The sequence below is a fragment of the Oncorhynchus kisutch genome, linkage group LG6 (assembly GCF_002021735.2).
Source record: "Oncorhynchus kisutch isolate 150728-3 linkage group LG6, Okis_V2, whole genome shotgun sequence".
In the NCBI taxonomy this organism is placed as follows: Eukaryota; Metazoa; Chordata; class Actinopteri; order Salmoniformes; family Salmonidae; genus Oncorhynchus; species Oncorhynchus kisutch.
The window spans coordinates 44,900,275-44,959,825 of record NC_034179.2 but is presented as its reverse complement, the minus strand read 5'-3'; the positions used below and the strand labels follow the sequence as shown (position 1 = coordinate 44,959,825).

Below are 59,551 nucleotides of genomic sequence, written 5' to 3'. Positions count from 1 at the left end.
GATTTCATATATGTAATCTACAGCATAATTATTAACTTGACCATGCTTCAAGGATTCAAGGCCTCAGGATATGTAGTTTCCAGTTACCACAAAGTCCAGTGTAGTTCCTTGAGGGCCGTCATGGTATCGAAAGTTGAATCTGTGCTTGAAATTCAATACTTGACTCGGGGACCTTACAGATCTTGTAGGTATGGGGGACAGCAAAACGGTTAGTGGTTAAAAAAATCATGTCAATCCCTATTATTTCACACAGAGTGATGAGTCCTTATAACTTATTATGTAATTTGTTAAGCCACATTTTTATCCTGAACTTATTTAGGCTTGCCTAAACAAAGGGGCTGAATATATAGGCAATGACTATATTTGAGTTATTTAAATATAGATTTTTAAGAATTTTCCTTCCGCTGACATTACAGAGTATTTTGTGTAGATTGTTGACAGAAAATGACAACTAAATCCATTTTAATCCCACTTTGCGACACAATGAAAGGTGAAGAAATCCACTGGGGCTTGAATACTTTTGCAGGGCACTTTAGGTGCGTTTTGAGGCCAGATTTGATAGAGCCTAGAGTCTGAGGTGCCTTGAGGTAAATGGCGGGGAGTACATTCCAGAGGTGAGGATATGGGATGCTGCTCAACCATGTCTCCGCCACTGCCAAATATATGAATCTAAGGAAGTTATAATAATATATGTTTCATATTTCTGTGGAATGAGAGAGGTTAAAACAGTGTATGGGCTCTCAACACTGCAATACACCCACAGTAGGCCTACCATGTGAAGCTGCTTGGTTTCTCCTACCCTTTGAATGTTCTCATTTAGAGACCCAATGAGTGTATACAGACAGGTGGCTGAGCAACCTCATGAATGAAAGATATTGGCTGTTCCGGCGACTTTGGATGACACACAGAAACGTTACAATCTCTGAAATTACATTATTAACAGATATGGGTTTCCCTGAGTAAATTAAGCATTTGTTTAGGGTGTTATTGGAAAGTCATGGGATGGTAGTGATAACAGAAAACACTGAAACAGACGCGCCAACAGATGGGTTCACCATGTGTGAAGACTAGCAAATAGCCGGCAAAACCAATACAGCAATATCTGGCTGAGCGTATACATTCAACAATAAATGTAATCTATTCTCATCTGTGCTTTGTGCATTATATCAAGGATAAGGTCTTACCAACTCCCCACCCTACACCGCACAATGGTAAAGGAAGACAGGTTTTTTTCTTCATAGAAAAGTCTTGGGCAGGCCTTTTAAGTGTTTTTTTCGGGCCGCCTATGTCCAAACAGTAAAATATATATACAGTGGGGCAAAAAAGTATTTAGTCAGCCACCAATTGTGCAAGTTCTCCCACTTAAAAAGACGAGAGAGGCCTGTAATTTATCATAGGTACACTTCAACTATGACAGACAAAATGAGAAAAAAATGCAGAAAATCACATTGTAGGATTCTTAAAGAAGAAGTTACAGGTCTGTGAGAGCCAGAAATCTTGCTTGTTTGTAGGTGACCAAATACTTATTTTCCACCATAATTTGCAAATAAATTCATTAAAAATCCTACAATGTGATTTTCTGGATTTTTTTTCTCATTTTGTCTGTCATAGTTGCAGTGTACCTATGATGAAAATTACAGGCCTCTCTCATATTTTTAAGTGGGAGAACTTGCACAATTGGTGGCTGACTAAATACTTTTTTGCCCCACTGTATATATATACAGTACCAGTCAAAACTACTCACCTACTCATTCCAGGGTTTTTCTTTATTTTTACTATTTTCTACATTGTAGAATAATAGTGAAGACATCAAAACTATGAAATAACACATGGAATCATGTAACAACCAAAAATGTTATATTTGAGATTGTTCAAAGTAGTCAACCTTTGCCTTGATGACAGCTTTGCACACTTGGAATTCTCTCAACCAGCTTCATGAGGTAGTCATCTGGAATGCATTTCAATGAACAGGTGTGCCTTCTAAATGCATTTGAACCAATCAGTTGTGTTGTAACAAAGTAGGGGTGGTATACAGAAGATAGCCCTATTTGGTCAAAGATCAAGTCCATATTATGGCAAGAACAGCTCAAATAAGCAAAGAAAAATGACTGTCCATCATTACATTAAGACATGAATCTGTAAAATTACATTAAGGTCAGGCAATCCGTAAAATTTCAAGAACTTTGAAAGTTTCTTCAAGTGCAGTCGCAAAAACCATAAAGCGCTGTGATGAAGCTGGCTCTCATGAAGACCGCCACAGGAAAGGAACATCCAGAGTTACCTCTGCTGCAGGGGATAAGTTCAGTAGTTAACTGCACCTCAGATTGCAGCTCAAATAAATGTTTCACAGAGTTCAACTAACAGACACATCTCAACATCAACTGTTCAGAGGACACTGCGTGAATCAGGCCTTCATAGACGAATTGCTGCAAAGAAACCCCTACTAAAGGACCAATAAGAAGAAGAGACTTGCTTGGGCTAAGAAAAACGAGCAATGGACATTAGACCGGTGGAAATCTGTCCTTTGGTCTGATGAGTCCAAATGTGCGATTTTTGGTTCCAACCGCCGTGTCTTTGTGAGATGCAGAGTAGGTGAACAGATGATCTCAGCATGTGTGGTTCCCACCATGAAGCATGGAGGAGGTATGATGGGTGGGGATGCTTTGCTGGTGACACTGTCAGTGATTTATTTAGAATTCAAGGCACACTTAACCAGCATGGCTTAGGAAGAGTTCAGAAATCAATATCTGGTGGAAGAACCCTGATTTTCAATCACAGCTTTCATGCGTCTTGGCATGCTCTCCACCAGTCTTTCACATTGATGTTTGGTGACTTTATGCACCTCCTGGCGTAAAAATTCAAGTAGCTCGGCTTTATTTGATGGCTTGTGACCATCCATCTGCCTCTTGATCACATTCCAGAGGTTTTCAATGGGGTTCAGGTCTGGAGATTGGGCCAAGCAATCGATGGCCGATCCTCCACCAAATTTCACAGTGAGTGCAAGACCTGGAGAGGCCAACAAGCCACAGTGTCTCGCAACCCACTGTGAAATTTGGTGGAGGATCGGTGATGATCTGGGGGTGCTTCAGTAAGGCTGGAATCGGGCAGATTTGTCTTGTGAAGGATGCATGAATCAAGCCATGAACAAGGTTGTCCTGGAAGAAAACTTGCTTCCTTCTGCTCTGACAATGTTCTCCAACTCTGAGGATTGTTTTTTCCAGCAGGACAATGTTCCATGCCACACGGCCAGGTCAATCAAGGTATGTATGGAGGACCACCAGATCAAGACCCTGTCATGGCCAGCCCAATCTCCAAACCTGAACCAGGTGAATCCAGGTGAAAGCTATGACCCCTTATTGATGGCACTTGTTAAATCCACTTCAATCCGTGTATATGAAGGGAAGGAGACAGGTTCAATTAGATTTTTAAGCCTTGAGATAATTGAGACATGGATTGTGTATGTGTGCCATTCATAGGGTAATTGGACAAAATATGTAAGTGCCTTTGAACGGGGTGCTAGGCGCACTGTTTTGAGTGTGTCAAGAACTGCAACACTGCTGAGTTTTTCTCACTTAACAGTTTCCTGTGTGTCTCAAGAATGGTCCAACACCCAAAGGACATCCAGCCAACTTGACACAACTGCAGGAAGCATTGGAGTCAACCCTGATGAATTAAGGCTGTTCTGAGGGCAAAAGGTGGTGCAACTCAATATTAGGAAGGTGTTCCTAATGTGTTGTACATGCAGTGTGTGTATATATACATACATAAACTTTAAGAAAATTTTCATATTGTAAAAAAAACATTAAAAGTATGCAGAAAAAATAACCAAAAAACACCTAAATAAAAAAATTAAAATTATTATGCATTCAGGAGTATTTTTGTCATGCCATGGGCCTCCATTGATTTCTTATAATATTTGAGTCTCAGATAGCATAAGCCATGGCAAAATGTTAAGAATTGCAGGAAATTAGCTTTAACATAGCTAAATCATGTCACTGTGGCCAACCAGGTTTCCTCTACAATTTGCGGTTAGCGACACACCACTGGGCAAGCCCCCGCCACGCCCACCACCTAAGCCCCATTTTGACCCAGAAAAAAACCTGGAAGCAAGTGTGGTGGTACCATATATTTCAAGACATTCCCGGCAAACCGCAGTCTTATCCGGCTTTGTGAAAGCATTTGATCCCCTTTGTGGGAAAAGGTAGTGGTTGACTAGAATGATCAAATCATGTTGTCAAGGTAACAGGTTGTACCGAGAACAATATGTCACACTGGGGATGCTTTTGCAAGGATTAAATCTGTAGCCCTGGCAACTCCTGAACAACTCCAGATCTGCAATGCACCCCCATCAGGATGACCAGGTAAGTGCAAGCTGTGCTGATATTTTTTGATTCAATAAATCACAACGTTTGAAACCCACAGCAAGGTGACTCAGGTCAATGCTGTTGCAAAAAATACTTAGTTCCCCTATTGGTGTGATTTCAAACACTAGTACTGCAGCACAGCCCTATTCCTAAAATGGCACTGTCTAGCAACATGGTGAATGAAAAATAAAGGTGGAGACTACTGCAGAATCAAGAGGCATTGAGGCACCCCTTAACATAGCTCCTAATGTAACCATGGAAACCTATATTTCATGGAGTGAATCTCGCTGGAGTGGGATTGAATGAGTAGATATCTCTGCAGAGCCTTTGTAATACATTTACATGGTTCTTCATAAAATACCAAGTCTTATAAAAATTATTAAAACATGAACTACTGTACAGATACTGTAAAGTATCATACTATCATCCCTAATTGTCTTTACACATCCAAACTAGTCTTGAATTTATTCAATCATTTGGATTGTTTAATATGAACTAGCTATGTAAGATTCTCAATATATGATGTGCACATTATGCTAGTTTGGTCAGTTTGGTCAGTTTCAGACAAATCAATAATGAGATTTTTAAAAACACTGTAGTCTCGTTCTGGGTAGGTAACAGCCTAAAACAGACTACAGTATTACACGGAACCATTAGTTTGGGTACCAGCAGAGAGGCCCAACACGGCTGAAAACATTTCTTCCTCCATCAGGTGGCATTGTTTCACCCACAAGCAAGGAGTTTTTGTATGGAGGTCAATGAGAGAGTGTCGAATTTGTTCAACAAAAAAATTTATGTGAGGTTTCTTTGATAAAATATAATTTTCGTAATGCTTAAGTTGTTACGAGTGTACTGATAAGTAGGACACATGACAGCCCGGAAACTTTGAGAAAAAAACACATATTGGAGTTGTCTAGAGATGGCTCTGCATAGTCAGGATTTGAGGCTATTAGCATATCATCTCTCTCCATTGAATACAAACGGTTGACGTCAATATTCAAAAAAGGATTACAATAATTAAGCAATAAGGCCTGAGGAGGTGTGGTATATGGCCAATATACCACGGCTATGGGCTGTTCTTAAGGGCAATGCGGAGTGCCTGGACACAGCCCTTAGCCGTGCTATATTGTCAATATACAACAAACCCCTGTGCTTTATTGCTATTATAAACTGGTTACCAACGTAATTAGAGCAGTAAAAATAAATGTTTTGTTGTACCTGTGGTATACAGTCTGATATACCATGGCTGTCAGGCAACAAGAATTCAGGGCTTGAACCACCCAGTTTATAATGAGAGTTATACAAAGAGTGGGTCTAATCCTGAATGCTGATTGGTTAAAACCGTGTTTCAGCCAGTGTCTATTCCACAAATTACCACCGGCTAAATCTATGACATGAAAATGCCTATTTACTCTGATCCATTTGACCTCACAATCCACTGTCTCATCAACCCAGGCAGGGAAGTTATACACTTCTCCACTACAAAAAACATCTAGACATTATCTCACATTTATTTTAGAATAACATTTAGTTTTCAACAGCAGAGAATTTTACAAACCTTGCTGTCTGTTAAAAGTGAGCACATTTTCTATGCCAGGCAAAATCGCGCCTCATTAGCTCATTGTTATGCCTGTATCCAAACAAATGTCACTACAATACAGTTTAAACAAATGCAGCTACTGTTGTTATTCTGTCTGCACTGTTTGACGTGACTGTAAATGAACCGTAGTTGTCTAGTTAGCAAGTAAGGGATTAGAACGTTGCCAGCCAGTATGACAATGGGACATTTAGAAAGAACTGGGTTTCGTCCATTGATACAGAACAAAAAGACTGACAGGGACGCGTCTCTTGGCAACCAAACCGATAGAAGGAACGACCAAGCGTCTCGTGAAACAACTCTAGATTTGTGTCGGGACTATATCTTGTGGAAGTATGAAATAGAATGAATAAAATCAACAACAAAAATGTGAAAATATGTCAATCATGTGTTGGTAACCCGTTGAATAAAAGTGATAATGCTCTCGAAGCCAGTGTTTGGAGGATATATTGGCACGGTTTGCCGGCCCTCGACTTCGTTTTAGGCCTAACAACACCCGTGCCATAATACTGGCTTCTCGGGCTTTATCATATAAGTATCCACCAATCAAAAGAAAAGATAGGCGGGAGCTAGACAGAAATGACCGCATCTCTGAGTGAACCAATGATCACATATCTGATTGAACCAAGGGCCCTCTGCTTTGCGATATACTCCAGTGCAGTAGGTGGCAGTATTGCACTACATATTGATTCTAGTCAACTGTTCAAGGTTTAGAAGAAGATTCTAATAAACGTATCAAGAGAAGTGCTTCGATAACAATTAGCTATCGATGAATCTTGTTTGTCATATCACATGACTTTGTTTTGTGTTCATAGTAGCTACGGTTAAGTATTTTTATATTCAGGGAAAAGGCTGGTATAGGTGCACGTTTGGTTACTAGCTAGCAAAGCTGCTAATTTAGCGCCTTCCAACTATCACAGCTAAGCTACGTTTAGCAGGCATTCCATGTCAACTTTCACGAGTAGATATGGAACACCCATGCAGTATTTTTGAGCATTTGGAACGATATGTCGTGAAAGACGTAAGAAAAGCTTTTACCACCCCTCTCATGTACTTCTGGTGTCAGTGTTTGTCAGCTAGGTGAGGGTTAGCCCTTGCGCATGACTCCATTACATTAACGTTACACAAATCGTTGGGCGAAGGCGTGTTCTTTACGGGGGATTTTGTAAAACCGACGCTCAATCTGAAGATTAAGACGCGTCGCTTGCGTTAAGGTTTACGTTGATACACGCCTTGATGTAGTGTTCCCACATGCCATATCTCCATGTTTACTGCGCTTGTTTACGGAAGACAAGAGGCAACCTACTACCTGTACTAATTAGATATTATCTAGCATGCTCTGAACACCTGTGTGTGAGCATAACTCGAAATGTAGTTTCGTCAGATTGAGGCACCCATAGAGTTGTATAGATCTGTGCAAAAGTATATATTTTTCATTTTGAATGATTCTTTGTCGCTGATGAAAGATCAGTTTCTAAAGCCATATCACAAGCGGTGAATATTGACGTTTCTAAACGTTTAAACACAGGGTAGGGATTGTTGTGGGCAAAGCTAATGGCTGAAAACGGTTGTGTTTTCGAGAGCAAGTTGAGGTTGAGCTTCTCTGAATTTAAACACGACCGAACAAAAATAAACACAATTTCAAATATTTTGAGTTATTGTTCATATGGCTGGCGTGGTTACACGCGGTCTGTGGTTGTGAGGACATACTGCCAAATTCCATAAAATGACGGAGGCAGTTTATGGTAGAGAAATTCACATCCAGTTCTCTGGCACCAGCTCTGGTGGACATTCCTGCAATCACCATGCAAATTGCATGCTTCCTCAACTTGACATCTGTGGCATTGTGTCATGTGACGAAACTGCACAGTTTAAAGTGACCTCTCATTGTCCCCAGGACAAGGTGCACCTGTGTAATAATGCTGTTTAATCATCTTGATATGCCACACTTCTCAGGTGGATGGATTATCTTGGCATTGGAAAAATGCTAACTAATAGGGATGTAAACAAATGTATGCACAAACTTTGAGAGAAATATGCTTTTGTGGGTATTTCAGCTCATGAAACATTTAACATGTGTTTTAAAAATTGTTCAGTGTAAAAAAATGCTATCTAGCTAGATAGGATGCTAATAGATTTAGCTACTTGGCCATTATTTTACTAGCTTGCATCTTATGCTAGCACAGATGAAAGGGAAAACATTATCATATCATTATCATTGCTACTAACTAGTCTAGCTCTAGGTAGGCATACATTATATGAAAATATTAAAATGTGCAATGGATGTTAATCTGAGTATGGATATTTACATTTTTAGGCTCCACCAACGGTTTACTACATTCCAGATTTCATAACAGAGGATGAGGAGTCTCAACTATTACAACAGGTAATGGAATACAAGGGAAGGGGGTGACAGACGCACTACACATGTTTAGGTATAACATCAACTAGACATGACATCATGAAATGCCTTTATTCTAATGCTGTTCCAGGTGTATAAGGCACCAAAAACTAAATGGACACAGTTATCCAACAGAAGGCTCCAGAACTGGGGTATGTCAGTGATTTATAACTGAATGTGAGGTGAACTGGGAATGATATGACTGCTGGGTAAAATGCTATTCTTACGCCTATGTACTTAATACAGGTGGGCTGCCTCGCCCGAAAGGGATGCTTGGAGAGAAGCTTCCTGATTGGCTCCTGAAGTACTGCGAGAGAATATCTGCTCTTGGTGCATTTGCTGGGAAGACTGCCAATCATGTGCTGGTGAATGAATACAAGCCAGGGGAGGGAATAATGGTATGGTCCTCACATCAGCTTCAGTCATTAGCACTGTGTGATGACACCAATATTCTTGTGCATTTTTGTGTGTGTGTGAAAATAAGCATTCCATCGGGTGTGGTACTTCTCTGCTTTTGTGTCATTGTTAATTTTGTACAGTACCAGTCAAAAGTTTGGATACCTACTTTATTTTTACTATTTTATACATTGTAGAATAATAGTGAAGACTTCAAACTATGAAATAACACATGGAATCATGTAGTGACCAAAAGAGTGTTAAACAAATCAAAATATATCTTAGATTCTTCAAAGTAGCCACCCTTTGCCTTGATGACAGCTTTGAACACTCTTGACATTCAATGCTTTTCCAAAAGTCTTAAAGGAGTTCTCACATATGCTGAGCGCTTGTTGCCAGCTTTTTTCTGCGGTCCTACTCATCCCAAACCATAACCATCTCAATTGGGTTGACGTCAGGTGATTGTGGAGGCCAGGTCATATGATGCAGCACTACATCACTCTCCTTGGTCAAATTGCCCTTACACAGTCTGGAGGTGTGTTTTAGGTCATTGTACTGTTGAAAAACAAATGTTAGCCCCACTAAGCACAAACCAGATGGGATGGCGTATCACTGCATTATGCTGTGGTAGCTTGTGCTGGTTAACTGTGCCTTGAATTCTAAATAAATCTGTGTCACCAGCAAAGCACCATCACACCACCTCCCCCATGCGTCACGGTTGGAACCACACATGCGGAGAGCATCCGTTCACCTACTCTCACAAAGACACAGCGTTTGGAACCAAAAATCTCAAATTTAGACTCAACAGATCAAAGGACAGATTTCCACCTTCTAATGTCCATTGCTCGTGTTTCTTGGCCCAAGCAAGTCTCTTCTTCTTGTTGGTGTCCTTTAGTCGTTGTTTCTTTGCAGCAATTCAACCATCAAGGCCTGATTCACGCAGTGTCCTCTGAACAGTTGATGTTGAGATGTGTCTATCATCAGAATCCATATATATATATTTTATATTTTTTACCTCAATTTCAACATACTCTCCTCACCCAATACCAATGTGGTATGGATCTGAAATTTTCTATGCTTTAGAACCGGAACCCCAACATAAGCTAGCCAGTTAACTAGCTAGTAGTCAGTTAGCCACTGCTAGCGGTTATCAGCTAACCTCATCCCGGTCAACTCCTGCCAATCTGCACAGCGCTATTCAACCCAGAACATATCGGACTGCTTTTTCTCTACCACATCTCCGGATTCCTACCGTAAGTAAGCTCTGAACCTTTTCACCTGGCTCATCGCAGCTAGCAAGCTGCTATCCGAGAGGCTACTCCTGGCTAACGTCTCTGTCCCGAAGCAAGCACCAATTACCCTGGAGCTAGCCTCGTGCTAGGCCCATCTCCCAGCTAGCTGAAGAGGTCCATCAGCAACTTCTTGGGCTACAATACCTATTTTGCCAATTGGCCTGGACCCCTTTTACTGCCGACACGGAGCCCCGCCGATCCATCAAGATCCTACTGACGTAATCCGCCTGAGGGGGTTTCAACAGGCTCCTCAGTCGCGACGCGACGTCCCCTGAAGCCCCACCTGCTAGCCCCGGCCCGCTAGCTGTCTGAATTGCTGTGTCTCCAGCTCGCCTAGCTATTCACTGGACCCTATGATCACTCGGCTACGCATGCCTCTCCCTAAGGGTCAATATGCCTTGTCCATTGCTGTTTTGGTTAGTGATTGTCTTATTTCACTGTAGAGCCTCCAGCCCTGCACAATATGCCTTAGCTAGCCTCTTTGTTCCACCTCCCACACGTGGTGACCTCATTTGGTTTAAATGATGTCTCTAGAGACAAAACCCCTCTCGTCACTCAATGCCTAGGTTTACCTCTACTGTATTCACATGCCACCATACCCTTGTCTTAACATTATGCCTTGAATCTATTCTTCCGCTCCCTGCTCCTTTTACTCTCTGTTCCGAATGCCCTAGACGACCAGTTCTTATAGCCTTTAGGCGTATCCTTATCCTACTCCTCCTCTGTTCCTCTGGTGATGTAGAGGTTAATCCAGGCCTTGCAGAGCCTAGCTCCACTCCCATTCCCCAGGCGCGCTCATTTGTTGACTTCTGTAACCATAAAAGCCTTGGTTTCATGCATGTTAACATTAGAAGCCTCCTCCCTAAGTTTGTTTTATTCCCTGCTCTAGCACACTACCAACCCTGTCCTAGCCGTGTCTGAATCCTGGTTTAGGAAGGCCACCAAAAATTCTGACATTTCCATCCCCAAGTACAACATTTTCTGAGAAGATAGAACTGCCAAAGGGGGCGGAGTTGCAATCTACTGCAGAGAGAGCGTGCAGAGTTTTGTCATACTATCCGTGTCTGTGCCCAAACAATTCGAGTTTCTACTTTTAAAAATCCACCTTTCCAGAAACAACTCTCTCAATGTTGTCGTTTGTTAAAGACCACCTTCAGCCCCGAGCTGTGCCCCGGACACCATATGTGAATTGATTGCCCCGCATCTATCTTCAGAGCTTGTACTCTTAGGTGACCTAAACTGGGACATGCTTAACACCCTGGCCATCCTACAGTCTAAGCTAGATGCCCTGAATCGCACACAAATTATCAAGGAACCTACCAGGTGCAACCCCAAATCCCTAAACAAGAGCACCATCATAGATATCATCCTGACTAACCTGCCCTCTAAATATACCTCTGCTGTCTTCAACTAGGATCTCAGTGATCACTGCCTGTGTGACCACCTGACGCGATGTTATCTTTCTGGCTCATTTTTCAAAATAAAAGCCTGAAACTATGTCTGAAGACTGTTAACACCTCGAGGAAGCGATAGGAAAAGGAATCTGGTTGATATCCCTTTAAATGGAGCAATGGGAGGCTATGGAACATGGAGTTTTCAAAATAAAAGCCACTTCCTGGTTTGATTTTTCTCAGGGTTTCGCCTGCAACATCAGTTCTGTTATACTCACAGACAATATTTTGACAGTTTTGGAAAAGTTAGTGTTTTCTATCCTAATCTGTCAATTATATGCATATTCTAGCCTCTGGTCCTGAGAAATAGGCCGTTTACTTTGGGAACGTTATTTTTCCAAACATAAAAATAGTGCCCCCTAGCTTCAAGAGGTTTTAACAACTGATTTGCTCAAACGCAGTAAGAAGGAAAGAAATTCCACAAATTAACTTTTAACAAGGCACACCTTTTAATTGAAATGCATTCCAGGTGACTACCTCATGAAGCTGGTTGAGAGAATGCCAAGAGTGTGCAAGGCTGTCAAGGCAAAGGGTGACTACTTTGACGAATCTCAACTATAAAATACATTTTGTTTTGTTTAACACTTTTTTTGGTTACTACATGATTCCATGTGTTAGTTTATAGTTTTGATGTCTTCACTATTATTTTACAATGTAGAAAATAGTGAAAATAAATCAAACCCTTTGAGTGAGTGGGTGTTTCCAAACTTTTCACTGGTACTGTATATGACCAGCACCTGGTAGGTGGTGATTTGGCTACTGCTTACTGCAGGGGGGGTTGGTTGTGTGTGTGTTGTCACAGCCCCATGAGGACGGGCCTCTGTACCATCCCACAGTGACGACCATTAGCCTGGGCTCCCACACATTGCTGGACTTCTACAGGCCCATCAGCGCCCAGGAGGTAAGCTCCCAACACAGCACTGTGTCTGCTCTCATTAATAAATATCTGAATAGATGCTAACATGTAATAATAATTCATCTATGGAGCACATTTCACACGCGCAATATACAGATGCAGTGCATTCGGAAAGTATTTGGACCCCTTGACCTTTTCCACATTTTGTTACGTTACAGCCTTCTAAAATGGACTAAATACAAATAATCAGCTCAGGTGCATCCTGTTTCCATTGGTCATCCTTGAGATGTTTCTGCAACTTGATTGGAGTCCACCTGTGATAAATTCAATTCATTGGACATGATTTGGAAAGGCACACACCTGTCTTTATAAGGTCTAGAGGTTGACCGATTATGATTTTTCAACGCCGATACCGATTATTGGAGGACACACAAAAAGCCGATACTGATTAATCGGCTTTTTAATTATTATTTTTTGAAACATTTTAATTTAAAAACAATTTATATATATATATATATATACACACACACACACACATTATATTATATATATATGTGTGTGTGTGTAATAATGACAATTACAACAATACTGAATGAACAATGAACACTTTTATTTTAACTTAGTATAATACATCAATAAAATCAATTTAGTTTCAAATAAATAATGAAACATGTTCAATTTGGTTTAAATAATGCAAAAACAAAGTGTTGGAGAAGAAAGTAAAAGTGTAATATGTGCCATGTAAAAAAACTAATGCTTAAGTTCCTTGCTCAGAACATGAGAACATGAAAGCTGGTGGTTCCTTTTAACATGAGTCTTCAATATTCCCAGCTAAGAAGTTTTAGGTTGTAGTTATTATAGGACTATTTCTCTCTATACCATTTGTATTTCATATACCTTTGACAATTGGATGTTCTAATAGGTACTTTAGTATTGCCAGCCTAATCTCGGGAGTTGATAGGCTTGAAGTCATAAACAGCGCAATGCTTGAAGCATTGCGAAGAGCTGCTGGCAAACGCAGGAAAGGGCTGTTTGAATGAATGCTTACAGCCTGCTGTTACCTACCACCGCTCAGTCAGACTGCTCTATCAAATCATAGACTTAATTATAATATAATAACACACAGAAATACAACCCGTAGGTCATTAATATGGTCAAATCTGGAAACTATCATTTAGAAAACAAAACGTTTAATTCTTTCAGTGAAATAAGGAACCGTTCCGTACTTTATTGACGGGTGGCATCCATAAGTCTAAATATTGTTGTTACATTGCATAACCTTCAATGTTATGTCATAATTCCGTAAAATTCTGGCAAATTGGTTCGCAACGAGCCATGCGGCCCAAACTGTTGCATATACCCTGACTCTGCGTGCAATGACCGCATGAGAAGTGACACAATTTCCCTATTTTTATATTTCCCGCTAACATGAATTTCTTTTAACTAAATATGCAGGTTTAAAAAATATCCTTCTGTGTATTGATTTTAAAAAGGCATTGATGTTTATGGTTAGGTACATTCGTGCAACAATTGTGCTTTTTTTTGCAAATGCGCTTTTGTTAACTCATCCCCCATTTGACGAAGTTGGCTGTCTTTGTTAGGAAGAAATAGTCTTCTGACAGTTCACAACGAGCCAGGCGGCCCAAACTGTTGCATATAGCCTGACTGCATGCACAGAACGCAAGAGAAGAGACCCTTGTCAAAATAAAATAAATTCATGTTAGCAGGTAATATTAACTAAATATGCAGGTTTAAAAATATATACTTGTGAATTGATTTTAAGAAAGGCGTTGATGTTTATGGTTAGGTACACATTGGTGCAACGACAGTGCTTTTTTTCCCGTGAATGTGCTTGCTAAATCACCTGTTTGGCGAAGTAGGCTGTGATTCAATGATAAATTAACAGGCACCGCATCGATTATATGCAACGCAGGACAAGCTAGTTACCCTAGTAATATCATCAACCATGTGTAGTTTGATTTTGTTTACAAGATACGTTTAATTCTAGCTAGCAACTTACCTTGGCTCCTTGCTGCACTCGCATAACAGGTAGTCAGCCTGCCACGCAGTCTCCTCGTGGAGTGCAATGTAATCGGCCATGATCGGTGTCCAAAAAATGATGATTACCGATTTGTTATGAAAACTTGAAATCAGCCCTAATGAATCGTCCATTCCGATTAATTGGTCGACCTCTAATAAGGTCCCACAGTTGACTGTGCATGTCAGAGCAAAATCCAAGCCATGAGGTCAAACAAGCTCCGGGACAGGATTGTGTTGAGGCACAGATCTGGGGAAGGGTACAAAAAAAATGTCTGCATCATTCAAGAACACAGTGGACTCCATCATTCTTAAATGGAAGATGTTTGGGACCACCAAGACTCTTATTAGAGCTGGCCGCCTGGCCGAATTGAGCAATCGAAGGAAAAGGGAGGTGACCAAGAACCCAATGGTTCAACAGAGCTCTAGAGTTCCTCTGTGGAGATGGGAGAACCTTTCAGAAGGACAACCATCTCTGCAGCATTCCACCACTCAGGCCTTAATGGTAGAGTGGCTAGCTGGAAGCCACTCTTCAGTAAAAGGCACATGACGGCCTGCATGGAGTTAGCTTCTCTGGTCAGACCAGCTTCTCTGGATGACACCAAGATTGAACTCTTTGGTCTCACGTCTGGAGGAAACCTGGCACCATCCCTATGGTGAAGCATGATGGTGCCAGCATCATGCTGTGGGGATATTTTTCAGTGGCAGGGACTGGGAGACTAGGCAGGATTGAGGGTCGCCCGGACTTGAACCCGATCAAACATCTCTGGAGAGACCTGAACATAGCTGTGCAGCGCCGCTCCCCATCCAACCTGACAGAGCATGAGAGGATCTGAAGAGAAGGGGAGACACTCCCCAAATACAGGTCTGCCAAGCTTGTAGTGTTATACCCAAGACTTGATGCTGTAATCGCTGCCAAAGGAGTTTCAACAAGGTACTGAATCAAGGGTCTGAATACTTACGTAAATGTCATATTTCAGTTAAATTTTATATACATTTACAAAAAAATGTTTTTCTGTCATGTTGTATTGTTTGTAGATTGAGGAAAAAAACTTTTGAAACAATTTTAGAATAATGCTTTAATGTGGAAAAAGTCAACATGTCTGAATACTTTCCGAATGCACTGTTTATACAGACACTAGATGACATGCAGACTTATAGTATTACACGACAGTATTACTAGGTCATTCCACGACAAGAGTGCCTGTTGCGTCCTTTATATATTTTAAGAAGAAATTGTGCACCAATAGAGCTTGCCAGTTTGTAGTCCTAAAATACGTTTAAACGTTACCTCTGGTTCGTTCCGCCATCCAAATCAAATCAAATTTATTTATATAGCCCTTCGTACATCACCTGATATCTCAAAGTGCTGTACAGAAACCCAGCCTAAAACCCCAAACAGCAAGCAATGCAGGTGTAGAAGCACGGTGGCTAGGAAAAACTCCCTAGAAAGGCCAAAACCTAGGAAGAAACCTAGAGAGGAACCAGGCTATGTGGGGTGGCCAGTCCTCTTCTGGCTGTGCCGGGTGGAGATTATAACAGAACATGGCCAAGATGTTCAAATGTTCATAAATGATCAGCATGTTCGAATAATAAGAAGGCAGAACAGTTGAAACTGGAGCAGCAGCACGGCCAGGTGGACTGGGGTCAGCAAGGAGTCATCATGTCAGGTAATCCTGGGGCATGGTCCTCGGGCTCAGGTCCTCCGAGAGAGAGAAGGAGAGAATTAGAGAACGCACACTTAGATTCACACAGGACACTGAATAGGACAGGAGAAGTACTCCAGATAAAACAAACTGACCCTAGCCCCCCGACACACAAACTACTGCAGCATAAATACTGGAGGCTGAGACAGGAGGGGTCAGGAGACACTGTGGACCCATCCGAGGACACCCCCGGACAGGGCCAAACAGGAAGGATATAACCCCACCCACTTTGCCAAAGCACAGCCCCCACACCACTAGAGGGATATCTTCAACCACCAACTTACCATCCTGAGACAGGGCCGAGTATAGCCCACAAAGATCTCCGCCATGGCACAACCCAAGGGGGGGGGGCGCCAAACCCAGACAGGATGACCACATCAGTGAATCAACCCACTCAGGTGCCGCACCCCTTCCAGGGACGGCATGAGAGAGCCCCAGTAAGCCAGTGACTCAGCCCCTGTAATAGGGTTAGAGGCAGAGAATCCCAGTGGAAAGAGGGGAACCGGCCAGGCAGAGACAGCAAGGGCGGTTCGTTGCTCCAGAGCCTTTCCGTTCACCTTCCCACTCCTGGGCCAGACTACACTCAATCATATGACCCACTGAAGAGAGGAGTCTTCAGTAAAGACTTAAAGGTTGAGACCGAGTTTGCGTCTCTGACATGGTTAGGCAGACCGTTCCATAAAAATGGAGCTCTATAGGAGAAAGCCCTGCCTCCAGCTGTTTGCTTAGAAATTCTAGGGACAATTAGGAGGCCTGCGTCTTGTGACCGTAGCGTACGTGTAGGTATGTACGGCAGGACCAAATCAGAGAGATAGGTAGGAGCAAGCCCATGTAATGCTTTGTAGGTTAGCAGCATCCTTATGGGAAAAAATGAATGGGGAAAGAATAGGTGTTTTGGAATAAGCGCAGAAAATGTCTGAGATTAACACAGGCTTAGGAGATCTTATTTTTTTTATTTTATCTATGAGATGATAGCATTCAGTTAACATGACCTTTTATGAATTATGAAGCGTTTTTGTGATTTAAAAAAATATATATTATTACTAAAAATGATTCAATTCACAAAGTTAGCTGATGAAGATGATCTTATAGAACAAAACATGTAAGATCTCCTCAGCCTGTGTTTACCACAGACCTTTATATCCAAAACCCTACAAAAATGCCATTAATTTTCCTCATAGGCTTTGTCCAACGAACCGTGGAGAAGTTAGTGCCTACAAAAAGATGGCATTTCTTTCAACAGAATTTTTAAAAGCCTGTTATTAAATGGTGCCCCTATTAATATATAGACCACATGGAGAATTCAAAATCTTTTTTTATATGAATAATGGCTTGCTAAAGTGCCAAAATGCAGCATTTTGACACGTCCCTCCATCAACCCTGTCACTTCTTGGAAGACTTTAGCCCAACGAATACCCAAGCGTCTCCATCATTGTAGAGCCATAGTTATTTTGTTGCTTTGACAGTCATTTAATTTTTTTTTATTTAATGTGATTAATTTACGTCTGTCCCTCGTTTTAAAGGTAGACTCCGCTACACTACCGTTCAAAAGGTAGTGTAGCTGAATATCTACATAGGCGTACGGAGGCCCATTATCAGCAACCATCACTCCTGTGTTCCAATGGCACGATGTGTTAGCTAATCCAAGTTTATCATTTGACAAGGATAATTGATCATTAGAAAACCCTTTTGCAATTATGTTAGCACAGCTGAAAACTGTTGGTCTGATTAAAGAAGCAATAGAACTGGCTTTCTTTGGACTAGTTGAGTATCTGGAGCATCAACATTTGTGGGGTCAATTACAGGCTCAAAATGGCCAGAAACAAAGACCTTTTTTCTGAAACTCGTCAGTCTATTCTTGTTCTGAGAAATGAAGGCCATTCCATGCGAGAAATTGCCAAAACTGAAGATCTCATACAACGCTGTGTACTACCTTCACAGAACAGCCTAGAAACTGTCTCTAACCAGAAGAAAAAGGAGTGGGAGGCTACGGTGCACAACTGAGCAAGAGGACAAGTACATTAGTGTCTAGTTTGAGAAACAGACACCTCACAAGTCCTCAACTGGCAGCTTTATTAAATATTACCCGCAAAACACAAGTCTCAACGTCAACAGTGAAGAAGCGACTCCGTGATGCTGGCCTTCTAGGCAGAGTTCCTCTGTCCAGTGCCTATGTTCTTTTGCCCATCTTAATCTTTTCTTTTTATTGGCCAGTCTGAGTGATGGCTTTTTCTTTGCAACTCTGCCTCGAAGGCCAGCATCCCAGAGTCGCTTCTTCACTGTTGACGTTGAGACTGGTGTTTTGCGGGTATTATTTAATGCAGCTGCCAGTTGAGGACTTGTGAGGCATCTATCTTTAAGGTCAACCCTGTTACGTGAACTGAACTCTTGTTTTAATATGGTTAAATTCTTCCTTTTGGGAAAAATATTCAACAGAAACCATGAAAATGTAATGCTCATCATATAGGCTTAGTTATAGCGTTGGACTAGTAACCGAAAGCTTGACAAGGTAAAAAAGATCTGTCGTTCTGCTCCTGAACAATCAAGTCAAATCAAAGTTTATTTGTCACATGTGCCGAATACAACAGGTATAGACCTTAGAGTGAAATGCTTACTTACAGGCTCTAACCAATAGTGCAAAAAAGGTATTAGGTGAACAACAGGTAAGTAAAGAAATAAAAACAACAGTGAAACGACAGTGAAAAATAACAGTAGCGAGGCTATAAAAGTAACGAGGCTACATACAGACACCGGTTAGTCGGGCTGATTGAGGTAGTATGTACATGTAGATATGGTTAAAGTGGCTATGCATACATGATGAACAGAGACTAGCAGTAGCGTAAAAGAGGGGTTGTTGGGTGGTGGGACACAATGCAGATAACCTGGTTATCCAATGTGCGGGAACACTGGTTGGTCAGGCCAATTGAGGTAGTATGTACATGAATGTATAGTTAAAGTGACTATGCATATATGATAAGCAGAGAGTCGCATCAGCTTGAAAGAGTGATTGGGGGGAACACACAATACAAATACACCGGGTAGCAATTTGAATACCTATTCATGGGGTCTTATGGCTTGGGGGTAAAAACTGTTGAGATTACTTTTTGTCCTAGACTTGGCACTCCGGCACCGCTTGCCATGCGGTAGTAGAGAGAACAGTGGGTTGGCTGCATTCTTTGGCAATTTTTAGGGCCTTCCTCTGACACTGCCTGGTGTAGAGGTCCTGGATGGCAGGCAGCTTTGCCCCAGTGATATACTGGGCCATTAGCACTACCCTCTGTAGTGCCTTGCGGTTGGAGGCTGAGCATTTGCCGTACCAGGCAGTGATGCAACCGGTCAGGATGCTCTCGATGTTGCAGCTGTAGAACCTTTTGAGGATCTCAGGACCCATGTCAAATCTTTTTGGTTTCCTGAGGGGGAATAGGCCTTATCGTGCCCTCTTCACGACTGTCTTGGTGTGTTTGGACCATTCTAGTTTGTTGGTGATGTGGACACCAAGGAACTTGAAGCTCTCAACCTGCTCCGCTACAGCCCTGTCGATGAGAATGGGGGCATACTTGGTCCTCCTTTTCCTGTAGTCCACAATAATCTCCTTAGTCTTGGTTACGTTGAGGGTTAGGTTGTTATTCTGCCACCACCCGGCCAGGTCTCTGACCACCTCCCTATACGCTGTCTCCATCGTTATCGGTGATCAGGCCTACCACTGGTGTGTCATCTGCAAACTTAATGATGGTGTTGGAGTCGTGCCTGGCCATGCAGTCGTGGGTGAACAGGGAGTACAGGAGAGGACTGAGCACACACCCCTTGGGGTTCCAGTGTTGAGGGTCAGCGTGGCAGATGTGTTCCTACCTACCCTCAACCCCCTGTGGGCGACCCATCAGGAAGTCCAGGATCCAGTTGCAGAGGGAGGTGTTTAGTCCCAGGATCCTTAGCTTTGTGATGATCTTTGAGGGGACTATGGTGTTGAACGCTGAGTTGTAGTCAATGAATAGCATTCTCACATAAGTGTTCCTTTTGTCCAGGTTGAAAAGGGCAGTGTGGAGTGCAATAGAGATTGAATCATCTGTGGATCTGTTTGGGCGGTATGCAAATTGGAGTGGGTCTAAGGTTTCTGGGATAATGGCGTTGTGAGCCATTACCAGCCTTTCAATGCACTTCATGGCTAACGACTTGAGTGCTATGGGACTGTAGTCATTTAGGCAGGTTGCCTTCGTGTTCTTGGGCACAGGGACTTTGGTGGTCTGCTTGAAACATGTTAGTATTACAGACTCAATTAGGGACATGTTGAAAATGTCAGTGAAGACACCTGCCAGTTGGTCAGCACACGTCCTGGTAATCCGTCTGGCCCCGCAGCCTTGTGAATGTTGACCTGTCAGCTACGGAGAGCGTGATCACACAGTCGTCCGGAACAGCTGATGCTTTCATGCATACCTCAGTGTTGTTTGCCTCGAAGCGAGCATAGAAGTGATTAAGCTCGTGTCACTGGGCAGCTCGTGGCTGTGTTTCCCTTTGTAGTCTGTAATCGTTTGCAAGCCCTGCCACATAAGACGAGCATCGGAGCCGGTGTAGTATGAATCAATCTTAGCCCTGTATTGACGCTTTGCCTGTATATGGTTCGTCGCAGGGCATAGCAGGATTTCTTAGAATCTTCCGGGTTAGAGTCCCGCTCCTTGAAAGCATCAGCTCTACCCTTTAGCTCAGTGCTAATTTTGCCTATAATCCATGGCTTCTGGTTGGGGTATATACGTACAGTCACTGTGGGGACGACTTCCTCGATGCACTTATTGATAAAACCAGTGACAATTGTGGTGTACTCAATGCCATCGGAAGAATCCTGGAACATGTTCCAGTCTGTGGAAGCAGAACAGTCTTGTAGTTTAGCATCTGCTTCATCTGACCACTTTTTTATAGACCGAGTCACTGGTGCTTCCTGCTTTCATTTTTGCTTGTAAGCAGGAATCAGGAGGATAGGGTTGTGGTCGGATTTACCATATGGAGGGAGAGCTTTGTACGCTTCTCTGTGTGTGGAGTACAGGTGATCTAGAAAATGTTTTTCCTCTGGTTGCACATTTAACATGTTGATAGAAATGAGATTGAACTGATTTAAGTTTCCCTGCATTAGTCTCCGGCCACTAGGAGCGCCGCCTCTGGGTGAGTGGTTTCCTGTTTCCTTCATTGAAAATAAGAATTTGTTCTTAACTGACTTGCCTAGTTAAATAAAGGTTAAATAAAAAATGGAGTAAAAGCAGGTGAGCTGGTTCTCTTTTTGGAGAGTTTTGTATTAGAAAACTGAGCGGTTCGAGCATAACACATCAACCCTGTTATCTATCCATGGATAGACAGGCTAGAAATGTTTTAACAATTACATTTTTGGGGGTGAAGAGCGCGTTCAATTTCCACTCGCTGTTGCACACAACAAGATTCTAGTCCCCATGTCATAAAGGGATTCATGGCTGATTTTTAAGAATAAATTGTCAACCCTGTTACTTTATTTGGCACTCAATAGACTCTTACTATAGTTTATTTAACCTCTTAAAAAGGGAACTTGTTTTTATGAAGTTGAACATGTGCTCTTCTTGACACTGTTATGATGTGATTTATTATTCTAATTTTTTACCAAGTTACACTTCTCAAAAGGCACCGAATTGGTGGAACTAGTTTACTAACGTCTTGTCACTCACTTCATCCCCAGCTGGATGAGGTGCCACAGACTGAGGAGAGCCGCTACCTCCTGTCTCTGCTGGTGCGGCCGCGGAGCCTCCTCATCCTCCAGGACGACATGTACCAGCGCCTCCTCCACGGCATCCAGGGGACGCACCACGACTCGCTCACTGAAAGGGTTGCCAACCTGCTCGCTGCCGGGGTCCTGCCAGGGGCCACATTAACCCGAGGCACCAGGGTGTCCCTCACCGTGCGTCACGTGCCCATAGTCATGAGGGCCAATCTGCTCCTGGGCAGGAAATGACAAGAGGAAGTGACATTTGAGTCACTTGGGAAAAAATTGACACCATGATACAGACTGACTTGATTATGTCATTCATTGTCTGCCAAGGAAAAGTTTAAATGGGATCCTTGAGATGTCCCAAATTTCAAACGGGTAGGGTTGTTGCAGTGGATATATTAACGCCACACCGGCAGTTAGTCATGGCTGCAGTAAAGTTCCACATGACAATGGCAACGGTCACGGTAATCTCCTCTGTGTTCTGGACATGCGTTGGTAGCAGGGCCTTAAATGTGTAATTCACTAGCCACGTTGGCAGGTGGTAACACTCAGGGCTCTACAGTGTGAGCATTTCATAAAAATAGTCAAGTATGGGCACAAGTGCCAGTTGTGATTTATACCAAAATAAATGCCATTTTGTTTTATATCTGGTAATGCACAATGAAATCTGAATCCTAATGTTATAGCTATCCCACCTCGCACAGCAATTCTGCCTGTCTAGGGGGCTATGAGCACCATGTGTGAAGGGCTAAAAGGTTTGTTTTTAGAAGCAATGCGCACAGGAATAAAAGTTGGTCTAATTTACTCAATTCGACTGCAGTGAGACGGTCCCCGTTTTTCTTGGCTATTGACATTGTTTTGTTCACAAACAAGGTTTATTTTTAATGTTGGAGTTTGCTTCCACTGCTAGCAAAAACAGACATTGTCGGATTCTACTAGTGAGATTCTCACAGGCACACATGACTTGAGTGGCCCTGTTACCAAGGTAACCTTAAATGGGCAGCAGCATTTTTTTTCTGTTATTTTGGTTCAAAGGTCACAGAATATTAACTCGGTCAATATATAACATTCTTACTAGTAATACATTTGTTTTAGAAACATTACTAAGCATGCTCATGTTTTTTTGTGTGTAATTATGCAAAGCTATATTTTGTCTGGTAAAAAAATCAAGTGGCTAGTAGATTTAATAATAATAATTATACCTGCCACAGTGGCTGGTATACAGAAAAGTTTGTTTTAGGCCCTGGTTGGTAGTACCCAAATTGCTAATGACCTTCAGGTCACCAATGGCCTGGTACTCAGGGCTCTATTGTCCTTCTAACCACTCTGACATCAATGCAAATACAGTTGAAAATCACAAACACTTATCTTCAAAACAGTATTGTGCTTTTAAAACTCACCTCACTGTGATGATCAATTTGAAGAAAGAATTTCAACAACAGGTTGAAACTGAGTGGAAAACATGGTCGTCGTTTCAAAGCCCAACACAATGAAATGGACAGCACTTTCTAAGGTGATGATTAATTCAAAACATACATACACATATTCGAGCTTACGCATATGCAAGGCTAAAAAGGTTTAAAAAACAGATTTAAATGATTGTGCCATTTATACAATATATAGCTTACCACATATTATGCACGGCAGAAAAACATAAAACAAAACTGATTTCAGATGTAATTGGTCTAGCCTACACTTCAAAATTAAACAAATTCTAGTAATTGCCTTTTAAGTGTGGACTGTATTATTATGCATACTGGATGGACTGGTTGCCTTGTGCTACACGCCAAACTTTGTCCACGAGTCTAGGAGAGATCGTATAGGCTTAGGCGAAGCTGTTGGTTCATTGATTGTGCAGGGCGGCTTACGGAGTTAGCCTACAATTATAGTGATGTTGTATTTGATTTTTGAAAAACCTAGTGCATTCTTTATATTTCCATAATTTATTAGGCTTACACATGACCTTTTAGCTATACAGAATCTCACCACTACAGCTCTTCTCTCCTTCATTCCTTTCTCGGCCATGCAGAGAGAGGGGCTGTCAACGGTTGAATTAAATGTTTTGTTGTGAAAACATGTTAGTATTGATGTTCCCCAACAGATTTTACTTGGTTTCCAAAATTAAGCAATGGGTTGCTGCAAGAACAGGGTTGGAGAGCCCATGGCATACAGTTTGTTTATATGTTTATATGCAACCCCGTGTGAAAGCAAAGTTGTTGTGGTTGCCACTAAAAAGAGGATCTCTGCTGCTACTATATTTATTTCTTAGCTGCTCATATTAAGCACATGCTCCGCTAGAAAACTGAAGTAGCCTACCCATCATTGGAGAAAATATATATATCGGTGGGAAAGTGGCCTCCATTCACTATTGGATTACATACGGATGATGTCTTGCCCACTTGTCCCCTGCCCCTGCCCCTGTTCTTGCCCATTTGATAACTGGCCCTTCTTAAATCAAAACTAGTTTTGCACATTAAAGATTAAATTGAGAAAAGTATGATTTTTTTGCGACTTTCTCATCAGTAGCCTGTAGTTGCATCATGCAGCCCATATATTTTTGATTTCTTGGACATTTTTAAGGTTTGTATCATTCACAATTGTTGCCAAATTATTAAATCTAGCGAATATGAACTGTTCATGTGATCACATCCGACGGCTCGGACACTCGTCGGATGTGGAACACCTATGTGAGAATTCTGTTCATTGACTACAGCTCAGTGTTCAACACCATAGTACCCTCAAAGCTCATCACCAAGCTAAGGATCCTGGGACTAAACACCTCCCTCTGCAACTGGATCCTGAACCTCCTGACAGGCCGCCCCCAGGTGGTGAGGATAGGTAGCAACACATCTGCCACGCTGATCCTCAACACTGGAGCTCCCCAGGGGTGCGTGCTCAGTCCCCTCCTGTACTCCCTGTTCACCCATGACTGTATGGCCAGGCATGACTCCAACACCATCATTAAGTTTGCTGACGACACAACTGTGGTAGGCCTGATCACCGACAACGACGAGACAGCCTATAGGGAGGAGGTCAGAGACCTGGCCGGGTGGTGCCAGAATAACAACCTATCCCTCAACGTAACCAAGACTAAGGAGATTATTGTGGACTACAGGAAAAGGAGCACCGAGCATGTCCCCATTCTCATCGATGGGGCTGTAGTGGAGCAGGTTGAGAGCTTCAATTTCCTTGGTGTCCACATCAATAACAAACTAGATTGGTCCAAACACACCAAGACAATCATGAAGAGGGCACGACAAAGCCTATTCCCCCTCAGCAAACAAAACATTTGGCATGGGTCCTGAGATCCTCAAAAGGTTCTACAGCTGCAACATCGAGAGCATCCTGACCGGTTGCATTACTGCCTGGTACGGTATTTGCTCGGCCTCCAACCGCAAGGCACTTCAGAGGGTAGTGCGTACGGCCCAGTACATCACTGGGGCAAAGCTGCCTGCCATCCAGGACCTCTACACCAGGCGGTGTCAGAGGAAGGCCCTAAAAATTGTCAAAGACCCCAGCCACCCCAGTCATAGAATGTTCTCTCTACTACCGCATGGCAAGCGGTACCGGAGTGCCAAGTCTAGGAAAAAAAGGCTTCTCAAAAGTTTTTACCCCCAAGCCTTAAGACTCCTGAACAGGTAACCAAATAGTTACCCGCCAACCCACCACCCGCCAACCCCTCTTTTTACTTTTCTGCTACTCTCTGTTCATCATATATGCATTAGTTACTTTAACGATACCTACATGTACATACTACCTCAATAAGCCTGACTAACAGGTGTCTGTATATCGCTTTGCTACTCTTTTTTTCAAATATCTTTTTACGGTTGTTTTATTTCTTTACTTACCCACACACACACACACACACAACTTGTTTTTTTCTGCACCATTGGTTAGAGCCTGTAAGTAAGCATTTCACTGTAAGGTCTACATCTGTTGTATTCGGCGCACGTGACAAATAAACTTTGATTTGATTTCCGCTCAAAATAGCCACTTCATAATCGCACTCGCTCCCGAATGGGAAAAATATCCTTATTCCATATTTGTTGTTTAACCTTTGAGTCAATACTTTGAAGCACCGTTGGCAGCAATTACAGCTGTGAGTCTTTCTGGTTAAGTTTCTAATAGCTTTCCACACCTGGATTGTGCAACATCTGTCCATTATTCTTTTAGCTCTGTCAAATTGGTTGTTGATCATTGCTAGACAACCATTTTCAGGTCATGCCATAGATTTTCAAGTAGATTTAAGTCAGAACTATAACTCGGTCACAGAACATTTGTCTTCTTGGTAAGCAACTCCAGTGTAGATTTGGCCTTGTGTATTAGATTATTGTCCTGCTGAAATGTGAATTAATCTCCCAGTGTCTGTTGGGAAGCAGACTGAACCAGGTTTTCCTGTAGGAATTTGTCTGTGCTTAGCTCCATTTACGTTCCTTTTTTTATCCTGAAAAACTCCCCCGTCCTTAACGATTACAAGTGTACCCATAACATAATGCAGCCACCGCTATGCTTGAAAATATGGAGAGTGGTACTCGGTAATGTGTTGTATTGGATTTACACCAAATATAACACTTTTATATTGAGAACAAAAAGTGAATTGCTTTGGCTCATTTTTTTTGCAGTATTACTTTAGTGCCTTGTTGCAAACAGGATGCATGTTTTGGAATGTTTTTATTTTGTACAGGCTTCCTTTTCACTCTGTTAATGAGGTTAGTATTGTGGAGTAACTACAATGTTGTTGATCCATCCTCAGTTTTCTCCTATCACAGCCATTAAACTCTGTTGCTGTTTTAAAGTCACCATTGGCTTCACAGTGAAATCCCTGAGCAGTTTTCTTTCTCTCCGGCACCCGAGTTAGGAAGGACGCCTGCATCTTTGTAGTGACTGAGTGTATTGATACACCATCCAAAGTGTAATTCAGTGCTCGACTGAGGGACCTTACAGATAATTGTATGTGTGGGGTACAGAGATGATGTCATTCAAAAATCATGTTAAACACTATTATTGCACACAGTGAGTCCATGAAACTTACAGTATGTGACTTGTAGCAAATTTCTACTCCTGAATTGATTTAGGTTTGCAAGACATTTCTGCTTTTCATTTTTAATTAATTTGTAAAAAATGTGAAAATATTATGGGGCATTGTGTGTGTGTGTGTGTGTGTAGGGCAGTAACATTTTTTCTTCAATTTAATCCATTCTCAATTCAGGCAGTAACACAACAAAATGTGGAAAAGGTCAAGGGGTGTGAATACTTCCTGAAGGCACTATGTTAAATTGACTTATTATACTTTTTTTTATGTGGATGTTTCAAAGGTGTGCATCAGCAGCTTGTATGTGTGGAGGCCTGGAGATGCTAAATGTGTTTATGTTCATTATCGGTCAATTTCTGTGGGACCAGCAGTCTTTTTCATGACCATAACCAGACAAAATTTCATGACCTCCACCGCCCTGTTTAGGGTAGGGTGGTCACAAGGATCCCGGATAGCACTAACCATAATGCCAAGAGACACTACAAAATGCAAGCGAGGATTCACTTTGGTAACCTTGAATTTTGGAAACCCATTGTATGTACAGTATGTTTTGATACGGTTTGGATCAGGCAAGTTTTTATCCGAGGCTTCATGCGGTGAAGCCTTTATGTACATGTAGAATACTTCCTAACTGTTTCACATTTGGAATAATGTGGCTAATAGCCTACACAAATAGGCTGAAATATAAAAAATAAATGAAATCCAATTTGAGACTCCTGAAGTCACCACGGCCTGTAGGTCCAGGGTGCGGGCCCAACTGTTTTCTATAGTGAGTATTGCAAACCCAGACAGTCTTTCCTGAGACATTGTGCATTATATGTCCATTCCACTGCACACAATTTAAACTTAGTCTTGATTGACACATGCCAAGATATACCAGAGATAAGGGACTTGATATTTGCTACCACAGAACTCAAACACTGGTTCAGTGGTAGGAATGAAACCGCAAACCGCTTTTTGTTTTTGTCTGCTGTTTGTAGCTCAGTTGTTAGAACATGGTGCTTGTAATGTCAGGGTAGTGAGTTCGATTCGCGGGACCACCCATATGTAGTATGCATGCATGCATGACTGTAATTCACGTTGGATAAAACCGTCTGCAAAATGGGAAATATAAGAATAAGTCTCTCGTTCAAAAGTGTATATCAGACCACCGGAATAAGCTCCACTCATTGCACTGGTGTGGACATAGCCTTGACCATGGCATTTGTTCACCAATATACTTTCAATCAGTTACTTTTTTCCTGAGGAACTTTTTCAGTCATTCCTGAAGCCCAAGAAACAAGCACTTAGAATCCTAGTATTGAAATTATAAAGGTTTATGAATTGTAGCGTTGGGGAAAGTAGTGGTATGTGTTAATTGTAGGGGTACTCATGGGGCTGGGGATCAGAAATGGCCCGCGCGAGAGAGGCAGGTTGATGTTTTCATGGTTAGAGTAGTGCAAAAGTTGTCATATGCTGAGACAGTGAAGAAAGTAGAGGAAGATGGGTCAAGGGGGAGGGATTCTGAGAGGAGGGGTGTGAGGTAGATATGTACCAGTACAGAGGGATAGGCCATAAAGTGATATGTTAGAGTAAAATTGGATTTTTTTGCATTTATAGCAATGGTTATCAACTGTACTGGAGGGATGGAACGTAAGTCACAGAAAATTGAGGTTGTGGTGGCAGATGCAGAGAGATAGTTGGGTGTGGGAGACATGACATTAGAAGATTTACAGGGTGTGTTAAGTGGTGGTGTCTCATCCTTTCAGGTTGTTGGCCTGAGGTAGGACTAAATATATTTAAATTGTGGAGTAGGGTGGTGTTTTTTTTTTGTGAGTGTAGTGTTAGAGGGTAGTTAAAAATATATATATATAAAATAAAGAAAAATTCAAGCAAAGTATAATGGAGTTAGTTCTACTCCAGTGTAGTATGTGGCTGTAATGCAACATTGGATGCTAACCGCTGTTACACCTCATCAAAGAAGCAGCAAGCTCTACGCAAATAACTTACGTTCACTTTAACTAAGAGGTCCCCAGTTGCAGACATGACATGTGCACGGCATCACTCCTCATTGGCTTACTAAAATAATGTGCGTGACAGCCTCCTTGCTTTTTTTTTTTTACAATATCACTGGCACCTCCAAGTCTGGTAAGTAGCTACTACTAACATGTTGAATACTTTTGTCGATTTGACTTATAGTGTTATTGTAGCCTCGTTTGCCTACTACGTCAGCATTCTTAGCTAGCTAACGTTAACTAGTTAGTACAGTTTAACACACTGCTAGCCATCCTCTTCCTGTCCAGGCAAGCTAGCTAGTAGCTAGCCTGTCTAGTAGTGGGTTTGTAGGCTTGCGAAAAAGGCCATACCGTTTTGGGTTGTAATCGTAACATTATTTAAACGTACTGACTGTTCAGCCTTCCCATTAAATATATTCGTAGCATTGATTTAAGTTAACTTCGCTAGTTAACGTCGATGTGGTCGGCAAATTAGCCCCCTAACTAGCTGTCGTGAGTTAAACATAAATGTATCATTCACAGGGGTAATATAGATTAATTTAGTGCTTTTTAGCAGACCACTCTGAAAGGGGTGTTTTTTTGTAGCCAAAGGCGTCTTACTTAGGGCGAAACATTTGCAGCGGGTGTGCCTCCCATGGCATGTGTCAACTTGAGTAATTAGCCTATCCCCATAGTCATTGGCCTATCCTAGCTGACTTAGTAGGCTTCCATTATTGTTGTAATGGCCGTATGATTTCCATGATGTATTTGACTCCGGTGTGTTTTTTTAAATGTAAACTACGTTTAAAAACGACTAACGTTAATGTTTTTTTCTTTCTCACAGGTTGACACATTTCAATTGATTAAACATGTTTCTGGCCAAAAGACTCATCGGTGGCATTCTTGATGTCGTAAGGTAGGGATCTTCTAAATCATTATCTCTTATGTTCACCACAGGAATTTAGTCTCTACATGTTTCTGGCAAAAGAAAAACAAAAAAAACATTCCTGGACTTTGCCCGATGTGAAGGTGGTTGAGGAGGCTGTATAGGTTGTGGGGGAGGAAGGGCAATGAAAGTAGTCTAACTTTAGGACACTGCCACTCCTAAAACTGATTGTACCGTTGCAACAGCCAAGCTATGTCGGATAGGAGCATGATTCTTCAGATAGTAACCTCAGACCATAAATCAATCGCTCATCATGCACTATATTATCAAATGTATGTGGACACATGCTTGTTGAACATCTCATTCCAAAATCATGGGCATTAATATGGAATCTCTCTCCCCCCTTCACTTCTATAACAGCCTCCTCTCTTCTGAGAAGGCTTTCCACTAGATAATGGAACATGGCTGTGGGGACTTGCTTTCATTCAGCCACAAGTATTAGTGAGGTCAGGCACTGATGTTGGGCAATTAAGCCTGGCTCACTGTCGGCATTCCAATTCATCCCAAAGGTGTTCAATGTGGTTGAGGTCAGGGCTCTGTGCAGGCCAGTCAAGTTCTTCCACACCGATCTCAACAAATAATTTCTGTATGGACCTTGCTTTGTGCACGGGGGATTGTCATGCTGCAACAGGAAAGGGCCTTACCCAAACTGTTGCCAAGAAGTTGTCTAGTATGTATACAGTAGCGTTAAGATTTCCCTTCACTGGAACTAAGGCGCCTAGCCTGAACCATGAAAAACAGCCCCAGACCATTATTCCTCCTCCAAGAAACGTTGCACACAGTGATGTTAGGCTTGTGAGTAGCTGCTCAGCCATGGAAATCCAGTTCATGAAGCTCCGAACAAACAGTTCTTGTGCTGACGTTGCTTCCAGAGGCAGTTTGAAACTCGGTAGTGAGTGTTGCAACTGAGGACAGTTGATTTTTACGCTTTAGCACTTGGTGGTCCAGTTCTGTGAGCTTGTGTGGCTTACCATTTCGCGGCTGAGCTGCTCCTATTTATTTATTTTCTCACCTTTATTTAACCAGGTAGGCCAGTTGAGAACAAGTTCTCATTCACAACTGTGACCTGGCCAAGATAAAGCAAAGCAGGGCGACAAAAACAACAGATTTACACAAGGGATAAACAAACATACAGTAAATAACACAATAGAAAAAGCTTTGTGCATATGTAGTAAAATTAGGGAGGTAAGGCAATAAATAGGCCAATGTGATGAAATAATTACAATTTATCATTAAAACTGGAGTGATAGATGTGCAGATGATGATGTGAAAGAAAAAAAAACAGTATGGGGATGAGGTAGTTGGGTGGGTTACTTACAGATGGGCTGTGTACAGGTGCATTGATCGGTAAGCTGCTTAAAGTTAGTGAGGGAGATAAGTCTCTAGCTTAAGTGATTTTTGCAATTCGTTCCAGTCATTGACAGCGGAGAACTGGAAGGAAAGGCTGCCAAACGAGGTGTTGGCTTTGGGGATGACCAGTGAAATATACCTGCTGGACCGCGTGCTACGGGTGGGTGTTGCTATGGTGACCAGTGAGCTAAGGAGGGGCTTTACCTAGCAAAGACTTATAGATGACCTGGAGCCGATGGGTTTGGCGACGAATATGTAGTGATGGCTAGCCAACGAGAGCATACAGGTTGCAGTGGTGGGTTGTATATGGGGCTTTGGTGATAAAATGGATGGCAGTGTGATAGACTACATCCAATTTGCAGAGTAGAGTGTTGAAGGCTAATTTGTAAATGACATCGCCGATGTTAAGGATCGGAAGGATTGTCAGTTTTACCAGGGTTTGTTTGGCTTCATACAGTGGGGCAAAAAAGTATTTAGTCAGCCACCAGAATGCTGTTCATCGACTACAGCTCGGCATTTAACACCATAGTGCCCTCCAAGCTCGTCATCAAGCTCGAGACACTGGGTCTCGACCCCGCCCTGTGCAACTGGGTACTGGACTTCCTGACGGGCCGCCCCCAGGTGGTGAGGGTAGGCAACAACATCTCCACCCCGCTGATCCTCAACACTGGGGCCCCACAAGGGTGTGTTCTGAGCCCTCTCCTGTACTCCCTGTTCACCCACGACTGCGTGGCCACGCACACCTCCAACTCAATCATCAAGTTTGCGGACGACACAACAGTGGTAGGCTTGATTACCAACAACGACGAGACTGCCTACAGGGAGGAGGTGAGGGCCCTCGGAGTGTGGTGTCAGGAAAATAACCTCACACTCAACGTCAACAAAACTAAGGAGATGATTGTTGACTTCAGGAAACAGCAGAGGGAACACCCCCCTATCCACATTGATGGAACAGTAGTGGAGAGGGTAGTAAGTTTTAAGTTCCTCGGCGTACACATCACAGACAAACTGAATTGGTCCACCCACACAGACAGCATCGTGAAGAAGGCGCAGCAGCGCCTCTTCAACCTCAGGAGGCTGAAGAAATTCGGCTTGTCACCAAAAGCACCCACAAACTTCTACAGATGCACAATCGAGAGCATCCTGTCGGGCTGTATCACCGCCTGGTACGGCAACTGCTCCGCCCACAACCGTAAGGCTCTCCAGAGGGTAGTGAGGTCTGCACAACGCGTCACCGGGGGCAAACTACCTGCCCCCCAGGACACCTACACCACCCGATGTCACAGGAAGGCCATAAAGATCATCAAGGACAACAACCACCCGAGCCACTGCCTGTTCACCCCGCTATCATCCAGAAGGCGAGGTCAGTACAGGTGCATCAAAGCTGGGACAGAGAGACTGAAAAACAGCTTCTATCTCAAGGCCATCAGACTGTTAAACAGCCACCACTAACATTGAGTGGCTGCTGCCAACACACTGACTCAACTCCAGCCACTTTAATAATGGGAATTGATGGGAAATGATGGGAAATATATCACTAGCCACTTTAAACAATGCTACCTAATATAATGTTTACATACCCTACATTATTCATCTATGTATATGTATATACTGTACTCTATATCATCTACTGCATCTTTATGTAATACATGTATCACTAGCCACTAACTATGCCACTTTGTTTACATACTCATCTCATGTATATGCTGCACTCAATACCATCTACTGTATCTTGCCTATGCCGCTCTGTACCATCACTCACTCATATATCATTATGTATATATGTATATATATTATCTATATATTCTTTATCCCCTTACACTCTGTCTTATAAGGTAGTAGTTTTGGAATTGTGAGCTAGATTACTTGTTGGTTATTACTGCATTGTCGGAACTAGAAGCACAAGCATTTCGCTACACTCGCATTAATATCTGCTAACCATGTGTATGTGACAAATAAAATTTGATTTGATTTGACCAATTGTGGAAGTTCTCCCACTTAAAAAGATGAGGCCTGTAATTTTCATCATAGGTACACTTCAACTATGACAATCACATTGTAGGATTTTTTATGAATTTATTTGCAAATTATGGTGGCAAATAAGTATTTGGTCAATAAAAAAAGTGTATCTCAATACTTTGTTATATACCCTTTGTTGGCAATGACAGAGGTCAAACGTTTTCTGTAAGTCTTCACAAGGTTTTCACACACTGTTGCTGGTATTTTGGCCCATTCCTTCATGCAGATCTCCTCTAGAGCAGTGATGTTTTGGGGCTGTTGCTGGGCAACACGGACTTTCAACTCCCCCCAAAGATTTTCTATGGGGTTGAGATCTGGAGACTGGCTAGGCCACTCCAGGACCTTGAAATGCTTCTTACGAAGCCACTCCTTCGTTGCCCGGGCGGTGTGTTTGGGATCATTGTCATGCTGAAAGACCCAGCCACGTTGCTGATGGAAGGAGGTTTTCACTCAAAATCTCATGATACATGGCCCCATTCATTCTTTCCTTTACACGGATCAGTCGTCCTGGTCCCTTTGCAGAAAAACAGCCCCAAAGCATGATGTTTACACCCCATGCTTCACAGTAGATATGGTGTTCTTTGGCATTCTTTGTCCTCCAAACACGACGAGTTGAGTTTTTACCAAAAAGTTATATTTTGGTTTCATCTGACCATATGACATTCTCCCAATCTTCTGGATCATCCAAAGCATGGCCAGCTATAGAAAAATGCTTATTGAAACTCAATTATTGTAGATTTATCAGTGGTGACAGTTTTTCCTAGCCTCAGTGCAGTGGGAGGAGGTGGTCTTATTCTCCATGGACTTTAGTGTCCCAAACCCTTTTGGAATTAGTGCTACAGGATGCAAATTTCTGTTTGAAAAAGCTAGGCTTTGCTCTCCTGACTGTGTATATTGGTTCCTGACTTCCCTGAAAAGGTGCATATCGAGGGGCCTGTTCGATGCTAATGCAGTACGCCACAGTATGTTTTTATGCTGATCAAGGGTAGTCAAGTCTTCAGTGAACCAAGGGCTATATCTGTTCTTAGGTCTACATTTTTTTGTATGGGGCATGCTTATTTAAGATGGTGAGGAAAGCACTTTTAAAGAACAACCAAGCATCCTCTACTGATGGGATAAGGTCAATATCCTTCCAGGATACCTGGGCCAGGTCGATTAGAAAGGCCTGCTCACTGAAGTGTTTTAGGGAGCGTTTGACAGTGATGAGGGGTGGTCGTTTGACCGCGGACCCATAGCAGAAGCAGGCAATGAGGCAGTGATCACTGAGATCCTGGTTGAAGACAGCAGAGGTGTATTTAGAGGGCAGGTTGGTCAAGATGATATCTATGAGGGTGCCCTTGTTTACGGATTTCGGGTTGTACCTGGTAGGTTCCTTGATAATTTGTGTGAGATTGAGGACATCTAGCTTAGATTGTAGGATGGCTGGGGTGTTAAGCATATCCCAGTTTAGGTCACCTAAGAGTCTGAGCTCTGAAGATAGATGGGGGGCAATCAATTCACATGTGGTGTCCAGGGCACAGCTGGGGGCTGAGGGGGGTCTATAACAAGCGGCAACAGTGAGAGTCATATTTTTGGAAAGGTGGATTTTTAAAAGTAGAAGCTCGAACTGATTGGGCACAGACCTGGATACTATGACAGAACTCTGCAGGCTATCTCTGCAGTAGATTGCAACTCTTTGGCAGTTCTATCTTGACAGAACATTTTGTAGTCGGGGATGGAAACTTTTGAATTTTTGGTGGCCTTCCTAAGCCAGGATTCAGACACGGCTAGGACATCGGGGTTAGCGGAGTGTGCTAAAGCAGCGAATAGAACAAACTTAGGGAGGAGGCTTCTGATAACATGCATGAAACCAAGGCTTTACAATAACAGCACTTAATTTAGCAGAGCAGACATTTTACAAACTGACTTGTTGGAGAAGTGGCATCCAATGACAGTGCCACGTTCAAAGCTCTTCAGTAAGGTCATTCTACTGCCAATGTTTGTCTATGGCGATTCCATGGCTGCAGGAACGGGTGTGGCTGAAATAGCAGAATACACTAATTTGAAGGGGTGTCCACAAGTGTGTGTCCCCTATCTATCTCTTAGGAATGCTACCAAGTGACTAACCTGTTAATTTCCTGTGTCCTTTGCAGCAATATTGATCCAGCTGTGTTTGTGCCCTCTGACCCAGTGAGTGGCATCGCTATTTTATCATTCAAGTTGTCACTAGAGCATACTGTTTTGCTGAAAATGTGCATTTGTTATGGATAATAGTAACCTGAAGTGCAAATGTTATCGTGCAGCCCGCACCACGAAGGCCACTTGCGTACGCAGAGCAGAATGAGAGTGACGAGGAAAGACAGTTTCGCAAAGTTTTCCAGCAGTTGGCTGGAGATGTGAGTACAATAGGTCCCTGTCACTTCTCACACATTCCTATTCTAGTTTACCTTCATAATACCCCTGTAAAAGTAAACCCCTTGTGGCAATGCTACAGGCAATGTAAACCCCTTGTGGCAATGCCATTAGAAAGGCACTGTGACTGCTGAAATTGATGCAACATAGCAGTTTGATCTTCATGTAATTATTTCTGCTTTTAAGTATGTATGGCTCAAATTCACTATTGAATATTGTTAAGACACTTTATACGTGGTATTCTTCGATGTTGGAGTAATTAAACAGAATAACTTTTCCCTAAGGACATGGAGGTGAGCCCAACTGAATTGATGAACATCTTGAACAGAATTATTTCCAAACGTAAGCTATGTTTCTGTCTCTGTTCATGTGGCTTTGCCTGTGCTTGTGTGCATTAAGTGTATACCTGTTATTCAATCCCTCTCTCAGAAAGCCATGTTTGAGATGTAATATTTGTGATGCATTTCTCAGTGAGATTGATTTTTGGGCATGGTAATCCAGTGAGTGAACTGGCTGCTTTTTGAATTTCAGATGGTGACCTGAAGACAGACGGGTTTAGCATTGAGTCCTGCAGGAGCATGGTTGCAGTCATGGATGTATCCTTCCTGTTATTACCTGTTTGTGGTAATGCATCTGATGTTGATGCAAAAATATCATTTCCATAATTTAGTGCCATAAGGATGGAGAGAGAATTCAGACATAGCCATATAAAAGGTCTCAGCGGGGGAAGGTTTATTGACAGCCATGTTTCTCAAGCCATGTTTCTCGAGTTTAGGTCAATTAAAATTAAAATGATCCATCATATAACACATGGATTATTTAAATTGACCTAAACTCTTGAAAAGCATAGGTTGTTCATAACCTCCCCCTTGTTCTTAGACCTTTTCTATGTCGAAATACCTTCCTAAGTGGGTATTTGTTCACGTCCCTTCAGTGATTTTGAAAGGAAATTACTGGTTGAAAAAAATATGGTGGAAACTCTCACTCCACCAATCCAATGCTTTTAGAGTTGTGAGAAGTAGTTGTGCACATGTTCACTTCCCTTCTCTGATTTGAAAGGAAATGGGGGAATTCTCAATTGGTAATGTTTGTCCTCCCCTCGACTACTCCATCCTCTTTTCTGTGACCCGGAAACCGATAAGTGGTCACCATATGTAGGGATGTCGATTTGTTAATAGGTGAACGGAATAGTTTGCACCTCTGATAGCCTCCTCCAGCCAAGGACATTCTGATGTTTCCTATCATGGAAGTATTTTGAAATCTGCCCACACCCCCTTTGAATCATCTGTTGTTTTCTCGAATGAGAAGAACATGCACATGTTTAAGGTCCTTGGCTGGAGGAGGCTATCAGAGGTGCAAACTATTCCGTTCGCCTATTAACAAATCGACATCCCTACATATGGTGACCAGCTACATTTCTTTTTACCACTTCACACGTGTATTTTGGGATTCCTCCTCTGTAAACGTAATTAGCCTGATGTGTGTGGTGGAGTCTAATTTCATACTGTGTATTTGTTTCCTTTCTTCCGCTCCTCGTTTTACCTTTGGCCTTTTTCAAAGGAGACGAGTGGTGGAAGCAACGAGTCGAGCAAAACAAACTGAGAATCTCCCAATGACTGGTATAAGAAATAAAGTGGAAACTCCACCTAGCCCATGCCTCCACCAATCCAATGCTTTTAGATTTGTAGTGTGCACTTGTTCACTTCCCTTTACTGATTTGAAAGTAAATTACTCGTATAAGAAATATGGTGGAGGCCTCCCGGGTGGCGCAGTGGTTAAGGGCGCTGTACTGCAGCGCCAGCTGTGCCATCAGAGTCCATGGGTTCGCGTCCAGGCTCTGTCGTAACCAGCCGCGACCGGGAGGTCCGTGGGGCGATGCACAATTGGCCTAGCGTCGTCCGGGTTAGGGAGGGATTGGTCGGTAGGGATGTCCTTGTCTCATCGCGCACCAGCGACTCCTGTGGCGGGCTGGGAGCAGTGTGCGCTAACCAACGTTGCCAGGTACACAGTGTTTCCTTCGACACATTGGTGCGGCTGGCTTCCGGGTTGGATGCGCGCTGTGTTAAGAAGCAATGCGGCTTGGTTGGGTTGTGTATCGGAGGACGCATGACTTTCAACCTTCGTCTCTCCTGAGCCCGTACGGGAGTTGTAGCGATGAGACAAGATAGTAGCTACTACAACAATTGGATACCACGAAATTGGGGAGTAAAAGGGGTAAAATTCTAAACAAAAACAAAACCAAACCAATGAGGTAACTTACACCTTCCTAATATTGAGCAGCCTTAATTCATCAGGGCATGGACTCTACAAGGTGTCAAAAGCATTCCACTGGGATGCTGGCCCATGTTGACTCCAATGCTTCCACAGTTCTCAAGTTGGCTTGATGTCCTTTTGGGTGGTGGACTGTTCTTGATACACACAGGAAACTGTTGAAGTTGAAAAGCCCAGCAGCGTTGCAGTTCTTGACAAACTCAAACCGGTGTGCTTGACACCTACTACCATACCCTGTTCAAAGGCACTTCAATCTTTTTTGTCTTGCCCAATTACCCTATGAATGGCACATATACACAATCCATGTCCCTATTGTCTGAAAAATCCTTCTGTATCCCGTCTCCTCCCCTTCATTGATTTTGAAGTGGATCATAGCTTTCAATAAAGGATCATAGCTTTCAACTGGATTCACCTGGTCAGTCTGTCAGGGAAGGAACGAGTGTTCTTAATGTTTTGTGTACATAGGTGTGTTATAGGTGTCATGTTTTTGTTAACCTTAACGCTGTTGCAGTGTGACAGTACTGGGAAGCTTGGATTCCATGAGTTCAAACACCTCTGGAACAATATCAAGAAATGGCAGGTGAGAGTAACAAAGTAGTTTGAGAGTATTGGCACTAATATACATTTTATTTTTGTATTAGAAAGTATAATACAAATTTGGAACCATGGAGATTTAATCATAGATGTATTTCACTGTTTTTTTTTCAGGGTGTGTATAAGACTTATGACACTGATGGCTCTGGGGTTATTGGTGCAGATGAGCTTCCCAATGCTTTCAGGGCGGCAGGTAAGAGCTATCATGTAGCACAGAAACATTTTGGCTGTTTGCCAGACACTTTTTACAGCATACATCTTGAAACATTGCACTTTTTGATATGAATACATTTTGATCTCTTAAGGAAAGTTGTGTTTGACCCAGCAATTCTGTTATTCTTTACAACTTTATAGATATCAGCTTTTTAGTGTGGACCAAGGATGTACATTAAACCTAAACATGTATGTCTATGGTTTGGACACAGGCTTTCCCCTCAATGATGAGCTGTTCCAGATGATCATTCGCAGATACAGCGATGAGAATGGGAACATGGATTTTGACAACTGCATTGGCTGCCTTGTGAGACTGGACGCTATGTGCCGTAAGTCCGATTCCCTGCTCTTTCCTATCTCATCACCATGGCAAGGGTTATTTTAGATCTGTATAGGTGTTCGATGTAAAAAATAAAAACATACGCATTAACTTTTGTTACATTTGTTGTGTGTCAGCACAACTAATGGTACTTTGAAAATAATGGGGTACATACATAATCATTGTGAAAATTGGCAGTTGTTTTGTCACTAAAAGTAGTATCTTCTTGATTCAGGTGCCTTCAAAACCTTAGACAAGAGTAACAATGGAACTATCAAGGTCAACGTTCAAGAGGTAAGCATGTCACACTTACAAGCTGTAACAATTAGACGGTTTTATGAATGTAATTAGCCTAGCAGAACTACTTTAGGAACAACATTGTAGAGTAATGCCTACGATATCACACGAGGTCAAAACCCACCATTGTACAGGGTTGATGTCAATCAATTGTTTTTCTTTCTCTCTGCAGTGGCTCCAGTTGACAATGTACTCCTAAGCACATTAAATGGCTACACGTGTTTACAAAACAAAACCACCCTTTCTACATGGCGCTGCGCTTTAGACCACTCCAGGGACCCCCTATGTCAGTCAACCAGCCCCCCAATTTATGCAGGTTTCCCTACATGCTTTGCAACCTACACTATGTGAATATAGCATATAGAGTTGTAGACCAATTTGTAGACTATTGTGGTAGCAAAAACCTGCACACGGTGTTCTTTGGGCTGCTCAATACCAATGCTAGTCTTGCACTCGCCCACGACTATCTGCTTGTTTTCCTTTTGAATTCAAGAAAACCTCTGCACAGGCTATGGCTGTCTTCGCCTTTCAAAGAGCTCTCTCAAATAGTAGTCATTTAACAATTATTTAAGCCAGTTATGAAATAGTCTGTCACATATGTAGCTACACAACGCCAATACAATGCTAGTTTTTGTCATGTCTCACAACATTGTCTTGTGCCATTGCTTCATGAAGCCAACAGATGCCATTTAATGATTGGGTAAATGTTGCCATAAGTCATTGAGCTGTTATTACTTTGAAATGTATGGAATTAAAGAAATCTTAATGTATTTATTGCATGTGTTATTTGAACACTTCAAGCCTACTTATCGACCATTCAATCATTAAGGGTTGATGCATTTACCTAATGGCTGGAATGATAAATGTATAAAAAAATATATATAGTTCAGATGTGCATCCAACACCGTGCTCTAGCTCATATATTGTGGTCAGTCCGGGTACTTCTCCTTTCACAGAAAAGTAAACCACGTAGCTACTGAGCTTGCGTACAAACTAGCGTGAGAAATCTGACTGGTTAGCTAGCTAGCCAATTACAATGTTTTCCCACTAGTCAGAAATTACACAACCTTCATTTCCCTCAAAGGTAAACACTATCATGCATAGTAATATTAGAAATATCAAGTTTATTTTTGGTATTTGTCGGTCTTGTAAAAAATAATGAAGAGGCGACAATGCGTGGTAAACGTTGCGTAGCTAGCTACAATTTTGTAAAGCCGTGAGTCATTAACATTAGTTTAGCTAGCGTTATTTGTGGATAAACATGGGCAAATTTGAAAAACGACATTTAGCATTGTGCTTTTTAAAGTGCTAATATGCTACCATTTGCCATACCAACAGGGTTTACCGCTTTGTACATTAACGTTAGCTAGAAAGTCATGCATTTTTTTCGAAAGGGTAACTTTACCTAATGTAGCTACTTAAATAGCAGTTATAGGTTGCAGGGCTTGTATTTTTTTTCTTTCATGCAATGTAACGGGAACCGAATATAAATGCGCATTCATGGACACTTCACTTTACCTCATTTTTGATGCGCCTCTTTAGTGCGCCCACCTGCTGATTTTTATCAAGCTTATACTGTAATCAGAATTCTATAATTTTTCAAATGCTGCATCTTTTAGTTGTATGCTGTCTATTTGATATAGGTCCAGTCATGTACTGAGAGTTGTTTTGGGAAGGGAAGGTTGAGACCAGAGAGAAAGCCGACCACGAGATGGATAAGGGGCATTGTGGAAGATGTCTGCCTCACTTCAATGAATACACACTTATTAAAAATGGATATCACATTTACATAAGTATTCAGACCCTTTACTCAGTACTTTGTTGAAGCACTCTTGGCAGCGATTACAGCCTGAAGTCTTGTTAGGTATGACGCTACAAGCTTAGCACACCTGTATTTGCTGCAGACCCTCTCAAGCTCTGTCAGGTTGGATGGGGAGTGTCACTGCACATATATTTTCAGGTCTCTCCAGAGATGTTAGAGTGGGTTCAAATCCGGGCTCTAGCTGGGCCACTCAGACATTCAGAGACTTGTCCCCAGGCCACTCCTGCGTTGTCTTGGCTGTTTGCTTCTGGTTGTTAAACTGTTGCAAGGTGAACTTTTAACCCAGTCTGCGGTTCTGAGCGCTCTGTAGCATGTATTCATCAAAGATCTCTACTTTGCTCCATTCATCTTTTCCTGGGTCCTGACTAGTCTCCCAGTTCCTGCCACTGAAAAACATTCCCACAGCATGATGCTGCCAACACCGTGCTTCACTGTAGGGATGGTGCCAGGTTTCCTCCAGATATGACGCTTGGCATTCAGACCAAAGAGTTCGATCTTGGTTTCATTATACCAGAGTATCTTGTTTCTCATAGTCCTTTTATATTGTAAATATTGTATTTTCAGCTGTTTGAAGCTGGTGTACTAAAATTTGTAAAAGATGCGCACACAAAAAAAAAAGGGAAGCATAGAAATAGCATAAATAGAACAGGTCTACCGCTTCTTAGTCTTGCTTTCAATGAACTCGACAGATCTATATCTCACATTTTTATGTGAATTTGGTCAGGTCGCCCAAAAAGTTGTATATTGTAGCTTTAACCAAGCAAGTCAAGGCAGGGATGAACGTGACAATGTTGTCACTAGAGGGCAGCCTTGCCTGAGCTGCAGTGTAGGCTGTTCTGCAAGACTGTCTTTTCATTTCAATCACCCCATCAAACGATTAAGAAACTAGATCAAGAATTCCAAAAGTGTAGAACGTTGTAGCCTTTACACCAGCATTTTAACACACATTGGCCCCAATTAATATCAACCAACATAAAAAGTTCACCTTTATATCCAGCTCAGTCCGAGATGTGCTCTTAAGGAGCCTAATTTTCTTTTTTTAGGTGGTTGGTAGATCATAGCTTCCATCAATGTAATTGTCTGCATCAATTCCAATCCCCCATATACATTTTTGTATATATATTTCTATATACAGTTGAAGTCGGACGTTAACATACACTTAGGTTGAAGTCATTAAAACTCGTTTTACTACCACTCCACAAATTTCTTGTTAACCAACTAGTTTTGGCAAGTCGGTTAGGACATCTACTTTGTGCATGACACAAGCAATTTTTCCAACAATTGTTTAGACAGATTATTTCACTTATAATTCACTGTATCACAATTCCAGTGGGTAAGACGTTTACATACACTAAGTTGACTGTGCCTTTAAACAGCTTGGACAATTCCAGAACATGATGTCATGGCTTTCGAAGCTTCTGATAGGCTAATTGATGTAATTTGAGTCAATTGGAGGTGTACCATTGGATGTATTTCAAGGCTTACCTTCAAACTCAGTGCCTCTTTGCTTGACATCATGGGAAAATCAAAAGAAATCAGCCAAGACCTCAGAAAATAAATTGTAGACCTCCACAAGTTTTGTTCATCCTTGGGAGCAATTTCCAAATGCCTAAAGGTACCACGTTCATCTGTACAAACAATAGTACGCAAGTATAAACACCATGGGACCATGCAGCCGTCATACCACTCAGGAAGGAGATGTGTTCTGTCTCCTAGACATAAACGTACTTTTGTGTGAAAAGTGAAAATCAATCCCAGAACAACAGCAAAAGACCTTGTGAAGATGCTGGAGGAAACCGGTACAAAAGTATATCCACAGTAAAACGAGTCCTATATCGACATAACCTGAAAGGCTGCTCAGCAAAGGAAGATGCCACTACTCCAAAAACGCCTGCCTACCGTCTGCAACTGTGCAATGGGGACAAAGATCATACTTTTTGGAGAAATGTCCTATTGTCTGATGAAACAAAAATAGAACTGTTTGGCCATAATGACCATCGTTACGTTTGGAGGAAAGTGGGGGAGGCTTGCAAGCCGAAGAACACCATCCCAACCGTGAAGCACGGGGGTGGCAGCATCATGTTGTGGGTGTGCTTTGCTGCAGGAGGGACTGGTGCAATTCACAAAATAGATGGCATCATGAGGCGGGAAAATTATGTGGATATATTGAAGCAACATCAAGACATCAGTCAGGAAGTTACAGCTTTGTCGCAAATGGGTCTTCCAAATGGACAATTTCCCCAAGCATACTTCCAAAGTTGTGGCAAAATGGCTTAAGGACAACAAAGTCAATATATTGGAGTGGCCATCACAAAACCCTGACCTCAATCCAATAGAACATTTGTGGGCAGAACTGAAGAAGCTTGTGCGAGCAAGGAGGCCAACAAACTTGATTCAGTTACACCAGCTCTGTCAGGAGGAATGGGCCAAAATTCACCCAACAAATTGTGGGAAGGCTACCTGAAGCGTTTGACCCAAGTCATTTCACCTTTATTTAACCAGGTAGGCTAGTTGAGAGCAAGTTCTCATTACCAACTGCGACCTGGCCAAGATAAAACACAGTAGATTGACACATAGTTACACATGGAATAAACAAACATACAGTCAATAATACAGTAGAAAAAATGAAAAATATATACATACAGTGTCTGCAAATGAGGTAAGATAAGGGAGGTAAGGCAATAAATAGGCCCTGGTGCCAAAGTAATTACAATATAGCAATTAAACACTGGAATGGTAGATGTGCAGAAGATTACTGTGCAAGTAAAGATACTGGGGTGCAAAGGAGCAAGGTAAATAAATAAATACAGTATGGGGATGAGGTAGATAGATGGGCTGTTTACAGATGGGCTGTTTACAGATGGGCTATGTACAGGTGCAGTGATCTGTGAGCTTTTTTTTTTTTTTTTTTTTTCACCTTTATTTAACCAGGTAGGCTAGTTGAGAACAAGTTCTCATTTGCAACTGCGACCTGGCCAAGATAAAGCATAGCAGTGTGAGCAGACAACAAAGAGTTACACATGGAGTAAACAATTAACAAGTCAATAACACAGTAGAAACCAAAGGGGGAGTCTATATACAATGTGTGCAAAAGGCATGAAGAGGTAGGCAAATAATTACAATTTTGCAGATTAACACTGGAGTGATGAATGATCAGATGGTCATGTACAGGTAGAGATATTGGTGTGGAAAAGAGCAGAAAAGTAAATAAATAAAAACAGTATGGGGATGAGGTAGGTGAAAAAGGGTGGGCTATTTACCAATAGACTATGTACAGCTGCAGCGATCGGTTAGCTTCTCTGACAGCTGGTGCTTAAACCTAGTGGGGGAGATATGAGCCTCCAGCTTCAGTGATTTTTGCAGTTCGTTCCAGTCAATGGCAGCAGAGAACTGGAAGGAAAGGCGGCCAAAGGAGGAATTTACTTTGCAGTTGAGATATACCTGCTGGAGCGCGTGCTACGGGTGGGTGCTGCTATGGTGACCAGTGAGCTGAGATAAGGCGGGGCTTTATCTAGCAGAGGCTTGTAGATGACCTGGAGCCAGTGGATCGGTTGAAGAGCATGCATTTAGTTTTACTTGCATTTAAGAGCAGTTGGAGGCCACTTAAGGAGAGTTGTATGGCATTGAAGCTCGTCTGGAGGTTAGTTAACACAGTGTCCAGAGAAGGGCCAGAGGTATACAGAATGCTGTCGTCTGCGTAGAGGTGGATCAAATAATCACCAGCAGCAAGAGCGACATCATTGATGTATACAGAGAAGAGAGTTGGCCTGAGAATTTAACCCTGGCCCGCCGATTTGACACACTGAACTCTATCAGAGAAGTAGTTGGTGAACCAGGCGAGGCAATCATTTGAGAAACCAAAGCTGTTGAGTCTGTAGATAAGATTGTGGTGATTGACAGAGTCGAAAGCCTTGGCCAGGTCGATTAATACGGCTGTACAGTAATGTCTTATCGATGGAGGTTATGATATCGTTTTGGACCTTGAGCGTTGCTGAGGTGCACCCATGACCAGCTCTGAAACCAGATTGCATAGCGGAGAAGGTACGGTGGGATTCTAAATGGTCGGTGATCTGTTTGTTAACTTGGCTTTCGAAGACCTTAGAAAGGCAAGGTAGGATAGATATAGGTCTGTAGCAGTTTGGGTCTAGAGTGTCTCCCCCTTTGAAGAGGGGGATGACCACGGCAGCTTTCCAATCTCTGGGAATCTCTGACGATATGAAAGAGGTTGAACAGGCTGGTGATAGGGGTTGCAACAATTTCAGCATTTCATTTTAGAAAGAGAGTGTCCACATTGTCTAGCCGGCTGATTTATAGGGGTCCTGGTAGGAGAGAGGAAAGAGGTTGGTCGGGAAGGATGGGTGGACATGTAATGTGAACATTTAGCAACCCAAAGGTTGTGTGTTCGAATTTGGAAAACTTCAGAATTTGAGCAAATTAGCTAATTTGATAATAATAAAGTAATATTACTTTTGAGCTAATTTGCAACCACTTGTATGTTAGCTAACCCTTCCCCTAACCATAACCTTAACCATTTAACTTAACTCCTAAACCTAACCCTAACCTTAACCTCTATCCCTAACCTTAACCCCTAGCCAAGCTAATGTTAGCCACCTAGCTAGCCTAGATAACATAAAAAAATGCATTTGTGTAATGTACATGAATGTGTTATGAAGAAAGACACAAATTTTGAATAAGTCATTCGTGTCTTTCACATTGAGCTGCCCGCGTCAGCTTTCCAATCTTTGGGAATTTCAGACAATACGAAAGAGAGTTTGAACAGGCTGGTAATAGGGGTTGCAACAATTTCGGGCAGATCATTTTAGAAAGAGAGGGTCCAGATTGTCTAGCCCAGCTGATTTGTAGGGGTCCAGATTTTGCAGCTCTTTCAGAACATCAGCTATCTGGATTTGGGTGAAGGAGAAATGGGGAGCCTTGGGCGAGTTGCTGTGGGGGGTGCAGGGCTTTTGCCTGGGGTAGGGGTAGTCAGGTGGAAAGCATGGCCAGCCGTAGGAAAATGCTTATTGAAATTCTCAATTATAGTGGATTTATCAGTTGTGACAGTGTTTCCTAGCCTCAGTGCAGTGGGCAGCTGGGAGGATGTGCTCTTATTCTCCATGGACTTTACAGTGTCTCAGAACGTTTTTGAGTCTGTGTTACAGGATACAAATTTCTGCTTGAAAAAGCTAGCCTTAGCTTTCTTAACTGCCTGTGTATATTGGTTCCTAACTTCCCTGAAAAGTTGCATGTCATGGGGGCTATTCGATGCTAATGCATAACGCCACAGGATGTTTTTGTGCTGGTAAAGGGCAGTCAGGTCTGAAGAGAACTATATCTGTTCCTGGTTCTACATTTTTTAAAGGGGCATGCTTATTTAAGATGGTGAGGAAGGCACTTTTAAATAATGACCAGGCATCCTCTACTGATAGGATGAGGTCAATATCCTTCCAGGATACCCGGGCCAGGTCTGTTAGAAAGACCTGGTCGCTGAAGTGTTTTAATTAGCGTTTGATAGTGATGAAGGGTGGTCGTTTGACCGCAGACCCTTCACGGATGCAGGCAGTGATCGCTGAGCTCTTGGTTGAAAACAGCAGAGGTGTATTTGGAGGGCAAGTTGGTTAGGATGATATCTATGAGGGTGCCCGTGTTTACGGATTTGGGGTTGTACCTGGTGGGTTCATTGATCATTTGTGTGAGAATATTAATATTAATTGAGTGTATATAAACTTCTGACCCACTGGGAATGTGATGAAAGAAATTAAAGCTGAAATAAAACAACTATTATTCTGGCATTTCACATTCTTAAAATAAAGTGGTGATCCTAACTGACCTAAGACAGGGAATTGTTACTAGGATTAAATGTCAGGAATTGTGAAAAACTGAGTTTAAATGTATTTGGCTAAGGTGTATCTAACCTTCTGACATTCGGAAAGTATTCAGACCCCTTGACTCGTTCCACATTTTGTTTTACGATACAGCCTTATTCTAAAATTGAATACATTTTTAAAATCCTCAGCAATCTACACACAATATCCCATAATGACATTTTTGTAAATGTATTAAAATAATGAACAGAAATATCTTATTTAAGTATTCAGACCCTTTGCTATGACACTAGAAATTAAGCTCAGGTGCATCCTGTTTCCATTGATCATCCTTGAGATGTTTCTACAACTTGATTGGAATACACCTGTGGTAAATTCAATTGATTTGACTTAATATGGAAAGGCACACACACACCTGTCTATATAAGGTCCCACAGTTGACAGTGCAGGTCAGAGCAAAAACCAAGCCATGAGGTCGAAGGAATTCTCTATAGAGCTCCGAGACAGGATTGTGCCGAGGCACAGATCTGGGGAAGGGTACCAAAAAATGTCTGCAGCATTGAAGGTCCCCAAGAACACATTGGCCTCCATCGTTTTTAAATGGAAGAAGTTTGGAACCAGCAAGATTCTTCCTAGAGCTGGCTGCCAGACAAACTGAGCAATCAGGGGAGAACGGCCTTGGTCAGGGAAGTGACTAAGAACCCAATGGTCACTCTGACAGAGCTCAAGAGTTCCTCTGTTGAGATGGGAGAAACATCCAGAAGGACAACCATCTCTGCAGCATTCCACCAGCCAGGCATTTGCGGTAGTGGCCAGACGGATGCCACTCCTCAGTAAAAGGCACATGACAGTCCGCTTGGAGTTTGCCAATAGAAATCTAAAGATTCTTAGACCAACAAGATTCTCTGGTATGATGACACCTATATTGAACTCTTTGGCCTGAATGCCAAGTGTCACGTCTGGAGGAAATGTCAGGGTAATTGCAAGATTATGTTGAAATGATTGTATTGCATTAAAATGGTTGTTTTATTCGACAGAATAGAGTATTCTGTTAACTATTTTGTGTGTGTTCTACTGAGGATGGGCCTGTATGAGATAACACTGACCGAGGAGATTTACGATGTCTTTGGGTGATATAACCTAAAGAGCATTCCATAGAACATGAGTTAATGTTTAAATTCTATAACCAATTTGACAGAACTTGAAGAATTTTGAAAATAAAAATGTGCAAATGTTGTACAACCCAGGTGTGGAAAGCTCTCAGCAACTTACCCAGAAAGACTCACGGCTGTAATCGCTGCCAAAGGTGCTTCTACAAAGTATCGACTCAGGGCTGTGAATACTTATGTAACTGAGACATTTCTCTATTTCATGTTCACAAAATGTGCAAACATTTCTAGAAACATGTTTCCATTTTGTCATTATGGGGTATTGTGTGGAGATGGGATAATTTTTTTATTCCCTTTTTGAATTCAGGCTGTAACACAACAAAATGTGGAATAAGTCAAGGGGTTTGAATACTTTCTGAAGGCACTGTATATTTATATTCTGGACATTGCTCATTCTAATATTACTATATTTCTTAATTCGATAATTTTTTATTTTGGGGATTTGCGTGTATCGTATTGTATTATTAGGTATTACTGCACTGTTGGAGTGAGGAATATAAGCATTTCACTACACCTGCGATAACATCTACAAAATATGTGTCCGCAACCAAAAATAAAATTTTATTGGGTTTGATTTTTACCTCTCCGCCTTTCCTTTGCTTTAGACATCGAATCAGAGTGGGGAAAGGAAGATTCATGACTTGTTCTGTTAAACTAGATTGTGAAAATATGTTCAATACTTATTTACTTTGAAAAATGAGCTCAAATGGAGGCTTGTTGGAGTTTCCTCCCCCTTTCTTTTAGCCCCTGTTGACCGCTCAGCCCTTTTCTTTCTTCATGCCCACCTGTTCTTGTTCTCCCATCCCCCCCTGCTCCCCCTTTCATCTCCATCTGCCAGAGTAGCTCCACGAGGAGAGAGAGGGATATGGGGAGTGAGGGACAGGCGGATAGAGGGAGGGATGTGGATAGAGGTAGGTGTGAAGACAGGGAGATCTCTCTATACGCTTGGCCTGTATCAAATTATCATCATGCCACCAAGTAACCAGACAACGGGGATTCTGACTGCCCAATTTTACATATTTTTTTCAAGCTGATAAACCATTTAATGTTATGTATTTCACCACATTTGTTTGATTGAAAAATTATTTCCAGTAAATTATTTGTCAGTGGAGTGTGTAAGTTTTGGGAATAGATCAAAATATAGTTTATTATAAAACCATTTAAAGACGGGGAGGGGTATCAATGTATTTAGCCATTGTTTTCTTGGACATGGCAGATACAAAATGAAATAGCCACATCCATGACACACACACAAATGTAACAGTGCTTAATTTGTTTCCGTAACAGGATCCGGCACCTCAGTGTCCTTCCGGAACCCATTTGCGAGGATCTGTTATCTCTTGTGGTGTGCAAAATAATTTTCACTGTTTGCAATATGCAAATTATAAGTTAGGCTAATTGAAGTTGACTCATCTGTAATTCTCCTGGCTGCCTCCTAAAAAACGTAATGTGAAAACGTGCTGATAATTGATTCGTGTCGGTCCGACCTGGGTTTATGATTTGTGCAACATTGTAGCCTACACTGTAAAAAGAAAAGGTTCCTGGAAGATCTTTTAGGGGTTCTTCAAATTGAATCTGTGGGAGAATCTCTATATGTTCTTCAAAGAACACCCTTTAATAGTTTCTCAAATAAACTTTTGGAGTACATTTACAGTTCCTTGCGAAAGTATTCGGCCCCCTTGAACTTTGCGACCTTTTGCCACATTTCAGGCTTCAAACATAAAGATATAAAACTGTATTTTTTTGTGAAGAATCAACAACAAGTGGGACACAATCATGATGTGGAACGACATTTATTGGATATTTCAAACTTTTTTAACAAATCAAAAACTGAAAAATTGGGCGTGCAAAATTATTCACAAAAAAATACAGTTTTATATCTTTATGTTTGAAGCCTGAAATGTGGCAAAAGGTCGCAAAGTTCAAGGGGGCCGAATACTTTCGCAAGGCACTGTATGGGGGCCCCATAACTCAATTTTTTAGTTGTCAGTGTTTATTACGATTTTAGTGGCAAAGCAGAATTAAAAAATCTAAATATGCACTGTAAAAATAAATTTATATTTTTTACATTTTGTATAAGCCCCAAGTATAATGGGTATATCCTCTGGCGTGTTGATGTTCTCCATAGCCAGAATGATTTTGCAGTGCATGGTGATCGAGGTGTAGGGAGGGTGAAGTCTGTGAATCCAAAAATAGTAATTATACAGATGTTTAACAAAACATGCACACGACAACATTCATACCTGTGGTAAATGTGAATGAAAAAAACTGTTTTGATAAGTTTTCATACACATACATTGTCCATAATGTAGAGGCCTATGGGATATTCATTGAATAGGTAAGGGAGGAGGATGGTAAATGTGATCTGCATAACATACCTTTGTATGCCTTCTGGTATGTATACCTGCAGACAGACACAAGGTGAGCAGTTCAGTCATCTGCACCCAATACAGCTAGCCTTCAACATATTATTATAGCCAACATATTTTTACCTCTGTTGGTTGATATTCATTGAATTGTGTCCATTTTAGAAAGATTTGCACAAATATGAAAAGATCATACAAGGGACAAACCTTACTTTAAATTGAGGAGATCTTAATACTTCTTAGGGCTGAAATCCCGTTAACGGGATCGATATGACAACAGCCAGTGAAAGTGCAGGGCGCCAAATTCAAAACAACAGAAATCTCATTCAAATTCCTCAAACATACAAGTATCTTATACCATTTTAAAGGTAATCTTGTTGTTAATCCCACCACAGTGTCCGATTTCAAAGAGGCTTTACAGCGAAAGCACCACAAACAATTATGTTAGGTCAGAGCCACGTCACAGAAGAACACAGCCATTTTTCCAGCCAAAGAGTGGAGTCACAAAAATCTGAAATAGAGAGAGAATTAATCACTAACCTTTGATGATCTTCATCAGATAACACTCATAGGACATCATGTTACACAATACATGTATGTTTTGTTCGATAAAGTTCATATTTATATCAAAAAATCTCAGGATACATTGGCGCATTATGTTCAGTAGTTACAAAAACATCCGGTGATTTTGCAAAGAGCCACATCAATTTACAGAAATACTCATTATAAATGTTGATGAAAATACAAGTGTTATACATGGAAATATAGATCAAATTCTCCTTAATGCAACCGCTGTGTCAGATTTCAAAAAAAGCTTTACGGAAAAAGCAAACCATGCAATAATCAGAGTACTGCGCTCAGAGACCCAACAAGCCAAAAAGTTATCCGCCATATTGTGCAGTCAACAGAAGTCAGAAATAACATTATAAATATTCACTTACCTTTGATGATCTTCATCAGAATGCACTCCCAGGAATCTCAGTTCCAGAATAAATGTTTGATTTGTTCGATAATGTCCATCAGTCGAAATGTCAAAAAGTTCCATTACAGTCCGTAGAAACATGTCAAACGATGTGTAGAATCAGTCTTTAGGATGTTTTTAACATAAATCTTCAATAATGTTCCAACCGGAGAATTCCTTTGTCTTCAAAAAAGCAAATGGAACGGGAGCTACCTCTCATGTGAATGCGCATGACCAGCTCGTGGCTGCTGGCAGACCTCTGACTCATTCCCCTCTCATTCAGCCCCCCTTCACAGTAGAAGCCTCAAACAAGTTTCTAAAGACGCTTGACATCTAGTGGGAGCCTTAGGAAGTGTGACATGACCAATATCCCACTGTATCTTCAATAGGGGCTGAGTTGAAAATCGACCAACCTCAGATTTCCCACTTCCTGGTTGGATTTTTCTCAGGTTTTTGCCTGCCATATGAGTTCTGTTATACTCACAGACATCATTCAAACAGTTTTAGAAACTTCAGAGTGTTTTCTATCCACATATACTAATAATATGCACATATTCGCAACTGGGACTGAGGAGCAGGCAGTTTACTCTGGGCACCTTATTCATCCAAGCTACTCAATACTGCCCCCAGCCATAAGAAGTTAAAAATGTTCAGTTAAGTGACTGCACCTGCTGTCCTTTCAAATTAAAATGCAAACGTTTCAGTTGGGCAGTTAGGTTCCTGCAAGAACCCCCACGATGAACTCCACCTCCTATGGGGTTCTTGGAAGAACCTTTTGGGGGCAATTTTCAGTGCCAAGAACCCTAAACTTCTTTGAAGAACTTTGAGAATCTTAGAAGAACCTTGTTGAACCCCTTATTTTTTAGAGGGTATATAGACCAACGTGTGGCCATTGCTGTGGTAAGAGATTAGCCTCTCACTCACTCACTGACATCAGACTGCAACTCTCACCTTTCCAGCGTTGCACTTCATAATTTATTTCCTTATCCGAGCAAATGGTTCTGGAGGTGCCGCATACATTGAAATAGCCTACATTTGCCAAAGTTATAGAATTACTGCTGTCTGTTCAGAAATAAATTAAATTATTCTTAATACTACACCAGGAACAGGCCTATAATTTAGCCACAGATGATCAATAGTTTATTTTTAAAAATTGGATTGTGTGTAGCCCAATCACGAGGCATGCCTTCAGTCGGGAACGCGTGGCAAATCTGTCAGTGAATATCATACAGCAAAATCAGGCCTTTGTGAGGTATAATAGAATTGCATGAAATGTGTTTATAAAGGCCACATTTTTCCCGAACCCTAGGCTACAAAACATGTTCCCCATATGTGTGCGCACAACTTTTGCAAGCGCCTCTACTCTAGTGATCTATGCTACTACGCAAAAGCATGATTAAGCATGATTCAATGCTTTATAATAAAAGGAGATTTTTTTTTCAAGCGTTCCTGTACCTCAGAGCACCCCGGGTCACCTCCCTCTCGGGCTCATTTACAAATTAAGCATTGCACACACACAGTCTTGTACAGCTAACCTTGTGGGGACACACAATTCAGTCCCATTGAAAATACACTTTCCCCTAACCCTAAACCGTACTCTTACCCTAACCTTAACCCTAACACTAGCTCCTAACCCTAACGTAATTCTAACCGCAACACTAATTCTAACCTTAACCCTAAACCCCCTGGAAATAGCATTTGACCTTGTGGGAACTAACAAAATGTCCCCAGTCGGTCAAATTTTTGTTCATTTATGATTATTGTAGGGACTTATTAAACACGTCCATGCACGTATTGTAATGACCCTAGTTGATACACGACTTACAATCTTTGACAAAAGAGATATCCTTATTGGGATTGTGGTTAAGGCAGTTGTCTTAGGGCCAGGCGACCAGAGCTTGTGGCCAGCTAGGGACCTTGTACTTATCACTCGTTTCATTACAGTGTCATAAGACATGTACCATGTCCTTACACACGCACATACAAAAATAGCTATAACAGACACGCACACATACTTAATCCACACGTTGACACATGAGCAGCATATCAATTGCACAACCGACCACACCCAGCCACATGCTCCAGTACAATCCCCACTCCTCCTTTTGTCCTGTACCACAGTCAGACTGCAGGCTGGGGGGTAGGAGGGGCTAGGAGCGGTGGCCGAAGCAGCCTGGCTTTTCCCCTGAGGGTCTGGGGCTCTGGGCCTGATTCTCCCCCAGCTCTCCCCTCTCCCTGGCGGGGGTAATGGTCTCTGGACGGCTGTATTGTGAACCAAACAGATGCTGGTCATTTTAATGGGAGTGATGGGAGGGACTGGGTGACTGCGTGACTCCTCTTCCCAGGTTCCCATGCCCTGTGGCAGGCTTGTGTCACACCACTCAAGGGGATACAGATGAAACAACACCAGAGAGGGAGACAGACCAGGCACAGAGTCCATCTGCTCCTTGACACAAAGACCTCTCAGATATACCTATTGATATGCACCGCATTGGTTCGCAGACAAAGACAACGGGTATGCTAATAACTGGGGAACAGAGTGAGATATTGAGAAGATTATTTGACCTATTATACTATGAAAAGGTATAATACACAGTATGAGACGTAGAGTAAAATAAAAACATAATTACTGTATTTAAAGACCATAGGACGATAAGAACAATAACCAGAGAAAATATAGAACATTCAAAAGTAATGGTTATATATTAAAACCTTGAGTTAAAAGGGGAATTTCACCCTGGCTCTGCCACGGCATATTGCCATTACTATATTGTCAACATTACGTTTTCATCATAAACATCACAATTATCCAAACCACAAGCTAAAACTAGCACATTTCACTCTGTATTGGTCTGCTCATAGTGAACCAGCAAGTTTGGCATTCAGTGAATGCTGATACAGCCTGCCAGGTAGTGCCCTCAAACTTGAATAATGGCATTGTTTACTTCAAAATACCAACAAACACACAGTAACCTCAGAACTTCTCTAGGCAAGATTTTTGTGAAGTCGTTATCTAAAATGAGTTATCTTTGTCACAAGTATAGAGAGGAGTAGGCAGGAGGCAGTCGAATGTTTAGAATTGCTGGATTTATTCAAGCACCATATATAAAAAAAAGCAGGACGAAACCCAAAGTGCAAAATAAAGTACTCGGGAAATACTAGGAGATACTTCCTCTCAGGAAAACAAGCAACATTTACAATGACCGACAAAGACAAATGACAGAGGGAGTATATATACAGTGATAGAGTGGGGATTGGAACTAGGTGTGTAATGATGACGAGGCAAGTCCAGGGTTGATGAGTGAAGGGCGTTTGCCAGCAGCAGGTTCGGCAGCAGCTAGGCCGGCGGCGCTGAACGCCTCAGCTGGACAGGAGGGGGAGCCAGAGCGAAGGCTGATGTGACAATCTTTCACTCTTCTACCTACCAGACATTCACCCCAATTCCTCCAGTGGCTTGCGGCTATCAAGAATGATACGATGACCAAAGATTATCAGACAGATTTTCAGGATGTTGGTGAATACATTTTGACGACAGCTGAGAAGTGATGCTATATCAACAATTGTTTTCCTTCACAACAAAACTGACTATTCTCATTTAGAGGTAACCTAACTTTAGCTAGCTTGCCAGCCTAGTTCGGTATGTTAGCTGGCTAGCTAACTAACTAACGTTAGTCCTGTATCTAACTGAAAGCCATTAGCTAAATCATATATAGCTATATTTTGGTATACACACTGTCAATCAATTCAGCCTATGCCATTTTAGTCACTGCTAGACTGGTAGCTACCTTCAGAGTAAACATGTTTGTCTGTTCTTTGACTAATGTTAGCTAGCTAATGTTGCCAAATAAAGAGTATCTCAATTTGGTAGCCATATATTCCACCCTTGATTGGAAAACACTCCATTACTAAAAATAGAATTGTCAATATAGCTAACTCACTGTGTGTTGGTAGCAATGATGAATGTGTATAAATCATCTATGGGTGGTTAGTTTGTACTCAGTCAGTCTCAGCTGGCTAGCAATCTTGCTGCCAATTTAGTAATGCTAGTTAGCTAACAGCAAGATGCCAATATTGAAATGTCCATGTTAGGTATGCTTAGCTAGCAAGTCTAATAGAGTTCAATGTGATCATTCCATAATTGTCTGTCGTAGGAAGGTTCAGAAAACAGTTTTTAATTGTCATTGTCAACTAAATAAAAATGTGGTATGTGAAGAATTCTAGTTTGTTAATTGTTTGAGCAAATTGGACTGGTCTGCTGTATTGAAATGCAATGAGGTGGAAAATGCCTGGGGCAATTTTAAATAATTGTTTTTTGATGCTGTAGATAAGCAAGCTCCAGATTTATTTATTTGTATTAATCAAAGAACAGAACCATGGATAACCGCTAACATTTTAAAGGCAATTTAACATAGAAATGAATGCTTTCTGGAGTTCAGGAAATCCAGGGCAGATTATATATTTATAGACTTTAAGAAATGGGGTCACAGTAACAGGTTACAGTAACAGATTAAATACCAAAGCTTGACATTTTAGCTTGGACATTGGAGGAAAGGTTACGTCAGACAAGACCAAGGTTGCAGACAGTCTGAATAGCTAATTTACAACTATAGCTAATACATTAGTTAGCAAGTTACCTTGTCAATCAGGTTGCTATTGGGAAAGTTATGTCCAGCAGTTTTACTCATAGCAGGGGATTCAAGTGTCTCAATCAACTGTGCTAAAGAAGAACTTGACCATTCCAAAGAAACTGGCCTTGACAACATTCCTGCCAGATTTCGAAGGGATACTCCGGTAATTATCACCCCCTGTGTAACTCACAATGTAAATCTGTCTATTGAACTAGGGTGTTTCCCCATTGAACTAAAACTTGCAAGGATCATTCCTTTATATAAAAAAAAGAAAATAAATTAGATCTTGGAAAAGATTATGTTAGATATATCTAACTGACCACATAAGCAAGGAAGTAGATGGAAGGACATTTTGTGGTATGGTTATGTTAGATCTCCAAAAGACGTTTGATACAGTGGATCATGAGATTATGCTAATCAAACTAAGAGACATGGGCTTTAACAAGTTAGCATTAAAATGGGTTGTTCTTATCTGCAAGGAAGAAAACAGATAGTGGATGTGGATGGGATCCTGTCTAAACCCAAAATCTTGGTACCCCAAGGGAGTGTGCTGGGTCCACTTTTTTTCTATTGTTTATAAATTGTATCTGAAATCTGCTTGTACATGTGAAATGTTCTTCTATGCAGATAATTCTGCACTGTTGGTTTCCCACATAGACAAAAATGTGGTTGAGAAAGCCTTAAGTGCTGAACGTCTGAATGTCAGTAAATGGCTATATGACAATAAGCTGTCACTTCACCTTGGAAAAACATCTTGTCCATCGTTTTCAGGTCCAAAGGGAAACTGAGGAAATCCCCTGATTTTAAGGTGGTAGTAGGTGACATAGTAGTCACAGCAAAATACTCTGTTCCTTATATTGGTTGTGTGCTAGATAATCTGACAGGGGAGAACATGGCACAAAACATTAAACCATAAAATGAACCATAAAATTAGGTTTCTGGCAAGAACCTGCAAATATCTGGATAAGAATGCAACAGGAGCATTGGCAGGGACTCTTGTACAGTGCCACTTTGACTATGCGTGCTATTACTGGGAAAATAGTGCCCCCAAGATAATCAAACAAATTGAAGACATCTCAGAACAAATGAGTCAGGATTATTCTTAAACTTCTGGCATTTACGCATGATGGCTCAAAGTGGAGGTGAGCGTCTCACAGATTAAATTGTGTCTTGTACAAGAATGTCAACAGTATGGTCCCCAGGTACCTATGTAACTTTAACTTGTATGGGATAACCATAACTATTCCACTAGAAGTAGTGAAACTGACGTTGTTCCTTTTAGATATAAAAGTGGTATGGGGAAAGAATATTTTTTATTCTCAGCTGCCATTCTTTGGAATAGCCTTCCGAATTATTTGAAACGTATAACCTCCATAGGTAGTTTCAAGTTCTCACTGAAAAAAATGGCTAAATAGGAGTATGTCTCAAAAGTGAGTCGTAAGATTATAGTACGTGGCTGAGAAGGAAATTCCCGGGATAGCATATGGCCTTTTGGTGCCTGTTTATCATATTGTGATTGTCTTGCATACGGAAAGTATTCAGACCCCTTAACTTTTTACACATTTTGTTACGTTACAGCCTTGTTTAAAAATGTATTCAATTGCCCCCCCCCCCCTCATCAATCTACTGTACACACAATACCCCATGATGACAAAGCAACAATTGGTTTAGAATTTTTTTCCTAATTTTAAACAATAAAAAAATGGAAATATCACATTTACATAAGTATTCAGACCCTTTACTTAGTACTCTGTTGACGCACCTTTGGCAGCGATTACAGCCATGAGCCTTCTTGGGTATGACACGACAAACTTGGCACACCCTTATTTGAGGAGTTTCTCCCATTCTTCTGTGCAGATCCTCTCAAGCTCTGTCAGGTTGGATGGGGAGCGTTGCTCCACAGCTATTTTTAGATCTTTCCAGAAATTTTCGATCTCGTTCAAGTCCGGGCTCTGGCGGGGCCACTCAAATCATAGTCTTCCAGTTCCTGCCGCTGAAAAACTGCTTCATCATGCCATAGTTGTTTATTAGGAAAGGGAATTGTACTAATTGTCTCATGTTATGAAACCAACAACAATTTTGTCTGTCATTTTCTGTTGCCACTACAATTGCCGCCTAACCATGTTGCATTCCCTCTTCCCTCTTCAAAAGGAACACAATGGAAATAAGCTTTATTGTGTTATCCTTGATGATTTTCTTAAATTTTACGTGGAGGCGTCACCGGCTGGAGCGCACTTATGTATGTATTAAAACAATTGTTTAATAAAATCAATCAAACAATACCATTAGGGGTGATTCAATTGTGTATTGTTGTCTGTTAAGTTGTAGGTGGTACAGAATCTGATTTCACCTCTTCCAACCCCTAGTTCTGCACAAGGTGAAGGTAGGTTGGACAAAATATTCACAAGCTGATGGCTAAGTTAGCTCAATTGTCAGTAACTATGGTATAAACATGAATTGGGTAGTGTTTGTATGGTTTGTGTTATGGGGTAGCAGGTGGTTAGAGGTAGTCTGAGGACCACAGTACCTTCCAGACCATGTAATCAATTTAGTCTACCCCTCTTTTCTTTTTACCTTTTCTTTTTGTAAAACTCATCTGGAGTCATTCCACAGTGCCCTGCTGAAAAATACCCAAAAGCGGGGGCATTTTGGGTACACAAGTATGAGGGAGCAGACACACCTTCCAGTTATGGAGCACTACAAGATTGTGTGGGACCCTGAAAAGTATAAAATCAAGACTACAACAGTAATGACACAACCACCTCATTCTCTCTGCAGATTCTCAAAACACAATACAAAGAAATGGTTAGAAAATTCCCCTGCAAGGGGCTACTATTGACAAGAATGATCTGTCAAAGTCTACAGGCTGGGGGAGGTCAACAGGCAGTATTTTGAGATGAGGAAGGGGGTTTTGGTTGTGCAGGGTTGTGCTTAGACAGTAAATGTATTGTTGTGTATGAGAGCAATTGAGGTGCAATTTCTCCTCATTGTCCAATACACAACAATTCATGCTGTAAGAACTGCTTTCCTAAGACTTTTCACAACTTATTTATGCACTCCCTGAACTTGCTTCCCAACTCCCAGCGCACATGTTACAGTGCTAGAGTAGGGTTGGAATGAAAACCTACAGGATGGTAGCTCTCCAGGAACAGGGTTGGAGAGCCATGATGTTGAACCACCATAAAATAATTATGGGTCAAACAGATGCTAGACATTCAGATATCCAAAGAATGTTTGTTAATTTGTCAAAATCAAAAATAGTGTACACTATTTAATGCTAACTCAAAATAACTGGGTATTCAACAACTTTATATGGTAAAATATACATACCAAAACAAATTTTATGAACAGTGTAGTACAGTGTCTCAGATGTGTAGAGACTCATAAGTGCAGAGAACTGTAGTTACAGATTGTTACACCAGATAATGGGATTTACCCAAAGATTTTTGCCGACATCTTATCGATTTCAAGTCTTCCCTCATCGAGACAGGTGGGTGTTCACACCAAGGTGTTGCATGTCATGATGACAGAGTCCTGTCTCAATCAATGAGTGAGA

At 41.7% G+C, this 59,551-nt stretch overlaps 2 protein-coding genes across 2 annotated transcripts; both read left to right on the top strand.

Annotated features, from left to right (window-relative positions):
• Positions 1 to 6,636: 6,636 nt before the first annotated feature.
• Positions 6,637 to 23,547, top strand: alkbh6 (alkB homolog 6). The gene is made up of 6 exons (XM_020485766.2): positions 6,637 to 6,982; positions 8,279 to 8,347; positions 8,454 to 8,514; positions 8,609 to 8,760; positions 12,304 to 12,402; positions 21,793 to 23,547. Exons 1-6 carry the CDS (start codon positions 6,929 to 6,931, stop codon positions 22,063 to 22,065), a joined length of 708 nt encoding a protein of 235 aa, XP_020341355.1. The 5' UTR covers positions 6,637 to 6,928; the 3' UTR covers positions 22,066 to 23,547.
• A 4,931-nt stretch (positions 23,548 to 28,478) lies between these two features.
• LOC109892900 (calpain small subunit 1) lies at positions 28,479 to 39,997 on the top strand. The gene is made up of 11 exons (XM_020485767.2): positions 28,479 to 28,981; positions 29,672 to 29,743; positions 35,275 to 35,311; positions 35,425 to 35,517; positions 35,818 to 35,875; positions 36,065 to 36,129; positions 38,316 to 38,384; positions 38,513 to 38,591; positions 38,824 to 38,940; positions 39,166 to 39,224; positions 39,400 to 39,997. Exons 2-11 carry the CDS (start codon positions 29,697 to 29,699, stop codon positions 39,424 to 39,426), a joined length of 651 nt encoding a protein of 216 aa, XP_020341356.1. The 5' UTR covers positions 28,479 to 28,981; positions 29,672 to 29,696; the 3' UTR covers positions 39,427 to 39,997.
• Positions 39,998 to 59,551: the final 19,554 nt, after the last annotated feature.

Bases quoted from the DNA above. Each gene is read 5' to 3' on its own strand.
- LOC109892900 (XM_020485767.2), top strand. From the start codon at position 29,697: ATGTTTCTGGCCAAAAGACTCATCGGTGGCATTCTTGATGTCGTAAG. The intron at 38,592-38,823 runs GTAAGAGCTATC...GTTTGGACACAG, and splicing joins CAATGCTTTCAGGGCGGCAG to GCTTTCCCCTCAATGATGAG. The intron at 38,941-39,165 runs GTAAGTCCGATT...TTCTTGATTCAG, and splicing joins GAGACTGGACGCTATGTGCC to GTGCCTTCAAAACCTTAGAC.
- alkbh6 (XM_020485766.2), top strand. From the start codon at position 6,929: ATGGAACACCCATGCAGTATTTTTGAGCATTTGGAACGATATGTCGTG. The intron at 8,348-8,453 runs GTAATGGAATAC...ATGCTGTTCCAG, and splicing joins AGTCTCAACTATTACAACAG to GTGTATAAGGCACCAAAAAC. The intron at 8,515-8,608 runs GTATGTCAGTGA...TACTTAATACAG, and splicing joins CAGAAGGCTCCAGAACTGGG to GTGGGCTGCCTCGCCCGAAA.